Genomic DNA, 72,089 nt, shown 5'->3' with positions numbered 1-72,089 from the left:
CGTCACACCGATAAGATTGTTTATCAGCCTGATGTCGCTACGCTCCGCGGAGCTTTATTAACATCCCCCATCCAACCATTTATGGTCGCTACTCCATCTCCAATTTGAAAATGTTCCGTGGTCCAGATCGAAATTTGACGAGCTGATTACTAAAAGAAGTCAGCACTTTTGCCCAAACTTACTCGCGGGCTATTTTGGAAGGTGATTACGTTTAACATATTCGACTTATTCGTGAACCCCAGAATAAAGGCAAACCACCTCCACGTTTGGAACCACTATCTTTGAATGAAGCATTCAAACGGCCTTAACAATCTCTAGGAATATTGCGCTCGTGGCCCTGGAACTCTCACAATCAGCCTCGAATTTTTCATTGTTATGGAGATTGGCATTGGGACGCAACAATGCTGTCTGGCGAAACCAGAGAGTAGCTCAAGAAAAAAAGAGCCAGACAGCATTGTTGCGTCCAAATGCTAATCTCCATAACAATGAAAAATTCGAGGCTGATTGTGAGAGTTCCAGGGCCACGAGCGGAATAAAATTTATATTTTCGTAATCAGTGCAGAGTCAGCTTTCGATTGATACCCGTTTTACCAAATTTAATGACCGGCAAGCCGGTCAAAAATGACCGTCAAATTGCATGTAGCCAAATGGAAATTGTGACGTAATACAATTTCACTGAGGCGTGAGATTTGCCTGTGTCGACACCTTATAGGACACTATGGTGTGATGCTCCTGATGTAAGCCATGCTCTTGGTCTGCAGTGTTTCTTATTTAATTGGCATACTTAGTAATTGTTTACCTTTCTACAGGCATCATTAGTAATTAGGATCAATGATGTTAGTGTACGATTGTTGCCGGAATAAATTGGTAAGGTTTGCGTTGTTAGGAGGGACACCGTAGGCTAGTATTGATTCCGTTTTTGTGTAACTTTTTAGTTCACCGTAACACTTCCGTATTTCTACCGCTAAGACGATTCATGCGCCTTGGCTTTAATCAACGAATATATTGAAGGATATAGGCTACAAGTGTGGATTCGGTTGTGGTACGCGTTGACTACCGGGAGCCTTGCTACGTAAATCGAGTTTGATCTTGAAGAGCCGTAATACCTTCTGAGTGCGCTCTTTCATCGACTCTTTGTCTGGGCTTTGTTGTTCCTGCGAGAACAGCGACGCGGGGGAAGTGGAGTCCAGAATTTTCTCTAGCGTGGAATCGAACCCTGGCCGCCTAGGCAGCAGACGCTTATCGTCACCACAACACTATCTCACCCGCTACTACATCAGTATACAAAACAGAGATGGTGCGATGGACGAGTTAAGTAGCTAAATTAATAGGCCTATTTACCAATACCGTATCAGCAGCATTTGCTTTGATGATGAGAGATACTGCGGGCCGCAAAAGAAGTGTCTGCGCGCCGGCTGTTGAGAACACACTTTTTATACAACTATGTACTTTTCTCCTATAGATTGCATTATGCTTGTTGCCCAGTGCTCAACTATATACATAGTTTGTTACGGTAAAATTCCTGGTGAACAATTGTTGTAGGCCAGTGGTTCTTAGCCTATAGTGCAGTGGTTCCCAACCTTTTTTGGTGTCGTGCTGGCCCATTTCGAATTTCATAGTACGGTTGGAGCCGCACGAATACACTGATTCGGCATAACAAAAATTATAAAGCACGAAAGCACGTACCAACGAATAGCAACACTATCAAGAATAAAAAATCAATTGGCATTGGCTTTGAGCTGCAAGAAGTGTGTTAAAGCGAGGCGTAATTGCAGAGATTGCAGTACCCAGTGGTTCTCAACCCTTTTGTCTTCGCGGACCCCTTTCGGACCGTCACGGTCGTCCGCGGACCCCCACGAATTTTTAGTTCAAATTTCGCTCAATTATCGTGCAATCGTCATCTGTCTCGTGCAAATGATACCTGTATGCTTAAAGATAGACAGCAACAAAATGACTTTTCTTGGAAATAAGAACATACTATTCATGCAGAACTTGGGTTGACTTCTATTATTTCAAAGCGAATTCTGCAACTACATTTCCTGAAATACGTGGTCATGTCTTGAAAATCCGCTCCTTCGATTTGATATGAACGAGTGCCGAAAATCGATTTCCACAAATATAAGTGGTGGCGAATGTAGTAATACCGCGCAACGCCCAAAATTGGCAAACAATTTTTTTTAATGTACATATAACGTCAAGCCTGATCATTTCTATCTAGCAGCTTATCTTGAGGTTATTATGGATAAAATGGTTATGTATATCACAGGAGAAAATGGATTTTTGTAAACATTTCGAAGTCACCGTGATTGACCTTGCTTATCAATTTTTTCCCACAATCCCTAACAAAACATCTCAACGCAGAAAATTTTTGTATCGACTATTTATCAATTAAAATGATTCTACACGGTAGGATATTTCATCTTGGATGGTCATTTTGTTGATGTGAGCTCTGGAGTTCTACTAGTATTGAAGCGAAACTGCCAAATTACAAAGTATAAATTAGCTAAACAACTATTTTGAGACTTTGCAGACCACCTGAAAATGCTTCGCGGAACCCCGGTTGAGAACCACTTCAGTACGCAGTAGTTGCTGGAGGTGGTCATCGGTCAATCGTTTGCGATATCGACTTTTGATTCTGACTATTTTGCTAAAAAGCGCTTCACATAATGAGTTGTTCACAATAGAAAATCGTTTTTCTGGGCATTGATTATCAAGTTGGGAAACTTTGCCTTTGGAATTAGACTCCAAAATTCAAGGAAAGTCTTTACTTTTTAATGATTGCTTGAACTCGATATCTGACTGCATGTCTAGCAACTCACGTTGAAAATTACTTGGGGCAGTGGCCACAATATACGCAATACGATTTTGAAAACAAATTGATCATGGGCATGAAAGCAATCATTTCGTCAATGAGGCGGTTGAACTCATCAATAAAGTTGCTGATAAGCTCGTCGTATGCATCAAATGATCCATTGCTTTGATGTTCAGATACCGTTGGAAAATGTGTTGTATCACCACCCGCATTTAAGTCTGGTGGTGAGCTGACTTAAATTTGAGTGCCGAACCAAGTGCATTTGAGTGTGAGTATACTTTTTGGCGTGAGTTGAGTAACGAAATCGTTGCTGAGTAGAGAATCGCTACTCGACAGCAGAGGAATTGGTCTCCACCCTATATTATAAACTCCAGACTCCAAGCCAAGCAAGGGTGAATTCTTGAATATGAATGTATTTATTGTTATTGCTATAAATCGATTTTCTAATGTTTTCGTCAATGGGAGCCACAAGAAGGTTATCTGGGAGCCCCCCTCATTGAAATACAAATCGCCGACAGGGGGCGCTGGCGACAAGATTAAGAACCACTGAGACTTACATTGTATCTTATGGATGTGTATAGGATGGTACATTTGTTTCAATTTTCTGCGGTTTCGCATTCTATCCTCTTTTTTGGCTAATATCATTATGGACTTATGTTATGCAGTTACCAACGTAGTTTATCAGTTCTATACGTGAGTGCAAGCGATACAGCGCCGTTTTACTTACTTGCAAAATGCAATACCTTTAATCAGGGGTGGGCAATTATTTTTCCCCGCGGGCCAAATCAGAAGTAGAAAATGCGTTGGCGGGCCAAGTGAAATTTTGAGTTATATTCTCCAGCGCATTTCAATTTTATTTCGAAATTACATTGTTAATATATGATGCTCGGTGAATGTGGGGGTGAAGAGCGTGAAGCGCGAATTTTTTTCGTATTTAACTGCTCTGCGCGCCCACTTCGGATGCTTTCAAGCTCTGCCCAGTTTGAGAACCCCGGCACTAAAATGTATTTGGGATGGTACAAAGCTTATTGTCTATAGTCGATGCCTTCAGCTTTTGGTGAAATAGCCTTGGTGTTTAGCGAAGCTTGCAGTTCTTCTGAAATTCGCCCTCCCTTGACCGAGTGTCTGTCTTCGTGTTTTTGTCATAAGATCGGCTTTAATTTAAATCCTTAATCTCGGCGACCTGCTCAGCACAAACTAAAATAATGGGTTTACCCTTGACTCCAGTATATTCAGTGCTCTAAACCAGTGGTTCCCGACCTTTACTGATGTCGGAGCCGCATTACGAACTTCAGAGTACGTATGTGGAGCCTCATGAAAATGCTCAAGTACTTATAACGACCATTTAACAGCATGTGTACAATATACATATACACTTCTATACTCTTTATCGGTAATTTTAGGATTGATAAACACGGCTTGGGGAGTGCCATTATAATAAAAAAATGCAAATGCGTAAAATAGCCTATCAACAGGGCTAGAAAGAAAACAGTGTATTTCGCCGATTTACACCCTAGCGTAGGGTGTGAATCAGGTAAACAGCGCTTTAAGGTATCGAATTATGTTTTGGCGCCCATGTAACGTATGGAAATGAGTCAGACACACAAAATCTGAGGCAGATACATTATTTCATAGGGGGGTGTTGTGGATTCTGTTTTCGTGTAGCACCCCAACAGATGCAAAAAAACATAATAATAGTCGCCTGCTGTGCAAAGGTGCAGCAGTATTGAATTTACTGCTATTTATGCTTGACTATTAGCCGTAATCTCGATGCTAGTAAAATTGTATGGTCATTAGCTCGTCACATAAAAATATCATTTGAAGGCTATATCACCAATACAGGTAGAAGTAAAGTAGTCAATGAGAGCCTTGCACGGGGCCGCATTCTACCCATACTTTGCTACATTGACTTTAATTTGAATGTGGATTACGCATGTCAGGTACGTAGGCAGCTAAATCGTAGCATATTAATAAACAGGCTTCAAAGTAAGCCAATTTCCTGTTCAGTTATACAGCCTATGGTTTTAGTTCGCACAACAATAAAAATTAGGTTTTATGTTTTGAATTCCAAATAACCTTTCGCGGGCCGCACAAAATAGCTCCGCGGGCTCCTGCCTTTAACCATGCCTCAAAATTCGAATATTTTAGTTGACTTAACTCGAGTCAGCTCCGAAAAGCGAATGACTCGACTTGAGTCGATTCGAAATGTGAAATGACTCTATAGCACTTGTGAGTCGAAGGTAGTCTCGAGCATTGCCCCACCTACACTATAGATCAAATTATTAATTTTAAAGTTGAAGCCATACGCTGCGTTATTCTGCATGAAAACGTCGTTCAGATTACTCGGGATGGTGTGAACGTGAGGTTCACGTTCGCGTTCTGTGTCTGAACCTCAGAAATTTAGAGGTTCACAAACGAACCTTGGTAGGTTTTGCACTGTGAACCTTTTTTTCATATACTACAATTTTTCATGTCATCATAACATCTTTGATTGAAATTCTTTGCATTTCAACTTCGGCCAACTCTATGCATGGCGATGGCAGCACGTGAAAAATCACCACTTAACGACCATGCACATTGCAAAGCTCAAACTTTTTTACCTGATTTGTTACAAAAGTTTGCTTTAAATATTCAGCATTCCGTTTGTGAATATCTAGTGATTCAGCGTTGTGAGCTTGACCCATAATAACACAACATCACGAACGAAATACACTACAGGTAGGTAGTCAGCGAATGATGATCATCCAACCAATCAATAAAATTGATATTAAGAATAGATCGTTGTCTAATGTAAAAAAAATCTAGCAGGCGTACTGGATCAATCTTGATTTGATATTTATATTGTGTCATAAAAATCAAATCTGCGCGATTAGGGTGTTGGCCGCTGTATAACTTGTTTATGGGGTAATATAGGCAGCAAGTATAGAATATAGATACCCGTTTTACCATCTGCTCAATATGAATGTAGCAATAGTCAGACGCCGAATAATTGTCCGGTCTGGCCTAGACCATTAAGGCATAAGCTTATATTCCCTGGCAAGATCTCGCCGAAATTGTTGGCAAGGCGACGGAAGAATGGAAGATAACGATTTTATGGGATTATTCTGGCATTTGATTGCTCCAGTTGATACATTTGGTAACGTTTAAAAAGTAAGCATGTACTTCAGCATTGTGGCATAATGTGCCCTCAGTCGCCGCTCGCTCGGTATCGTGTACATTGTACAGTGTATAATGTACACTGTACTGTACAAGTGTACAGTGTACACTGTATAGCATGGGTTCTCAACTTCCCTTGTATAACGGGCCGCATCTTAACAGCAAAAGACGCTGCGGACTATTTCGTTACCGAGGCCATTATCACATTGAGCTCTCAGTGATATGAGAAGAAGTCCGGCGTTTGGGGTGATTTTTGAGCAAACCAATCAACCCTTTTCCTTTCATTCAATGGCGGGGTCGTGCACCATAGTTACATAAGTTAGCTTTGTCGAGTTGCAATTTTTTGGCTGGTCCCCTCCCCACGTTTGCCCAGCAAGCATTTCCTCTGCAATTATGTCCACTATGATAAGATGCACCCATATAATTAGCTACGCAATGTCTGTGGAGACAGTGAATCCGTCCAATGCTGGGCTTAAGTAGTCTACGGGGCAACGTGTTTCAAAACCTGTGGTAAAAGATCGACTGACATTACTGTTATACTCTTTTGGTCACGGTTGAATCAGACAACTGTAGCTTCGAAAGATGTCAGGTCATGTTGCCATTGCTGCTAAGTTGCGGAAACAGCAAATACTCGCACCGTTTTATCAAAATCACGCCTTCTCCAGCAGATTTCTTGGGTTTAGCGATGTTCCCAGCAATTTTGAACGATGTGTCTGCGACGTCCGAAATATGGATTTCTGGGCTAGCAAGTTTATTTTCGAAGATCAGGAGATACGTATAACTTCAGACAAAACTGTCGTGGTATCATGTTAAGCTTCTACGCTTCGTTACGGCAATTTTTCTTTGACAAGTATGACATACTGTTTTTCTAATTATATGTGAGAAAGCAATATTCATTGTTCCATGCAGAGTTACATACCCAGTTTTAGCAGTTAAATTTCCCGTTCCTTGTTATTGTCTCTGTTCAAACCATTCACGGCGAGTGAAACAATCTTTATGTACTACGTAGCGCAGACCTGGGCAAAGTGGCCCGCGGGCCAAATGCGGCCCGCGAAGCTATTCTGTGCGACCCGCGAAAGGTTGCTTGGAATTCAAAACAGAAAACCTGCTTTTTGAATGACAAAAGCCATAGGCTTTATCAGCTCAACAGGAAATTCATTTACTTTGAAGCCTGTTCATTTATATGCCACGATTACGGTGCCTATACTTACCTCACATGCGTTATCCATGTTCAAAATAAAGGCAATGTGGCAAAGTATGAGTAGCATATAAATTTACAAGAAATCACTTTTTCCCGATAGTTTAGTTCAAACCTTCTTTGTTATCACATTACGCATTATACCAGGCCCGGGCAAAGTGCGGCCCGCATAGCTATTCTGCGCGGCCCGCGAAAGGTTGCTTGGAATTCAAAACATAAAATTAGCTTTTTTAATGACTAAAACCATAAGCTGTATGAAATGAACAGGAAATTCGTTTACTTTGAAGCCTGTTCATTAATATGCCACGATTACGCTGCCTACGTACCTGGCATGCGTAATCCAGATTCAAAATAAAGGCAATATGGAAAGTATGAGTCACAAGAAATGACTCTTGCTATATAGTTTAGTTCAAACCTTCCTAGTTGACATTATTACATTACGCATTATACGGTATGTGTTTCAATTTGTGACGTGATATGTTCCCGAATCCCTAATTCGTAAAACAAGTCAATCATTGCTCGCGATTACTATATGACTCGTCATATCTATCACCTATAAAGGATTAACGGGCATGCAAAAAAAATAAAAGCCGAAAACGGAAATTCAATGAGGGTTTAGGTTTAGAATTTAGAGCACCAAATATTGGCATACTGGAGTCAGAGGTGAACCCATCCTTTTAGTTTGTGCCGATCACGCCGCCGAGATTAAGGATTTTAATAAAAGTCGGTCTTATGACAAAATCACGTAACACTCGATCATGGGAGGGCGAAGTTCAGAAAAATTGCAAGCTTCGCTCAACATAAAGGCTATTTAACCTGCACACTACTTGGAAGGCATCGACCAAGAAAATAAGCTTTGTACTATTGCATATACATTTCAGTGCAGTGGTTCTCGAACTGGGAGACGTGAAAGCATCAGAAGGGTGGCGCGAAGCCGAAGTTTATTGAAAAAAAATTCGCGCTCCGCACGATATACCCCCAGCTTATAGTTGCTGCTCTGTGTATTGTCCAACTTTGATATTTCACAATTCTCTCATCAAAACTCATAATCTTTCATGCCATCAAGCTATTCGTTAGGATTGCTAGCATTCTGGTTGCACCTTTTAATATTTCGTGATATCATGATAAGTGTGGGCGAAATTTTTCACCATCATGAGGGAAGGCGTGCCTAAAAAAGTTTGAGAAACACTGTTTAGAGTCACAATTGATGAACTTGAATAGGGATTTAAAGAGAGTTAAAATGTACCATGTATAACATTGTTTGGAATCAAGACAGTTAATAGATATTTTTTAATTAACCGTCACTTCATGATTACCTAATATCAACATATTCACTGAGCAGCATTTATTGTCAATGTAATTTCGAAATAAAATTAAGATATACGCTTGAAAATATTGTAATCTTTTCCACCCGAAACGTCAACGTATTTGGTTTTCTCATTTGGCCCGCGGAGAAAAATAATTGCCCACCTCTGCTCAAGGGTGTCGCGAGATAATGAGGTGTTCCGAGACTGGCAATCTGTTACGCTGGACAGCTTGCAACCGTTAGGTGTTTTTTTTTTTATTCAAAACTTTTGATGACTTTGGGGTTCGTGATTGAACAGGCACTGATTACCAGACTTGGACAACTAGCAAATTTGCGGCTTTTCCAAATTAGATTAGAACTCGATTACTGGCATTTCGATCTAATTTAGTGAATGAAAAGAACTAGTTGTCCAAGTCTGCTGATTACTGGCGTATCACGTCCCAACGCAAAACTAAAGTGGCATGCGCTCTCACTTTGCTTCCAAATGATGTCACACATCGAAATTTAACATCCTCTAGTGGGCGAGTCAACATTGCTGCAGGCATTCTAACGAGCCCATTTCAGATCTATAAACACAGTGATTTGCTCTTGATAAATGTTGATCCGTCTCAAGTAGTTTGGGAATTTCCTTATTCCTAGAATATATAGGTGACCAACGGGGTCCTTTGGTACAGCATAGTGAAACAGACCAATGTTGCTTTGATTTTAAGCCATCCTATTCAGTTATATCGACTGCCCGTCATTATGTCGGCGACGATAGTTTGCAATACATTCTAAGCTTTGATAAACGTGGACAATTATGTTGCATAGGAACTGAATCAATTCAAGATGTAGCGTGTCATAATTTGTGCCAAGCAGAGTCTTTCGATCTTCCTTATCGATGTCTGGCACGACACGATCACAATCGCATCAATCAATCCACAATCACACAGCAGCGCTTTAATCCTATTAGTATCCCAGGTATTTGCATAAAAAAGACTCTAAAAATTTCAGATTGTTTCGTTAAAAATACAAACAAAAATCCATATTTACTGTTGCTATCGGGTTAGAGCAAACTCGTGAACACGAAAACGATCTTCGTCGTCATCGATGTAATCTGTATACAAACCTATATCACTCACAGACTTTGATGAAGCCTCGAATGGATAACTGACAAAAACTGTTTGTATATGTGTCAACAAGTATGATAAGTAGCCTAAGCCGTACGTGTATCTTTGAAAGCACCGTTATCATTGCCCATGTCCACTAGGGTTGTCCATAATTTGGAAAATCTCAAAACAGATGCGTATTCATGTCTCATTCTGTAGATTATTGATAAAAAACGTCAATGAACTTGCAATAAGCTCATATAAAAGTCGGTAACATTTGTCTAAATGCGTTTGAAAGTAGCTGCCGTAGAGTGGGCGTGTCAGCGACCATAGAACGGCGAGAAGACTAGTAATCACGAAATCACGTCTCTTGATTGGTTAATCAGCTATGCTTGAATGATCACTACCACAGCGGCTTGCTGATTATGTGCTTCTACTAGTTCAAGAAGTTCGCTAAAGGCAATGATTCTGTAAGCGCATTGCTGTACGTTGATGATTTGATAATAAAATGAGACATCTGGTCATTGAATGTTTTAATGTTAAAACCAGGTACCGATAGGTTTAGAGCAACCATAGCCTCTTGCAGGCATGACAGAGGTGAAACAGCGAATGATTGTGAACTTATAGAACTAAGTATTGATCCCAGAAATGCCTATCTGATATGCTTGAGATTACGCCAAGTGTTCCTGCTTTTCTGGGTGCAGGTAAGGCATATTAGACATCGTCAAACTGGTGCAGCATACCATGTGAGATAGACACATTCCTGTATGCTCAGAAGATATGTGGGCCGACCAGGTAGCTTACATTGGATTTATGAAGAAGAGTAACTACCACACCGCTTCAATACATCCTTATTATGTCCATGTCTCGTTTAATTCAAGCATTAGTCGTGATGCAGCCGGTAATGTTCTAAGATTCATTAAGGACACGCTAGGCAATGCCAGGGCCGTAACAGCACTTCGTCAGCCCCCCCCCAAAGTTTGGTCGTGGGCCCCCCATAGGGATATAGACCGAACTTATGGGGGGCTTCGCCCCCCAGACCCCCCTCCGGCGTTACCCTGTTTACCGCTATTTATCATATGCGTTGGTACTTTGTTCAGTGAATCAACTTTTGTCGCCTAAGCACGCGAAGCGCGGGAAATTTCTAGAATTCACGACTGAATCGGTCAGTATGATCGGGAATTGCATATATATTGTTATCAATTTTTATCTTCTCTCCGCTCACGTAATCAGATTTGCCGGTAAAGCTGAGTGAGGTGTGTTTGAAAAGGTAGGACCACTCAATAATAATTAAACATCTTCGGGCGTATACCCGTTGGCAGGAACGAAACAGCACCTCGTCAGGCCCCCAAAAACGTGGGTCTTGGGCTCCCATAGGGTGATGAAACGACCCCTCCATCACGTTGTTCGCGTCACGAAATCATCTGTGCTGTATTGTGAGCCAGCGCGAAGCGCGAAAATTTTCGATAATTTATGATTAAATCGGTCAATCAGATCGGCGATTGCATATATATTATGCTATCAGCTTATTGTCCTCTCTACTCACGTAATTAGATTTACCGGTAGAGCTGAGTGAAGTGTCTTGAAAACGGGAGGGCCCGGAAATAATAATTAAACATCTTCGGGCGGGCGGACCCGTTGATATGACTTCGTTACGTGATGTTATTTCGTGACTTCCTGTCTGCTATATCAAAAAATATAGAATCATCCAAACGTAGGCTTCTAAACTAAGAGACGCACACGATTTCAAATTGGTATTTCTTCACTGGCATAAAATTTTTCCAAGCGTGATGGTATTTGTCTTGGGTTCAGATTGCAAAGACAGGAACATTCGGCGCCAGTCATTTAGGCGCCTATGGACAATTAAACCTACATGTATTTTGTATATATAACGAAGTCTTTGGTCAGCATAAGGGCATAGACCCTTTCGGCCAAGGTTTTCTCGCTGCCGATCGTTCTGGCACACTTCTTGGAGTCGCATGTTATATGGCCTAAAGCTTGATTGTATGTCTTGGTGGGTCGTGGCGCGGTAATGGCCCAATACCCAATAATAAAGAGATATGGCTACTTGAATTCGCGCCCGGCGCGAGAAAATTTTGAAAAAATTGGATAAATTTTCACTCAATGATTTATGCTTATTCACGAAATAATTTTGGGCCCCCTTTGAGCTCGGGCCCCCCCAATTGGGGGGTTTGGGGTGCGGCAGTTACGGTGCTGGGCAATGCAAGCAAACTGTATTTTGCTGGTCCTACCAGCATAGTCTGTGCTCGTCTTTAGACCTCATGCCCGGCATCATTGAGGACTTTGAAAGCACATGCTGGTATGATTCATTATGCTGCAGTAATCTGACAAGTGCCAAGCATAAATGACCGATTCATCCAGCCCTTACAGCATTCAAGACTGCAATTATATACTACGACAAGAGCCTAATAAGATCAGACAAAGTAGTACCAATGTCAAGTTTTATATTTGTATTCAGTGATGGTACATCCCCTCTGAAACTAGAAATTCGTTTGCCACTTGCATAAGCGCCTTTGCAATATTTTTCCGCTTTCCATGAATGACATCAAGGCATACAGGCCACAACGGTTACCTTCACAATAAGCCATCCAGTCATGTATTTAAAGATATTGTGAAGCAGCTGTTCTTTGTTCATCATGTATTTCGTAACTCAACATGCTCTGAATTAATCCTAAATCATTATTTGCGGACCAATCTACAATGCGCTTACAGAATCACCGCCGTTAGTCGACTCCTTGACCAGCAGATCAGCAAGCCGCCAACGTCGTGATCATTGAAGCATAGCAGATTAGCTAATTAAACGCAGTGATTTCGTGATTACTAGTCTGCCTGCCGTTCTATGGTCGCTGACACGCCCACTCTACGGCAGCTACTTTCAAACGCATTTAGACAAATGTCAACGACTTTCCCGTGAGTTTATTGCAGGTCTATTGACGTTTTTCAACTATAATCTATAGAATGAGACATGGATACGCATAAATTTTGAGATTTTCCAAATTATGGACAACCCTAATGTCCATTGTCCACGTAGAAACCCAATGTCAATATAACACGCATCCAACCGCATTTTAGTGTCGCTTCTCTCCCATGGTATAAACTACAATCCACAATGTACAAAAATTGCTGACAACTGTATATTATCTTTTTGTGGTAGCGAAAATCGTGTTATTTCATTGAATACTCTTTGTTAAAATTAGTTCCTGTCTTCGATTTGTACATATCGCTTTTACTGTATTTTCCTAGCAAAGCTGTTTACAAAATATATCTAGACATGACAACCGACGAGTTGCAATTAGACTCCCAACTCCTAACCAGACGGGTTTTAGCAGCTTCATAGTTGACACAGACCGTGCTACGCTGTTATATTCTCAAGTACGAAGTATAACACCGAAAACACTGCTATTGGCACGCGGCTTCTATTTACAATATATCACGCATTATTACGAAGCTGCAGAATACTTTCGTTAATTAGTAATATAACCGATTTTTATTTGCGGTAAGCAAGCTGTTTTTCTCGGTTCCGTCTCTGCATTCCAACCCGATAACGTGCATTTATCATCAATTACTTCCGTCTTAATCAAGGATGAGTAACACCAACAAGTCGAAAATAATGCCTCCCAAGTCGTAATTCTCCATATAAAGGAATATATGAGTCCTGAAAAGCGAATATCATAATGCATTGTCAGGAATACAGCAAGATCATGCTTCGTTCTGATTTCGCCAATTGTAGGCCTATACGTTGTCTCGACAAAAGATACCTCCAGACATTGATGATCGATCATTTAGGAGATAGATATATTTACTGTATTTTACCAATTTGTTAGTTATTTCCTTTTCGTGGTCGCCGATTTCAGTGTGGAAGAGATATAGTTCATTTGTGTATGATATCAATATCGTATTAACTAGGCTATCTTGTGGCTTTCCATCGCTTCAGTTTGGAGTCCGGTCAAGGTCGACGCCAGAAGCAATGCTTAAGTGTTGCAAGTTTATCTATAGGCCGCTCCATGCCGTCTGATCCGCGTAAGCGGTATCTTGTACAATCCTATAACGAGAGTGGGTCTTGCCACAAGTCAGCCGATCATGCATCGAAAAGATCAATATCACCCAGGAGTAAAATGGAAAGATCATACATGCTGAAACACTATGAATACTCAACAAACAACAGTATTAAGACTAACTCAATGAATTTGACAAATTTCCTGCTGATCACAGCCATATTTCTTTTATTAATTAGAAATGCATTTATCCAAACGCTATCACTGGCCTATCTCAAGATGAAAACGCTTGTAAAATACACAGCATCACTTTCTGTTCAGGCATTTCTGGAACGCGATGTTTGGTCATTTTGTAAAGGGAATTGAAAATTCCAATTTGATTTCACACTGCTTCTAGTGGTTGGAGTTGAGTCACATTTGGCCCATTTTTAGTCAACCTAAAAATTAAATCAGTGAAATGTAAAATATGAACAACCCTAAATTGCAGAATTGCGACGAGCGCTATATTGCGACACGATGACGAAGAATACGCTCCTATTTTCTAAATCATTTTGAAACTTGATGTGTTTTTTTCTGATAAATATATCATCGTCCAACATCTTGCATTTTGCAATTGAAATATCAAATAATAGTATATTCGACGTACATGCAGGATATAGATGACGTGGACCAGCGGTGGACAATCACTGACGGAGACTGTTGGCAAGCAAACTGCACCAATGACTAATAAACAACTGCACGGCATTAACGAAGTATTTTCTCGCTTATGTCGAATACGTTCTTTTTCACAGATGAAATCACGATTATACTCATAATATTGCGCATCATGTTACTCATATCCCATGAGGCAAACCCTTGTCAACTGTCGCGTGAGCCGGTCTCATACAAATATAGCTAACCACACGGGTTTAGAACATGTAGCATACATCTCACGCTCTTTCGTTATCGTAAAATATGGTCATGAGAGTCTGTATACTGCTTGGAACATGTGGTGCTATGAGTAAATACTACACCCGAGATAAAATCGCAATCGCAGCAGTTTCGACCGCGTTCGACGCATCAAGATGAAATGTGCGATGTAGACTATTTAAAGTTTAGTATACACATTTGTAAATGAGAAAAGTGGAACGTATACATTCTTTGTATATTTAGATAAGCGTTCGTTGGAATGAATGTCGTGTAAATACACCATAATTTCCTGAATACATTTTGATCTCCTGGCGTTTGATTTCGTATTCAATACTAATGACATGGTTGCAAACGGTCGTTGGTGACTCATTAAATATAATGTGTAACAATGTCAAAGTGTCAAGATCGAGGGAAAAGGGCGAAACTTCTGAGAATTCTCGCTTTATGTCAACGTAGACCGTAATCAACTTCGGAACATGATCAGGATCTACTTTCTGTTTCTGATTGCCATCGGTTACGCTTGCCAACATCAGTGCGATGTCGCATTCAGTCTTGTATATCAATTATATCCCGGTCGTGATTAATGCGATCCGGACAAGTCGCTGGCGCTTGTGCTAGCATGTTTGTTTGTATGCAGGGTTGAATATTGCTGCTTCGACATAAATAGATAGATTCGTTATTTTCCCACCCCAGTAAAAGTTCGGTACGGAGCGGGTAACCACGCAAAGTCACAGGGCCTTAGTCCACTGTCGCCAACTGTAGGGTATATACGCATGTCGCACGGTGTTGACATTTACATGGAAAATAGATGAATAAATAAGTAGAGATTACACTGTATAAAATATATTTGAAGAAACGTTAATTTCGAATAAAAATGAGATACACACTAACCAATACGTCATAGAACATTTACTCAGGTGTTGATCCCGGTCATCGTCATTTTACACCATGCCGATATAATCTCTACCATGATACACCTGAACTAGCAACTTGTAGCACGGCCCACACCGATACTAGGCTATTCAAAATACACCGCGTATGTGAATCGGACACTTATCAAGTTATACTTGAAAAGAATAGTTTATCCAGTTGCAGCGTGATACACGTCGCGCTATTATGGTATAGAATTTCTGTTTATTGTCAAGTTCATTATCTTTTGATCTTACAACCATGTGGTGGAGAGGATGTGTTTTAAAAGCATTCGGGGACCACTGACTTATAAAGTGTACCGCATCCTTAGGTTCTATGGCGGATTTTCAGCTAGAGAAGATGAATAACCTGTCACATCTGATGGTGGCGTGGTAGTCTTCCCGTTATTTTCCTGTTCATTCTTTGTTGATTTCACAGCTATAGTGGTATGTGCCTTACATATCTCGTCGGAGGGTATGTGTTTCAAAAACATTTGAAAACCCTGGCTTATAAAGTGTACCGCGACATCACAGATTCTGTTGCGAATTTTCAGGTGGGAATGATGAATAACCTGCCATATCTGATAGCGGCGTGGTAGTTTAATGAAATCTACTCCCGACCTGATCGAATGATGAGTCGTATCTAGGACTGTCGGAAAATACACGTGTTGTAATGTGATGCCACCCACTCGTATCGTTCATTGTTATTCTCATTTTTACTTTATTACTTTATGATATTGATCAAAAATGATGAATTCCCAGCTTCTGATCAATTTACGTTGTAACGGCATAGTCGACGTAAACACTGATTTCTTTATCAACGTCGTGATGTAATCGAATTTTCTTCAGAAAGCACTAGAAAAGGTCAATAAATTTATTCGGGCGTGGTATCAAACGATGCCGCACAGCCAATTCTCCGGGCTTATCAGATAGACCGTAGGCCTTTACGCACACAGCTATTCGCCATGACGTTTAAATAAACGCTGTTTATGCTGTTTACCGAATTAATTTTTTCTCATACACGCGTACAACTTAATACGTATCAGAAAGATGTTAGTGTTCATAATGACTATATATGAGTTGTGTACGTCAACCCGCATTATTGAAAGACGGAAATGCATACTATTGTGAAATGGCAATAGACGTCTCAGACGTAACCGACTAACGATATCAACAAAATACATCATAAACCAGAATACTCTAATTTGAAGTTGCGTGTATCCCTATCGGGTCGCACATAAACTTTTTCGATATAGTGGAGTGTGGATTGCGCATTGCGTAACTATCATTGTCGGTTTCATTATTATTTTGATGTACAGTGTTGCGGTGTTTGGTGTACGGAAAACTGATATATTTCTTCACCGTCGACAAAAGGAACCTTTATGATCTATAGCATGGAAATTTTATTCTATGACGAGGAACAGTGACTACAATCGTCTAGGTCACGGGGAAACCGTCATCCACAGTTGTTTTTACGCCGTACTATTTGATTTCACGTAAATGCTATATTCTGAAATATGAATATTCGTAAAACAGAAAGTGAAGTACAGTGTATCTAGACCAGGGGTGGCCAACCTTTTTGCCATCCACGGCCGCATTTCGACCACTCATGTAGCCCACGGCCGTCGTAATGAGCGAGATGGACGCCAAATAACCAGGTTAAAGTTTCTATGTTCATTTCCGGTGAACTCTGGACTAATCTATTAAATGATATAGGCTTACTATACGCACTGGAATCGCGAGTGGTCACTGGTAATGTCAAGTAACTGCTCGGTGTCGCACGAAGCGCGAAAATTTTTTCCGATTGACTAATGAATTTCGTCCTTGATATTAGTAGTTTTAAATATTACTATCAAACATCTATCCTTTCTCAGCCCATGTGATGCGATCCAGACCAGGGGCGGCCAACGTGTGGCCCGAAAGGCAATTTTCGAAATTATAGTGACATTATCAAATAATGAATACCCATGTAATTTATAGTGATATTTCCTATATATTCGTCTTTTACCATAAAGTAGAATATTTCTCGGCAGATTTTTTTTAAACTTTGCGTGATGTATTCTCACTCGATTTCTTGCTTATCCCATCCGGTAAATTAAAGTTGAAAAGTGTATACGCCTAATTGACAGAATTGAGTCTAGCTATATATATTCGCAATTATGAATCATCCAACAATTATCATCCAACATGCGACTTCGTATGTACTGTACAAGTACACTCACAGAAAGATCGTCCTTGAAAGACGAGCCAAGTGGTATACAGCGGCGACCCGAAATATATGCAAGTAAGAACATTATTGACCGAATTCATTTATTGATTATGAAAAAATTGGCGTGGCTAATGCATATATATGAGTTTTCGTGACATAAATGCTATGGATTTTGATGCGTAGTAATATAATGCGCAACATTACCTACAATCTCGCTCGCACCTGTCGGATGACTCAAAAAGCTCATCAACGTTCTGTGGCCCGCGCGATGGTTCGTAAATTGCGTGCGTCTCTTTGGCGGAAAGGTTGGCCACCCCTGATCTAGGCTACACGAAATGATTATCACGATTTTCCCCTATTTGAAAATGTGATAAACATTCATATAGCATCTACGGCCGCAACAAATAACGATAGCTTGCTGCGTATGTACGACTGGAGTGTAGTACATTGAGCATCACAGCATACATCTTCGTGAACTGCAATTTTATTAAAGATTAGGATAGTGTTTATAGGAGGCCACTTGAATTTTTGTGCAGTTGGGCAACCGATCCTGCATGGTTATTCGGGACAAAATAGTTACCGATATTGCAGTCCAGTGGAAAATAGGCGTAATATTATTAAAATCATTTCTACGTAGCATTATCAAATATTTCATAGTTTCGAAAATAATATGAACGCAAACCCTTCGCGAATGAAATGGACAAAGAATTATTCCATGCATGTCAATATAGATACGTTGGATGTTGTATCGGTTCCAATAATGTGATAACTTTGCGTCGGAAACGTTGCGAGCTTAGTCATAGAAACCAGACCTGCAAAATTACGGTGGAAAACACGATACTGCGAAATAATTATATACGGGATCTCGATCGATCAGTATACGGTGTGAGAAAACACGATGTGCTGGTCAATACTTGTCACGTGAAACCGCAAAATTGACAATCATTTTTTTCCTTGAACGTGATGAATGGGCGAAGAACGCGCGTTTGACATTTGCTGGTTCACACTAATTTTCGCCGGAATGCCCACGGCCTAATCCGTGCTGCTTTAAATCGCCTGTCGCAAAGCAGACGCCAGTTCATTTCACAATTTACAAACTCGCGAGCTGTAAGAAACCGCAAGATGTCTTCGAGCGTACGAATATTGGTTTTATTGGTAAGGAGCTTTAACGGTAGCGAGAAATGGTAGTGGCGATAGAGCAAGGGTGTAATATACAAATAAGTAATATGCTGAGTTACGGTTAAAACTGTTGCAAGTTGGATCACGTTACGGTACTATTGTTGACTTGAGGGTTGTTTGGATGCATCTGAAGCTCTCATCGTGAGAATATTACATTATAGGCAGATTTACTGAGTTGTCACAATTAACAATCGTGTTATGAGTAGGGCCATTTTTATATGACCTTAAAAAATCAATTATATGACTTTATTTTTGGGAAAATATGACTTTATATGACTTTATGCGAAAATCGTGTATTTTTACATGTAACCAACGTCACTCATGGAACTGACGAGTAAAACATGAACACCATAACAGTAATACGCATCCATTTTTATTTTAAACCACTTTTGTGGTAGTTTCATATAGTGTGGAATGTTGGAGTCTTTAAAGTTACGATTTGGACGTAAAAATGACTTTAGTAAGGAAAATGAGCGCTCCACAGACGCTGATGTTGGTTGACACTTTTGCAGTTTTGCATACAGCGCTGGTGAAATGTCTTGCCTTTGTAGTTCCATAATTTGTTTCACAACGTTTTTGTCCAATCGCTTCTTAATGTAATTTTTGAGCTCAAGCGGATCTTTTCCGAATTAGAGGGCATTTAGATCAGCATGAGCCTCTTTGATAGTGTACGTTACATTTTCAGTATCAAGTTTGAAATATTGTTGTAGTGGAGGCATATTTCTGTTAACTCGTCAACTTTGGATCGTTCACTGAATCTTTGACGCTCTTTACAATAACTCCTTCAGCTTCCCATGCGTTGACTATTTCTTTCACTCGTAGAAGTCTCTGAACTGCAAATGACGTCCCACTTCAGTGCACAGAAGTAAAACAGATTGTGTAGCAACAAAATGCAATGTGTGACCTCATAGTGCAATGTGTGACCTCGTAGGTCTGTAATGTTATGTAGGCTAACCTTACAGTTTGCCTTCGTTCAATCAGAAATTGCCTTACTTTCTTAGTGCGTAATTGCTTCAATTGGCACTTTTTATTTAAAGTATACAACAATATGACTTTATAACTCAAATATGACCTAACCAGGAAAATATGACTTTATATGACTTTATAACTTTCTTAATATACCCCATATGGATGCGGTTTTTGCGTTAAAATTGATTTCACGACTTACTGATGCATAGAAAAAAATATGACTTTAATGACTTTAAATGGCCCTAGTTATGAGTCTAAGTGATATATTGCTCAAAATTGCCTTGCACTATTCTCGCATACATCGCATTCGCAATATTTAATTCTATTCACATTATTGTCTGATCTCCGCGGAATATGGAAATAATAATATGCCGGATTTTATGTGCTCGATAAGTCTTACATTTTAATCGATTGTAATCCATAGTCACAATTGAAATCTTGATTCAGATGTACAATACGGCATCTGGGTGGTCTTGTTAAAAGACACTAAACCAGTGGCTTCAACTATAATACTATCAATAGCTGGCCTACCGAACGATTTATTGATTAGGAAGTTTATTTTTGCTTTTTCACAACGGATATATTGGGTGTTTAGTACACGCCCTATATGTGCAATCAAAAATTTTCTCTCTTTTTGCCGTATTTATTCCACAAACTCCAACGGTTTTCAATTATAATAATGGCTACTTATATCTTGACAAACCCCACGCTTTTAGCTCGGTACAATTGAATTTGAAAACAAATATTGTGACATTTCAGGCAATTCTATACTGTGGATTTACCGGAGCTTCAGCGGCCTCGATACCCGGTAAGAAAGTGTTGAATGATCTAAAATCGATCGGTATCGAAACTCCCAATTTCTGGGGATGCACTGTGTATTACATGCATTTTACTTCAACTCAGAAACACGACAAATTTCGGAATGTCATCCTATCAATTGTACAAATGTTCATTGCGATTTAGTGACCTCAGTCTTACTGTCGTAAAGGACTTGAAATAATATGAACTGAAGTAAATATATATTTCTGCGATTCATATGTCGCCGTGACAAACTTTTGGATTTTCGTAGCATGGGTTTTTTCAGTATCTAGAACAGCTGTGATTTTATGTGCAATTTTTTCTCGTTTAGTGGGGGGAAGCTGTTCCGGGCGGTGTTTTGATGAAGGTAACACTGAGGAAGCGGAATGTTTTTGTGACGAAAAATGTTCGAGATTAGGCAACTGCTGTTTCGACTTTGTTGAGATATGCGTCAACGCAAGTGAGTGAATTGGATGTATGTCAGCTTGCTGCGTATAGTGATTCTAATTGGCATGAGTCTAGGATTGATTAGAAAAGTTCAATAGCTTAACTGTTTAAAAGCTTAATTTGGATTTAAATAATCTAATGCCTGAATTATGGAATTGCAGAATAGGCAACAAGCGATATAATAACAAAAGATTACATACTTAGATACGCGAGGAACATAGTCCGTTGCATGAAAGTAGGATATAGATAATAAGTACAATATATATAATATAATAAGATATATTATGATTTATTAACTGGGAAAATCAACAATGAGCTAGCGACTCTATGATTTCGTAATCCATCTTATGATGAGCGGTCATGGATGAGCCCATAAACCATGAGCATGATTACAAGAGTTTCATGAAGTCTTGTTTGGAATGACCGTGATCATCACGCACCGCATCAGTATCGAAAGTAATCATTAAATCTCTAGTGTGGTATAAATTACACCAGTCCAAAATATATGTTCAGGCTGTCAGCTACTTCCCAGCCAGGTGACATTTGAAGCGTGGCTTTCATTTTCACCTGCGAGAAATTAATCAATCATTATAATTTGTAATCGAAAACAAGAGGCTGATCGTGATTTCGATTCGTGTTGGTCGCGATTAGTGAATTTCACCCTTAGTTGTGGCGTTTTCTTTATAACTGAGAAAATTGCGGGTATCATTCAGGACAATAATAAGTAATGTTAATTTCTTTCGAAACAGGCCTGTGTGACAGTCGCTGTTATGATCGTTATGACAGGACAAAGCCATGCCAATGCAACGAGAAATGTACTGAATTCGGAAACTGTTGTGAAGATTACGAAGAAAGCTGTCAAAAACGTAAGTATATACAAAAAGCCAGCGACTTAGCGTGATGTGATGCAGGTACATGGATGATTCAAGAGCTACTCGACCCGATAACCTTTGTTTAATATCGGCTGAAATCCGCTTATTATATTGGGTCGATTTACGTTACCATGCTACGGAGTGTTTAACTGAGCGCGTGCGATAATCATCATCTGATAATCATCAAACTGGATTTATAAACAGTCAACAAGTACAACATATACAATGAAAGTGGTAAATGAGGATTATTTCCAACTTTCACAATCTAGGTAAATTAGCTTTCCGGTCATAGACTTCGTTATCTTCGAAATCCGTGGTTTACCGCTCGTTTATCGCTCGTCGTTTTGATCTTAGCAACCCCGCAAATTAAGTGACATTTAAGCACAAAACAACAGCTATAAAGAGGAACATTTTATTCCGGAAGAGCGTAGGAATGATAACAATTCAAAGAGTGGCCAGAATTCAGCGTTGCAACGACGTCACGGTCACGATACCAAAAGTGGTCGCCATATTTCGTACTCGAAATTCCATACCGGCCGAGTCTCCGTTCGGTTCCAACAGTTTTACAGTTACATGCGTTTCTGTTGTTGGTGGTGATATTCATGGTGTTTGTCGACTATTGGTCATGGTCATTTACACTAGTCGAAATTTCTTCATTTTTATTACATGCGTCAGGGTCACTTGCTGGTCTGAATTTCACGATCCCTATAATTTAACAGCATACATTTTGCCAAGACACGAGACGGGAATATATGGATTATGCAGTAGATCTATGTTCGTAGAATCGACGGTGACGACTTGCATTATTTCCAGCGTCATGTTCCGGCCAGTGTCTCGCATCCGGGCGAGTTGAGGGATCTGCTGGAACCGGCTGCTACTGCGACGACAAGTGCTCGCAATACGGAAATTGCTGCGAAGATTACATTGACTCCTGCGCGAATGAGAGTACGTCGCGCGAACGCACAGGTCTTCGCGTCGGTGCTAACTGTTGTTCACCCTCGCAGCGCTGTGTTCCGGGAGATGCTATGCGAAATACGACAGAAAACTCCCGTGCCAATGCAACGAGAAATGCGCAGAGTACGGAAACTGCTGCGAAGACTATGAAGAAATCTGCTCAGCGCGTGAGTGACACTGTATGATTATTGATTAGCTTTGGCGTTGATTCGAGTAGAGTTGGAAAACTGCGAAGTTTTCGGCTTTCCGCATTAGCTTAGAGTTTTTTCAATTAGATTAAAATCTGAATTACTGAATTCGTAGAAAACCTAAAAATCTATATAACTTCAAAATTAGAGAGATTTACAACGAAGATCTAGCTCATGTTCATATCAATCAGATTCATTTTCATATAGACTTATGAATGGCAAATGTCTTTACATCAATCTTGGCTACTTTCGCACTACACATTAGGCTAGAATTTAATTGCTGAATTCGCGAAAAAACATGAAAATCGAATTATATTCCGAAAATATAACAAAAAATCAAGTTAAATTCATATAAAATCAGAATTCATTCTCATAGGTACGTGATTTATAAATTATGTACGTCAAGCTTGGCTCGTTTCGCACTATATACATTATACACTTATCTGGTAGCCTTTTCAGAAAAACCCGAAATTATATTAGAATTAATATCAGAGCATTGAAACACTTAACAAATTAGATTTGAATTATATGACCGGTATTTCGCTCTACTTAGTCGAATGGAAAAACTAGAATGCTCCAACTATCCAAGTCTGGATTAGAGTGGATTGTGTTTGAACCGTTTCTCGTTATTAGCCTCTTGCGCGGGAAACTGTTTCGAGGAAAATCCGCTGACTCGCGGCGCAGAAGAATGCTATTGCAATGAGGAATGCTCGCAATTTGGGAACTGCTGTGCGGATTACGTTGCAGAATGCGCCAATATCAGTAAGTACGACGATATGGGAAAGGATCAACCTTTTTCTGTTACTGCACTCGCCCCTGTTTGCCATGCACCATAGACTCACCTGACGGGTTAGCATGTGACTACATGTTCGATCGACGACATGTAGTTGTTGATAACTCGGAGGTAGAGAACGTCGATGTACAATGTACATTGTACAATTGAATGTATATTCATATGTTCGTGTATATTTCAATGAGTATATCATTAAATTATGTAGGGCATGTACTGTGTGAGGCTGGGCTCGTATCCAGAACGAGCATTAATTGTAACTATTAAATAGTATATTCATATTGAAATGAACCCGAACATTTTCGGCTGACACTCGTCAGGGGTAATCGTCAGCAACTAGTAGAGAATTGGAAAGAACATTGTATATCAAAAATGTTCTTTCCAATTCTCTACTAGTTGCTGACGATTACCCCTGACGAGTGTCAGCCGAAAATATTCGGGTTCATTTCAATATGAATATACTATTTAATTGTATATTGAAGTTCTGTACCTCCAAGAAGCTCTTCAAATTGTAACTATTCGATTCAAGAAATAGAGAAGATTTTTCCAGTACTGAACTTATAGGCCCCTTGGTACACGAGTCTTTTTTATCAACGTAAATGATAGTTTCGATATGCTCTTATCGCCGTGGCATCATCCTGAACATGTAGCGTACGACAGTTCTGTGAAACATCGATTGACATTGTCATAAAAGCGCTCTGAAATTGATATGGTCGAAAAGTATCAAATTATCCGTAATGTAGTGTAACTGGCAATCATTTTTGTCGCATCAAAAGTTACATATTTCGAACTTTCCAAGTCACTCATGCTGGTATGATTTCATAATGAATGGTACCAGCGTGTACTCAAAGGCGGCGTGGAGTCTGTGGACACACGGAAAATCACGTGACTGTCACGCCCTGATTACTTTGATACCTTTGTTATTGTCGATCCGTCTGCAGCTGTAATTACCGGCAAAGTAACTGTTGATCTTTCTTGATTTTGACTGTCTTCAATATCGATATGGGTGGGAGGATTCGGTATGGTATATTTCGATGTTGTCATCTAGCGCTGTACCAAGTTTTAAGGCTGTGACTCAATGATTGGCGTAGTAACTTCGCTAGCAAAGTCGAGTATCCGGTAGATCAGCGCGCGCCGATATATTGCCGACTTCGTTAACGAAATTACCAGTCTAATCATTGAGTGACAATTCTGAAACGTACCACGAAGTTGGATAACACAACCAAAATATACTTTACAAAATTTCGTCATCCATCTCGGTATGAAACACTTGCAAAATTCACATATACCAATATCGTCTTTTGCGAAAAATTCTTCATGCGGTAGGCTCAATGCCACAATGCGCACGCAGACCCTGGCACACTCGACTTTGATAACGTACTCACTAGACTTTGATAACGTACTCACTACTGTTACTCGCTGCGGTGGTACTCGAATTCGCTATTCTGCGCCTAATACACAATTCGGATTAGAACCACGCCAGTACTAGATTTTGTCCAGCCCTAGACTACAGTGTGCCCTTCAACGAATTTTTCTGTAGCAACAACAGCTCGGATCAGTACTCTCGCCATATTTTGTCGTATATATGAGTTGCTATGTTGTATTGCGTATCACGTATATCATCTTTCGGATACCACAGCTTTATCTTGCATGATGTATAGCCTATACTGCACACATTATGGAGATAATGGTTGTACATTCGTAGGTATCTGCGCGAATCGTTGCTTTGCCAAGTACGATCGAGGCCTGCCTTGTCAATGCAACGACCGATGCGAAGAATTCGGCAATTGCTGTGAGGATTATTTGGCGGAGTGTGCATCTGGTAATACCGCGCATCCATAAGTGTTAAGATTGAAATACGAGCTATCCCGCGGCCTCTGTCTCCAATCCTTGCGAGAACTAACCTATGTTTAAAACACCGCTTTCGTAAAATATAGCGTTTCAACGTTATATTTTCGATTTTTTTCGCCACTTTACCAGATCTCGACTAGCATTGCTCTATACATGTAACGTGCTCCTAAACACTGCATGTGCCCAAATAGTATCATGGCCATCAACTGAAATGCGCTTCATTAACTTATTTTAAGACTTGCTTACGCCTGATTGTCAAGAATTTGTGATCACAACGTGATGGTGGTGGGATCTAACCAATTCATTATTATTAAATTGTAGCCAAAGGCAGCTGCTTTGGAAAATGCGATATTGTTGGACCGGTGGGGCAGAACGGCTGCTATTGTGACGACAAGTGTGCGATTTTGAATAACTGCTGCGATGACTTCGTACCACACTGCGCTCGAAACGGTATGGAGCTATGCTTCTTGACTGCTTCTTTTGAAAGTGAAAGAATGCAATGATACATGTAATGTAATTGGTATAATCTGATTAAGTGATCGGGACATTCTATGATTTAATTTGTTAACGATAAATTGTATGTATCGTACTGGAATACATAGGCTATATGTATAATTGTATGTGCGTGTCTGTGTGGTTAACGTGGATCGATTAAATTGGTGGACAGAGTGTGGATAGTAATGTTATCCACTTCAATCATCGCTAATTACTAGCATCGTTGAAGTGCCTTGGCAACTTACGGACAATGAGGTATTTTTATCACAAGAAGGCTACCACTGTATGGTACATCCGTTTCGAAGACTGTTTTGCACCTAGACCAATTTGGCATCGAAATCAATCTATTTTCAGTTTGCAATCGTGATTCCTGAGATAGGATCATCCGAATATTTTATTGATTTTAGATACATGCGAAAATCGTTGCTTCGACTTGTACGAAGAATCATACTCGTGCCAATGCAATGAAGCGTGTACGAAGCACGGGGACTGCTGCTTTGATTACGATGCCCAGTGTAAACCGATGAGTAAGTTACGGAATGTTATGTTATATATTAGTGTGTAGTTAACCGGCTACTAATTCGAAATTAGAATTTAGAATTTGTTGTTGCTAAATAAATACATTGCTTGATTCATTGTGTCATCCGATACTTTCCAGACACCGCAATATGAATCGTGATTGGCCGTAGGCAATAGGCATACAGAGATTTTGCTAGCCTCTCTGGATTATATACCTAGTGTATTACCTATTGCATAGGTTGAAGTTACGATCATATGAGTATCAATATTGCATTCTTCAATTACAGCACAGTGTGAAGAGAGATGCTTTGATGATTACGACCCATCGTCCCCTTGTCAATGCAACGAGAGATGCGTAGAATTCGGAAATTGCTGCGAGGATTACCACGATGAGTGCATACCCGGTGAGTATGATACAACCCTCTTGACTCCAAACATAACCTTAACTTTATTGCAATCGCGGTGTTATAGGTACCTGCTCTGGCAGATGTGGGGAGCGGGATTTGGAAGTCGGATGCAATTGCGATTCCAGATGCACTCAAGAAAGGGATTGCTGTAAAGATTTCAAGGAGATGTGTATAGCTGAAGGTAAAACACTTTGCTCTAAAGCAGGGCTGCGTTTACCGAAACAGTAGTCTGTAATTCCACGAATAATAATTACCTAAAGTATACGATTCTCACAGTTTGACGGAATGACACGTTAACACGCGCAATGCGCATACGTTAGGCATATAACGGCGCCTCAAGCTTGGAATGCTCAACTTCGTGCTCACAAAAGCTGATTTGTTGGATGTGAGGCTTGCTTATGATAGGAACTTTCTAATATGTGTTCAATTTCGCAAATGTCATCAATATTCCTGTGAAGAAATAACAAGTTATCTCCATTTTGTAACGGGGTAGATTATCGCGTCGGAGAACCGAGGAATAGTTTAGATTACAAACTAAATTGATTCCGTCTGCTCCGCATAAAACAGATAGTGTGACCAAGCATGAATAATACAACGTACTGTAATGCATATGGCGCTTGCTAACACATTTCTGAAAACCTGTTGTCAGATCGCTGCGAAAACAAATGTGGAGTTGACTTCAACGTGTCGGCATCGTGCCAATGTAACGAACACTGCAAGAAATATGGAGATTGCTGTGACGATTATGACGACAAGTGCTACGAAGGCGAGTGTCAAATATGTTTGATCAATAAAATGCATTTGCATTGGCATTTGCATATACTATGTACGAAGCGGGCAGATATATATTAATCATTGTCTTTGATAATGGTGCTATATCTGGTTTCATAACACAATTGATTTGATAAAAACAATTAGGGTTGCATTCAAAACAAATGGTCATTTAAAACACCTTGTTTAAAACATGTTTTAAACAGTATTTTAAACAAAGGCTTTTGTAAAACAAAACAAAACAAAATTGCATTTTTTCAAGTTGTATAATTATGCCATTATTTTGTAAATGCTTTCCAAAAACATGTTGTAATTACCACTCGATATAACCGACGTATATCGACACAGGATGGTTGGAACCCTCAAAATAGTCGGTTCAACAGTTATATTACATATATTTCGTCAAAGGAGCTATAATTACCCTATATTTCCAATTGTCAATGTCAATCCACTATGCCGTCAAAATTGAATATTCGTGACGTCATGGCTTAAAAAATAAATATAAAAAAAACAATAAAAAACATGTTTTAAACAAGGGCCTTGTTTTAAAGATGTTTGTTTTAAATTAATTTTTGTTTTAAATGCAACCCTATAAAAACAATACTACGACTCGTAATTAATCCACGAAGTCATCCTACTATGTGCACCAATGATTTTAAAAATGAAAATGCACACTCTACAGTACACTTTACATCATTTAGCGAATTATAGCAAGAGTTTCCTCTCATAGTTCGATACAGTCTGAATATTATTATCAATATCAATGAATATATAATTGTGCTTTCTGCTGAACAGTTATTATATAATTCATTACCTGATAACGTGGAAGGTTTTTCATCGTTAGGCTACTTCTAGGTTATTATTCGTATACTATGTCTAGTGAACATCCGCTTACGATTGTATTATTGACATTACCACAGGTAGTTGCAAGGATATTTGCACTCATCTGGGCCCCGTCTACGGCACAATCCCTCACTCGCGCTGCTATTGCGACTCGCAATGTTCCCAGTTTGGTAACTGCTGTTCAGATTTCGAGAACGAATGCACGATAGAAGGTGAATATTTTCTTTCAAAATACGCATCTCTAATGAATGGTTTTACGAGCATTTTTATATTTGTTATTTAGATTCGTGCAGCAATCGATGCCACGGTCGCTATGACGCCAACCTTTCTTGTCAATGCAATGAATTGTGCGAGAAATTTGGAAACTGCTGCAACGATTATACCGAGCAATGCCGCTACGGTGAGATAACTGCAGTTGTAATATTTCACAGACTATGCAGCACTTACGTTCATTTTCCATGTCATAACAGTTTAGGTATCTGATGCTTAACAAACAATCTTTTGATGGTGATAATGACTAGGAGAGGAGTAAGGGACAAGGGAATAAGCTTGGTCCTATTTTATATTTCATCATCGTTAACAACATGACCGATTTACTTCGCACTTGAAATTTTATACCTATACCTTAGTTTCGCAAATAATCTCATGCTAAATCAATGAATACCGAAGACTGAAAACTATTCAAAATCTAGATTCCCAAAAACTTAGAGTTGGCAGTGAAATTAGGAATCCGCACCGCTTGCAATGTGTTTATAAGTTTGAGATATCCAATGAGCTCTTACTAAAAGACTTCCAGGGCTACAAGGTTAATCCTAGGCAGAACGTCTTGAAGCCCTCCATACCCCATCCCTATAGAGTTTAGACGGGCTTGTCAGTCTATTTTTATGGTTATATGATTGCCAGAGTTTTTTTCTTGTAAATCCTTCGAATCTTCTATCATTAGGCCCAGGTACCGGTTTACCTGCTCGAACGACAATAAGCTTTATTTATCAAAAAGAACCTTTACCTTCGGTGAAATACTAATCCTTCTTTTGCTATCGGATTAGTGAGTGTTTGCATTGCACTTCCGTCTCAAATTGGTGATGATCCAAATTTGTCCCTATTAGAGGCGAATCTGGTTATGTTTCTCGGGGACGGTTTTAGTAGCCATATTTGGCGCCATTGTACATCAATATTTCTTTTCTTAGTCCAGATCCGCTGGCATAACAGTTTACAAAAATATAACCTATGATATCTATGTTTATACCAATAAGGATATGCAAAAGAAAGTGAAGCATAAACTGCTTATATTGTCAATGATACATCAAACGTACTAATTATACATACGGTGTGTTGTATACTCTTTATTCATATTTCAATATTATTTAGTTGATATGGAAGAATCCGAAGGAAATCCGAAGTAATGGAAGCGTCTGAGTTGAAACCCAAACTGAAGACCAACGTACTATTTCGTTGAGCGCGTGTCCGAACGAACGAGTGCTTGATGTGTTGTTATCGCATCTCATTGCTATATTACATTGTATATGTTGTTCGGTCCCAATCGCTTCCGCTTGGAATAAATCTTACACTGTCAGCGATGAGGAAGGATGATTTAAGTCCACCGTGATTTCAATTACGTCTAACTAAACATCGTACGACATCGTACGAATGTTATGGGAGAATCACAGTCTTGCAATTTTGTGATCAATTCGCTTGTGTGTGTCATGGTCACGATGACGGCCAGCATCGTGTACCGCACAAAAATTTGACACACCCTTCATATCACTATTTACTTCATACCGCGTTTGAAGACTGCTACTTAAAGTGTGTGATTGGTTTTGTAGACGCCGCAATGTCATCTACTTGAAACGATCAATTATTATGAATGCTGCAAATTTAAGATTCATGTTTTATTAAATCTGCTGTTCATCTCTGCTCTGCTATTTCTGTATATACGATCGCATCCATCTTGGAACGCTGCCTGAAAGAACTCATATATTTTGCTGGCAAACTGCGTCATCGCAATCAAACATGTACTGTAGGATTTACAGTAAACGGAATAACATTCCCAGTAAAAAAGTAATAAGGAAGTAAAGATATGACTACTAGCATGTTTGCTTTTCCGTCTGTATAAAATGCAGCATAAATCATACAATCAAAGGTTGTGACGCCTATTTGTATGTGCGCTCTTCAAATAACCCAAGATTCAGTGTCCTTAGTATGGGCTTGTGGGTCATCGACTTTTGTGGACAACACTAGTCTGGATCACACCTAGGTTAATCCGTAATAGTTATTTGTAACCATAATATACATTACGACGAATAGAGACAACATTTGGAGTAATCGTATCCGATTGTTTGGCATATACAGTCGATTGCTTTGTAAAATAACGGTTTCGCAACTTATTAGTTTTCTATGTCGTATTCAGTTCACTGTTCCTGGAGTATGCTATGAAGGCAGATCCCCGCGACTGGTTCCGAAAGGGCTATTTACAAATCGGCAATACTTCCAAAAATCGTTTAAGTCCACAACTTCTTATATTGTACAGTTGGCAAGCATTTAGGTCTTGATGGGTTCACCAAATATGTAATCATAATTAACGTACACACGTTACCACACCTTCGGTTTGACAAACGTGGTTCTTACTATAGGATGCAAGTTATGCCGATGACGTACGAAAACGGATGGCGCCAAAGTGTCACTTTGGGCAAGTCTCCGCTGTCCTTAATCTTATGCGGCTACCATCGCCATGACGTGACAGGTGTAAAACAGGGGTCGCCAACACAGTGCGGCCCGCTGGCAACTTTTCGAAATTTCGTAGAGGTCAAGGCCGCAAGAATACAATTTCGAAACAAAATAGGCATCACATTTAGCAACCACATTTTCAAAGCTTTACGACAGTACAACGCTGTGCTCTCTAACATAGACGATGTTGATGGTTACCACAAAACAAATAGTATTTTATACAATAACACAGAAAGTATGTCGATTGTCACTTTTGTATTGAACCATGAGCTGCGCACGATTCTTGGCAACCCGTTTCAGTTACTAAGGAATCCATTTTGGGGAGAGAGTGAGACATGGATCTGGCTGAATGACTATCACCTCACAATATTAGTGTTTTAGGGAAGCCCCGACTTGCTTTCTAATCGTCAGGGTCTTGACATTGTCTGGTAGGATTACCAAATGTCCTCCTTCAGGAGGATTTGTCCACCCCTTTTCAGGAAATCGAAGATGTCCTCCGATGACGTCTAAATGTCCTCTTTATTTTGAAATTTGGGGCAATATATAAATGATGATGCATCTTCGGCTCGGCCAATTGTTATTAGTCACTCTGTTGCATGCTAGTATTTCGTGACCTCCCATCAGGATTGTCGGTATAGAGAGGAGTTGGTATATTTGTATATGAGACGCATCATTTTCCTGTGATGTTCGCGTCTGTACTGTGGGGATCTGATTGCAAAGGGCGCTACTATATTAAGATCGAAAAATGCTGTCACATCGCGCGCAGCGCGAAGAAAATTTTCAGATTAGGTAAAATCTCTCAAGGAACCTGGAGTCAATTCGTAAAATTCAAATTGCATGTCGACGGCCGCCAACAAATACTAATTGAATTGTGTGTCCACGGCCGCACAAATTTCCTTCTACGGCCGCCGGTTGGCCACCCCTGCTGTAGATCATATCACCATACATTATCTCACCACACATCCTTGGACAATGGACATAGGTGGTAGCTTTAGCTCAAAAGCATGACGGAGTAATCATGATACTCGAACTCAATGTTACGTGCCGTGCGCGCGCACAATCAAACATGCATTGGTACAAAATGAGGCAATGGACTGTATAAAAGAGAATGTAAGCATTTGTTTGCATATTCACGTAGCAGACGCGATGACGTTAAATATTGTGTACTGGTTGAAATTCTTGAAGCGCCTCGCCTTCTATTTGTCGTTTTATATGTATAAAAGGCTGCTAATTTTGTTTGTTCTATGATCTGGTCATATATCGTTACTCGTATGCGAGTGCTTAAAACAGCCCATGTCTGATTTCTGTCTTTTCGATTCTCCATTAACGCAATCTACTGAACGAACGGCTAGAATTAACTGTATTATCATTAAATATTCAGCGGATAATAAGCTTATTCTCTGCATATTTAACATCTGCAAACAACACGCGAAAAGACGATAACCACAGCAAGGTCGCTGACTGTTCGCATGTCTGCTGTGTAAGAGCGCCAGTTCGTCTCAGATGAGTAATCTCAATTCAATCAAGTGGGTCATTAGGCATAATGGGCTCCAGGACGAACTCGCCGAAGTAATAACACGACAGTCCACAACACACATCGATCGTTGGTTAGGGCCACTATTTAGAGACGTCTATAACTGTATTCAATCGGCCAATTATCGTACTTGTGCCAATTCCGTTATTTTTTGCGAATAACAGTGTAGTTGGGATAAAGCCCCCTGTTCCGGTATGCAATGTATTAAGTCTATATGCTAGCTAACGAAACGTTCCAGGGGAAACAAAGGTATATGGATTTTAAGGACAAATTGTTTGAATACAGCCAGCGGCTCAAATTGAGTTTGAAGCCCCTGATATACAAATCGTTCCTGGCCCATAATTATCAACTTCAAGTTGCAAAAATTTGTAGACTGTGTGAGTAAAGCAACTATATTAATCTACAAGGTTCTATGTAATCTAGCAACTGCGGTCACATAGGATTCAATATGAGCAATATTTAAATCAGTTTACGCTGGATTCATTTTCTGTTTAAGAATGTGAGCCGCTTACGGTAATTTGAAAAATAGGATTTTTATGACACTATTATTCATACGCATCACTTGAAAATAGTCCTGTTGGTATATGCCAGTGGTCGGGAAACTATGGCTCGCGAGTCATGTATGGCTCTTTCGGGCATAAGATATCGCTCTTTTCGAAATTTTTATTTTTGTGCTTAATTTATCAATATTGCAGCAACTTGTTATTAAATCTTCAGCACGGCCAGTATAATGATTTTTGTCGTAGTATGAACATGTCTTCGAGAGGATAATAGTTGCGTTTTCAGTGTTTGGGGCTCTGACCTCCATTTCAAAATCCTCAAATTTAAGTTGGTGGTGGTTGGTATATTCGTTTAATAGCATTTATTATATATTCTATGATATTTACGATGAATTGCGCTATCACAGGTAAGGCATGGCCCGGTCGTGCCTCACACATGCCTTATCCGTCCTTTCACGCTATATTTTCGAACAACAAATAGACCAGTTGCGAGATTTTTGGTAGTACAAATGTTCAAAGTCTAGTAGACAGGTGAGGCACTGCCTCGCTTGCCTCCCCTGACCCCACGTCACTGAAACATCACACATTAAAGTGGGTATGTATACAGCGGCATAATGACCATGTTTGGCTCCACCTACGTATGTCATCATGGGTCCTCGCATTTAAGAATAGCATCAAGACGAACCTACGATCTTGTATAACTGAAGAAAGTATGAAATTTATATGAACAACAATTATCAACCAGACTACAATGCCATCAGGAATACCATACTACACCAAACGATGCATTAACTGTAAAAAGCGTGTAGAAAGTAGATTCATACTTTTACTGTTGTCTACGTTTGTTGGAAATGTAAATGTTAATTCTCTTAAGCTTCGAAAAATATCATATGCCTCTCAGTGCAATACAATTAAAAATATAAAACATACGAAAGATCTATCGAACTCAAATTTTCCATACTTATTTCTCAAATAAGGCAACCAAGCATGATCAGTACGAGTTTTCACAGATAAAATACGGCGCAAACGACGAATCCCATGTAGTGATTTCGAATTTGCTCTGCCTTGATGTCACGATTCTTCAATTGTGACGTAGTAGTTGATTGACATGTAGGGCTCTTTGGGAGTTAAAATGGAAAATATATTATATAGGAACACTATGTTATATATTACACTAGGAACACTATGTTATATAGGAACACTTCAATGTCCTAAAATGGAATCCTCACAATTTGGAAAAGTTATCAGGCCCGTGCCAATAGTAAGCATTGAAAGAAACGCGACCCTGCTAACACGACATCAACTAAATTTCAGAGATAAAGCAGTGCTGATCAAGTTAAATTCACGTGTCCCACATACGATCTGCGCTTCCCATTGTGCCCTCAGCAAATTTTCAAAGTATGCGTATGCAAAGAAATCAGCTGGATGGATGTCAATAAAATCCATGTATACTTGTATATAGTGTTAATTATTATCATCGCCCACAATTGGCACGCTATATCTGCAAACATTTTTTTCAAAGAACTTGTGAGAGTAGTATATAATGTAAATATTGAGGATGGTATATAAAATGCAACTCCTGTACACATTAGCAGAGTGATGCTTGTTTATCGGCAAAGTCTATAGTTACGAATACTGCATTGATCGACGTTTGAAAGATGCGGGGAATAGCTACAGTGAGTTTTTATAGCTACCAAATACTCATTTCATGTGATTTACCTAACTGCGAAATGCATTCAGGTTTTGCTACTCATGATCGCGCTCCTCCAGCTATCTTATGCTCAAGGTATGATATTTACTTCGAGTATAGCTGGGCTGGAAAATCAAACCGCAGCATTCGATATGCATTTTGATATGTTTATAAATTCAAAATGCATATATTTCTATTTGAAATCAGAGGATATGAAGCAATACATTTTTAATGCCACTTCAAAATGTTCGGCGACAATAAATATGTTCTAATTTTCTATGTTCTAATATTTTGAAATCACTATACATGACAATGGGGACTTACGAATTCCGTGCCTATTCGTTACATAAGCGTTCGATATATTAATTACGGTGGTAAATCCGCAATACACATGCAATTGTGTATCATTCGCATGCAGGAAATGTATATAGGGCACGTAAAATATCTGTACGTGTCAGTATGATTTTGGTGACTGTAGGATATTGCGCCGTTACCATAATACAAAGAAAAAAACATTCACATTGGCAACATACTCGAACCTTGATCAACCTGATTCCCGATATTACGATTAATCGATGATTTTCCCAGAATCGAAATGCAATGTTCATGTTCAAACACGCTATAGACGATACTTGTTTAGATTCGTGTGTGGGCGCCTGTTTCCAGGTAGGATCCGTAGGGAGCTGTTACTGTGATAGTCTATGTTCGCAATTTGGAAACTGCTGTTTCGACTTCGTTGATGAATGTGCGAACGCAAGTAAGTTTTATGACCACCAGCATGCTAATTTGATACAGTGATGAGCATCGGAGCGGAGTCGGAGTGGATTCGGAGCGGAGTTTTGTTGATTTTGTGACAGTCGGAGCGGAGTCGGAGTTTACTACAGATATTTTTTCGGAGAATTTCGGAGTATTGTAACTTTTGTCTCCGATATCTTTGGATAGGTCCAACCAGAATACACTCTTGATTGTGATTACAAACCAAAACACAGACAGTTGACACCTTGTAAAGTTGTAATATGACGGGTAACCATATTATCACATTAATTTAGTAAAACACATTACTAAGTGTACCATGCTTGGGACTGTTTCGGATACTTGACGAGATTCATCGGAGTATCTCGGAGTCTGGGCTTGAGCTCTTCGGAGTCGGAGGGAGTTTTCCTCAGACACTAAAGTTGTCGGAGGGATTCGGAGTCTCGAAAAGCACTATCCGCTCATCACTGATTTGATATCACTACAAATTTTGAGCAATTATGACAGCTCAGTGGTCACAGCAGGTATGGTTTCGACGGATTTGACTGAAAAGAAACCAGTCGCTGGTATATGTAGGGTTGCATTTAAAACCAAGATCAATTTAAAACAAACATGTTTAAAACGAGGCCCTTGTTCAAAACATTTTTTATTGATCTTTTTGTTGTTGTTGTTGTTGCTGTTGTTTTTTAAGCCACGACGTTAGGAATATACAATTGTGACGCCATAATGGATTTACATTGACAATTGAAAATATAGTGTAAATATAGCTCCATTGATGAAATATCTACGTATACTATCTGTTGAACCAACTACTTTGAGGTTTCCAAGTCTCCGATATCGTATACGTCGGCTACATCGGGTGGTAATGATCCGTAGGCTCATACAACATGCTTTTGGAAAGTATTTACACAATTATGGCATAATGATGCAACTTTTTAAAAGGTCTTTGTTTAAAACATTGTTTAAAACATGTTTTAAGCAAAGTGTTTTAAACAACCATTTGTTTTAAATGCAACCCTACTGGTTTGCAATGGCATTACCGGTCCAAACCAGCTTAAATGGATTGTAGTAGGAAGGAGTCCGGCGTAAGTCTTCATCCAAATCTTTGTGTGGACAACTAGGAAATCGATTCACTGCGGTCACCCCACGATCGGGAGAAGAAAAATTGTCTCCCTCATAGTAAAACTGTAATTTGGGGGGTGGCTACGGCGACAGCATCCTCCATTTTAAGTGCTATAAACGAAGTTATGTTGGTGATTGCAGCTTTGTGCGAAAATCGGTGTTGGGCAAGTTATCAGTCGGATTTGGAATGTCAATGCAACGACAGGTGTGCGTCTTACGGTAACTGCTGCGAGGACTTTTATGACGAATGCTTGCCAGGTAGGGTCTATCAGTGGGGTTCGTAAAGTATTGGTCGCGAAGGTTATAATTTTGGGTCGCGACGGCTCGCTATATTCCGCTGAAATATTCAATGGTGCAATTGGGGATGACACATTGTTCTTCCTGGGTTTTCATAATCCGAATTTTTGTGAACAACTGTTAATCGAATGCAATGCTCGGACTGGTTCCGAAAATCTAAATATTAACAACGACAATACTCCATGATGCTGTCGAATTGATATGTGTGGAAGAAGTGCACGTCTTGGTATGTAGCCCCAGGAACCTAGATCTCTGCAGCGTTCGCAGGGATCAGATTTCAGCTGTTCACAGCCCATGAGAGGGAGACTACTTATCTCAACTATTTAATTACTTACTTGAGTATAATTCACTACTTCTGCTTCTACTTCTACTTGATTAAGTTTTAGGATGCTTTTAAAAGGACTACTTCTACTCGTACCTGAGTAGATTTTTGCTTCAATGCTTCTACTTCTACTTGAGTGCTTTCTTGACTACTTCGAGTATAAGTTAATAAAATATATCTCACTAACGCTCGATCGCTCCCGTCGTAGGTTTTCGCTCCCCAATTGCCCCCATTTGATATTTCGTCCCTTGTTTCTCAAAATCGCCCACCGGGTGCCGACATCGCCCAAGTTGGGAGCCGCTGTTCTAATCTATAATTTCCGGTAGCCGCCCCTGCAAACCCGTTAATTCTGAAATCGGAAAAGGTGAATTTTGTGGTAACAATCAGCCTGCAAATTATAGGGTCGTGCGCCGATAGCTGCGGGGTACGCAGTACCAATTTTACGTGTCAGTGCGACGGCACCTGTACAGCAGAGAGTGATTGCTGCGAAGATTTTTTCGACACTTGCACGACAGAAGGTAACAATTGAACTTCAATCTTTGAAGAGATGTTGGCGTTCTACACTCTCAGCGAATAGAGCGTATATCTACAGCCAAAGGGTGGTACACTCAATCAGATCCTGTCGCGGTTATCAATCCTACGTCTCAATGTGTAAACTGTAGACCTTTCTACGTCAGTTGGATTAGAATGTTATGTTTGATTTATACCGTTGTGTAAGTCCGAGGTAAATTCTGGATTGTGTGACACGGGTGTATTGTATATGCATATCCGTTTATCACGAGTGGTTCTTGGATATGAATACACATATTTTCCTCAGAGAGTGTACCATCGTATCACAGGCGATGTTTTGGTGTACGCCCTGCCAAAATACTACATATTCAATATGAAGTTAGACCATATGTAGGCCTCCTTATCCGCGTTGCAATCGATAAATATATTATCAGAATATATCCAGCAGTGATTACAATTCACCGGTAACGCCAACACAAAAGTGAGCAAACTTCATTTTCCGAACTCGACTCCTGAAATACCCGACTCTCGTAAACTAGGTCCCACATTTTGCGTTATTCGCGGTCTTATTGGGTATTTCAAGCTGAAAGAGGAGGACAAATTGACGGAAAGGAAGACATCCGGGCGAAGGGGGTCACACAATAGTGGGCCAACTTCATTTTCTCGAATTAAGGTAGAATCCGGTAGTAAACCGATCACGCCACTTTCGGTAGGAAACCGAAAGACAAAAATCGACTCCTGCTACCCCGTCAGATTCATTGTCCTATGTCTGCAACAAAATCCACTAGCAGCACATTGGAGCGTTTGTTTAAATTAGGGCAGGTATTTCGACGATTGTTGTAGACGTCGTAACAAAAGTGCAATTGGTATAGCGAGGAGGCTGAAGAGTACTTCGCATTCGTCAGGCAGTTTCGATGACCATTCCCCATTCTTTCAGACTCGTGCGAAAATCTGTGTGGTGCCAGCTATGACGGATCCAGATCGTGTCAATGCACAAGCGACTGCGAAGACTACGGGAATTGCTGCGATGATTTCAAGGAATTTTGTCCAGGAAGTATACGCACTCTTCCACAAATTGCCAACAGTTTTGAAACGAGCCGACCATTACGTTTGCAGTCGAATCCGAGTATTCGTGTTTCAATCAATGCGGGGTGACGCGCAGCAAATGTAACTGTCATGATGAATGTATCGACGAAGGCACCTGCTGCACGGACTACGTGCAATCTTGCAAAAGTAGGTTGGAACATATTTAGCTCTTCGGTAAGCTTAATCCGACGTTTTACAGGCGTATTGAACTGAAGGTCACTATAATATTCCTATACCTTGCAACTTGCAATGCACCAGATGCATTTGATTGATACTCCAACCACTCACAGACCCACCATAGAGGATGTCATGAAAACGGCTTTGAAAAAGCTTGTTATGATGGAATAAGTACTTTATACATGACCTACTGATTATTGATAATCCGTATAACTGCACACTGTAAATCTACATTTACAACACTGATTAACACAAATACATTATGAAAATTACGCTAACGTCCGGCTGATTGGTCCATATACTTGAAGTATTCCGCCGCATTCGTAGTATATAAGACTATACGCTATCGAGACCATAATTTGATGAGTTGCGTAATGGTTCCACGAACGGTCAAAGGTTCAAAATCGGTGCTCAAATAATAATATATCGTATGCAATGCTTGCAATGAGTTATGAATGCTGATATCATCACCCATCAGTTCTATAAACCGTCATAATATAATACCGAATGGGGTCTTGGCTGATATTCTGATTTATGATTCGTCGCATGGGGCATTGGGATCGAAGAGCCTATTTCCAGTGACGGGTCGACATAGCATTTATAGTTGTAGTCGAATAACCGCATATCCTTTGTCCTGGAATAAACAGAACAAAAACATTCAGATAATTACTGTGAGTTTAAGGCGGACGATAGTGCGTGGATATAAAGGCACATGCTTAGGTTGGATGTACCCATGTCTTCAGACGGAACATCGTGGCTAGAAGATGAATGCACGCCCGAAGATGAAATGGTGTGTCCGGAAGGGTAAGTATTATGCAATCCTTCAAGTCCAGTGCAATCATTGGGAACATATACTCTATTCAGATTTGACATCCCGCCAATTATATTGTTTTCAATGGACGGATTCCGAAATTCCTATCTGTATCGCGATATCACTCCAAACCTCTGGAAATTAGGTAACAAAATTTTTGTGATATATTGCATTTGATTAACTGCAAGCAAGTGAATCGATTAGCGCCACAACACGAATGTGATGGCATATATGCATGTATATTGTATATGTTTGACACAAGCAAGAGGTGATCAAAGTGTTCGACGATGATTAATGTAGGCGCTGAAGTAATCCTTGTATTACACTCTTTCACAAGTAAAAGTAACAATATAAAAGACATGGTGATACTTAGTAGACGTCGCAAACGAGACATCTCAGAAGTACTGAACCAGGTAGTTCCTAATCAGGGACAGGCAACATACGGCTCGCGGGTGATTTTGAGCGGTCCACAGATAGTTTCCGGTCGTACATGATAATGTGGCGCCCGGCCACAGTCCGCCGCAGTCCCCCACTACCTGCTTATTACGTCAAATGATATTGAATATAGGTTATTCTTTAGCGTGTGTGTGTGTGAGTAGAGTGTGAGAGTGGAGCTTACGCGTGAGTTCGTCAACACGAGAAGTCTTGCATTGCCGTCATTTACGCATGTCCTCAACGGTAATGAATTGATGTCTTGGTAAATTTGGAAAAAATACCAACCCTCGTTTGTATACAATACATCATACCAGGGATGCATAACATAAGGCCTGTGGTCACAGACTGCGGCAATTCTCCATTACTTCCTCAATACGTCAAATTATACCGACTGTAGGTTATTCGTTCTTTTTTTTCGGCATAAATAATAATTATTTTTAGTTCTTCCTTAGTTATTTGTTTTCTTAGTGTGCGACATGCTGCCAGAGTTCAAAGAACATGTTCACAACTTTAGTCGACCACAGATGTTTAATGGACTTCAACAGCTATTGAAATACATTACATTAATAAATTCATTGAATACTGTTTTGGTTTCTATGCTTCAAACTTAAAATTTACGCTACATTCGAATAATCCTTGTATAGGTGGATGAATACGCGTTTAATGTATTGATTCAGGAATTTGGCCCACTAAGTGCTTCATTTCCCCATATCCGGCCCGCCGACTGGAGGTGCCCGCCCCTGTTCTGAGGTAGATATTACCGAGTCTTCGTATCCTTTTGCAATATGCCTCTTCGCGACCTGACTCGTACGTGTGATGAAAACTTAGATAGAATCTACTTTCTAATCGACAAAATTCCGAGTATGAAAAGTATGTAGGCCTAGATATGCTTCAAAATGTGTTGTAGAAGTGGAAGGTGATCTACAGACATAGCGGCGTTGACAAAAGCTATTTACTGCTAGAAAAGTAAACTGAACTGATGGTCAGTGGTCAACCTTGTATAACGTTCTTATACAATTTCATATAACACTACACCCGCATCTTATTCTTATACAACTAGCAGATTAAACTAAAAATTTTTGTAGGCACACTCATACTTAACCGATGACTGTATGACCTATTGAGTTATTGGAAGCAGGACAATGACGATTTAACAAATTTATTCATTTCCGTCAATATCATATGTTAACTTTCCAGCTTCCTGTGGAGTCCACGCACCGTTCGTGCGATCTGTCTACCCGACTAAGACCTTTCCTAACCATTACAGCATTGCAACGGTAAGCCCCTGCTATGCCGATATATACGACAGATGAAATTGATAATGGTGCGAAATTGATAGCCGAAGACGTATAGCTGGGATATGCATTACATATAGTTTGGGTAAAGTTGAATTAATTCAACAACTACCTATAACAAGGCTCTTCGTTATGACTACGTAATCACGCCGAAGCCTCAAAGCTGATTTTCTTGCGGAACAGTGCGATAGCCCATCCGCAAAAATAAATAATTATATCAGTATTACATCGTCACCATAGCACCAATGATAGGAAAAGCGGACGTCAAATTGGCCACCCTCAAAACTTACAAGCCAGTGGAGCGAAGGAAAATTTTGAATTATCAACCGATGATATCAGCGACTTATCAATAACGGAATGAAGGCGCACAGCAGACACAAGGGCGCCGCGAGATTTATTCATCACCTTTCAAAAATTAACCCCGCTTCCAAGTATTGAGGTGTTGGCATATTGTGTAACACCAGCTGTATTGCAATAGTGCAGTATATCAAATCGCACATGAATCGATGTTCTAAAAGAGAGGTCGCCGAACCCTGCATCAATCAGTAATCAAAACGCAAAACGCGAAACTCGAGACTCATTACAAGTAGGGCATGTGTCAATATTATGTTGGAAAACGCATCAAACAATGCGATACGAAGAAATTAACGTCAACCGTATAGAGCGCTTGAATTACGAATAGCACAACGCTCAATGCGCTGAGTCTTACTCTTGGATTGGTTGGTGCTCCTACAATCAATATATTTATGCGCACAAAAATGGTAAGATATCTTTCCATAGGCAGAGGTAGTCAACTAGTCAGCGTTTGTACTCCGGTAGAAGTAGAAGTAGCGTCGTAAATTCCTACTCAATTACGAATACAAGTAGTCATTTCTCAGACATATCAAAAGATTGCGCGTAACATAAATCGGTCAAATGCAAAGCTCCCATTACATTCGTCACTTTACGAACGAAATCAAAAGTGGCAATTCATTAACTTGCCGATCAAATTCCAATTATACAAATCAGTGTCCATATTTTTGATACAAATGGGTTGGGTATCATCGGGTCGAATAGTGTCCCAGCTGTACCGTAACATGATGGTTTCGATTACGTCGTGATTTATTTTGTTTAGCCTTCACGTTTTAAGTGTTTATTCTAAGATTCTAAATGGCTACGTCAGATCTCTGAGAACACGTTGTTGGCAGTTGTAGTCGAAGTCCGTAATTTCATTACATTTTTATGTTGAAATTTTATGCGGGCCGAAGTCTGTCTGCATAGCCTGCTTTCCTTGCCCTTATTACATGGTTTCAATAGTGTTAGGGGGTAGTAAGACAAAATTCTATTGCCTCAATGCAATCACGGACTGGAGGGAGCCATAGCAATATGATATAAATTTATAGAATATCCGTGACGGCCAACTAATTTATTTATCTTTCACTTTTCCTCTGTCTCTGTTAACCTTGTAACATTTACTATATCATGGAAAACTACCGGGTGTAGGTTATCTGACACCTTTTGAACAATGTCGCGGGTATTTAACCAGGGACTACACCCCGAAAGTCACGGTATCGTTGCCAATACCTTTTACGATTACGAAATCGACGACGAGTTTGGAATCGGCAAGCCGGCTGCTTACGATTCGAGATGGTGGGGCGGAGAACCGGTGAGAGATATATGTGGAGATTTGTGTATCATTACAATCTTGCTTCAATACGAACTTTTTATCCCTCAGATCTGGATAACCTCGAGCAAGCAAGGCGTGAAAAGCGCCAGCTACTTTTGGGTAGGCTCAGACGTGAATATTACCGGGTACCCGGACTACTATTACCCTTTCGACTCGTCCGTTCCGGAGCAAGACCGGATACAGCAAGTGTTGCACTGGCTGGATCTCCCGAAAGAAGACAGGTGCTGGTTATGATCAATTTCGCGTAATCTTGTGGCCTATATACATGCCACATGTACCTACAAAATATACCCAATGCACTGGCAGGGTTGACATATAGCAGGCCTGGGCAAAGTGCGGCCCGCGAAGCTATTCTGTGCGGCCCGCCAAATGTTCCTTGGAAATCAAAACATAAAACTTGCTTTTGGAATGACTAAAACTGGCTGTATCAAATGAACAGGAAATTCGTTTACTTTGAAGCATGTTCATTAATATGCCACGATAACGCTGCCTATACGTACCTACGTACCTACGTACGCATGCGTAGTCCAGATTCAAAATAAAGGCAACGTGGCAAAGTATGAGTAGCAATTGAAGACAAAAGAAATCGCTCTTTCCATATAGTTTAGTTCAAACCTTCCTTGTTGCCATTGTCAAATTACGCATTATACGGTATGAGTTTCAATTTGTTACGTGATATGTTTCCAAATCCCATACTCATCATATCTATCATCACACATAAAGGATTAACGGTCATGCACAAAAAAGAAAGTCGAAAACTGAAATTCAAAGAAGATTTAGGTTTAGAATTTAGAACACTATATAAATACACTATACTGGAGTCAGGGGTAAACCGGTCCTTTCAGTTTTTGCCGAGCATGTCGCCGAGATTAAGAATTTTAACAAAAGTCGGTCTTATGATAAAAATACGAAAAAACACTCGGTCAAGGGAGGGCGAAGTTCAGAAAAACTGCAAGCTTCGCTCAACATTAAGGTTATTTAAGCTGCACACTGCTCGGAAAGTAGCGACCAAGAAAATAAGCTTTGTACTACTGTATATACATTTCAGTGCAGTGGTTCCCAAACTGGGAGACGTGAAAGCATCAGATAGGTGGCCGGAAGCCGAAATTTATTGAAAAAAAATTTCGCTCTCGGCGCGATATACCCCAGCTTATAGTTGTTACTTTCTGTATTGTCCGACTTTATATATGTGACAATTCTCTCATTAACAGCAATAATCTTCCATGCTATCAAACTATATATTGGGATTACTAGCATTCCGGTTGCACTTTGTGATATCATAAGGGGGTCGAAATTGTTTACTATCATAAAAAGAGGAGTGCCTGGAAAAGTTTGAGAACCACTGTTTTAAATTTATAACAGAAGAACGTGAATAGGGGTTTTAAGAAAGCAAAATGTATCATGTTTAACAATGTTACGAATCATGACAGCAAATATATATTTTTAATTAACCGTCACTTTCTCATTACCTAATATCAACACATTCACTGAGCAGCATCTATTAGGAATGTAATTTACAAAGAAAATTAAAATACGCTGGAGAATATAGCTAAAATTTTTCACTCGGCCCGCCAACGTATTTATGTTTCTCATTTGGCCCGCGGAGAATAATAATTGCCCACTCCTGACATATAGGGAATTCAGGACTTCACTTTACCACCGAATACGACTTTATACATTTTCAATATACCGACTCTGACTCCGATTCCGGAAAATTTCAATACACCGACTCCGATATTCCTGTAAATATATATGGAAAATCATACCTTTATTATATTCTTTGTTATCAATATTACGGAGTGAATCAACCTATTTTGCAAAATTTAAAAAAAAATGCGCTCTCGAAAAAAAATTAAGTTTGTGACAAACTTAGCGTCACGTTCAAGTAATATTTGAGAACATTCGGTTCGATTTCATAGCATAGCCCTAATAGGGATAGACCTACATCGTTCAGGTATCTCATATAACAGGGTTTCTTAATGTATGGGTCGCGAAGGGTATAATTTTGGTTCGCGACGACACCTGAGCGATCGTGAAGTCCTTGCAACGAAGAAAATTCTTCGCGCATCGCGGCATTTCCTTGAAACACCGTTACTACAGTGTGGCCTGATCAAGAAAATGTGTGACCTTTGAATGAGACTAAGCACAATTTAGTTTGAATTCATGGTAAGATTTGTCCGACATTGGTTTCTCTGCAAAAACGCCGTCGAAGACCTTCTGGATACCTTAGTGTAGGGGTGTGCAACGAATGGGTGCGGGAATATGATGTACATTGTACTGGTATTTCGAGGCCAACCCCTTTGGCACCGGAACTCGTGAAGACATGGAGTTTTTGTCAACATACTGGCTGGGCAAAGGGCGGTGCCAAAAAAAGATCGACGGCGATAGAACCTTGGCCAAAATTGATCGTTGCTGGCTGGCCAAAACCTTCGATATTGATATGTCCGATCGTCGAAATGGTCGGTACCGAATAGTCCCGTTCTCCTCAATCGGAGTGTCCGGTCCTAGTTTTTCATATTATTTTTAGCACAGCCTTTATAAAATGGCGGCACCAGAGACCATGGTAATCAATGAAAAGATGCGCTAGATAAAATGGGTTACCAACCAGTAATGGATAAATAGCCCATATTCCCACATGTTGACAATAATCCAATGGCAAGATATAACACTGGGCAACAATTTTGAACGAAGAATATGTTGACTTCGATTTTGCACTAAATTTAGACTAATTTGGCGTGCTCTAAGCCATATGCCCAAAATATGCAAATTTTCGTGAATTTAGCCATATAACTTTTCGATACCATATAAAAATCCACACTTTTACAACATAATAAGTTATATAACCAAGGGCTCAATTGAATTATTAAAAAAAGGTACTGATTCTAGGCCGATGCTTTCAACCATTTTTGGTTAGAGGATGCAATCATCCGAGGATATTTCACACACATATTTGATGCAAGCTGCAGGATATGGCAAGAAAAATAAATATTACATTTACTATCAGCTATAGGTCCAATGTCCCATTCAGCTTATCCAGTGTAACTTGAAACTCCTATACGCTCGATAATTTGTATTAAGATGAAGACCATAGGGATAACAGGCTAATGATGAAGATTTTGAAATCGAAGATGATTCTGAACGTAGAGTAGTTTATCAGCAGAAGTTATTGATCTGACATAAGCTTTGAGACTTGGAATAGGAATCTTTGGAACTTTTAACATTCTCACGAAGTGAGAAAAGATCACTTGGCAAGGTAGAGAAAGTATCTCACTTTCGATCAGGAGAAACACAGTCTTTACTTCGTAGGCCTACTTTCGGTAGCTTTGTGTATTGCCGTGATGCTGTTACCATGGATTACGGTATAGGAGTTAGGAATCCCGATTTACAACTCAAGTAAATGGCAGATGCCTATAGGTATCTCAAAAATAATCCTAAAGTGTGGAATTCTCCAAAATGCCAACGTCTTGGGAGCAGTGACAATTGCACACTCCGTTAGTCTTCGTGAATTATACAAAACATTGAGAATAATACAGATCCATTGAATTGATGCAATATCAAGAGCACGATTGTTTCATATGTGTCAGCTTTGAAATATTGTGTTCTCTTAGTGGTCAAACACCAAGGATGCACATGCAACCCGCACCCACACGCGCAACGCGCACATGCAACAATGATACACATGTGCCACGGCCATATGTTTTTGTCGGACAGCAGACATCATAAAAAGCTAAAATATCTAGATAGTTTCCATGAAAACCTTGCCATAGTTAGAGATGGGCAAGGAGGAAATGTCCCCCAACATCTGATTAGATGGAGCTTACATATGTTAGCTGACTTTCGCTCGCGTATCAAACTAGACAACCTATACAATTATTGGTTATTAGCGTAAGTTTGGACCCTGAAACTCGCGCTTTATTTGTCTTGTAGACAGCACCGTAACTGCCGCACCCCAAACCCCCCAATTGGGGGGGGCCCGAGCTCGAAGGGGGCCCAAAATTATTTCGGGAATTAGCATAAATCATTGAGTATTTTTTGAAAATTTATGCAATTTTTCCAATTTTTTTTCGCGCTGCGCGCGAATTCAAGTAGCCATTTATCTTTATTATTGGGTATTGGGCCATTACCGCGCCACGACCCACCAAGACAAACAATCAAGTTTTAGGCCATATAACATGCGACTCCAAGAAGTGTGCCAGAACGATCGGCAGCGAGAAAACCTTGGCCGAAAAGGTCTATGCCCTTATGCTGACCGAAGAATTCGTTATATATACAAAATACACATAGGTTTAATTGTCCATAGGCGCCTAAATGACTGGCGCCGAATGTTCCTGTCTTTGCAATCTGAACCTCACAAGACAAATACCATCCCGCTGGGAAAAAATTTATGTCAGTGAAGAAATACCAATTTGAAATCGTGTGCGTCTCTTAGTTTAGAAGCCTACGTTTGGGCGATTCTATATTTGTTGATATAGCAGACTGGAAGTCACGAAATAACATCATGTAACGAAGTCATATCAACGGGTCCGCCCGCCCGAAGATGTTTAATTATTATTTACGGGCCATCCCGTTTTCAAGACACTTCACTCAGCTCTACCGGTAAATCTAATTACGTGAGTAGAGAGGACAATAAATTGATAGCATTATATATATGCAATTGCCGATCTGATTGATCGATTTTATCATAAATTATCGAAAATTTTCGCGCCTCGCGCTGGCTCACGATACAATACGGATGATTTCGTGACAAACGCGAACAACGTGATGGGGGGTTCGTTTTATCACCCTATGGGAGCCCAAGACCCACGTTTGTGGGGGACTGACGAGGTGCTGTTTCGTCCCTACCAACGGGTATACGCCTGAAAATGTTTAAATATTATTGAGTGGTCCTACCTTTTCAAACACACCTCACTCAGCTCTACCGGCAAATCTGATTACGTGAGCAGAGAGAAGATAAAAACTGATAACAATATATGCAATTCATGATCATACTGACCGATTCAATCATGAATTCTAAAAATTTTCCGCGCTTCGCGCGCTTAGGCGACAAATGCTGAATAACTAAACAAACTCCCAATGAATATGATAAACAGCGGTAAAGAGTGTATCGGCCGAGGGGGGTCTGGGGGGCGAAGCCCCCCAGAAGTTCGGTCTATAACCCTATGGGGGCCCAAGACCAAAGTTTTGGGGGGGGCCTGACGAAGTGCTGTTACGGCCCTGCTTGTAGAAGCAATATCAGTTTAAATCAACCAAATAAAGCAGCCCTAATGTTTATTTGAAGTCTATTGATTTACTCTCGACTACTGGTGGTTTTTGAAACGTTTTATACAATAAACACAAAATATTAAAAGCAGTGCTAATATGTGGGTGAGACAATGTGGTGGGTGCCTAACCCAAACATTTGATGTGATGGAGAAAAAGGAAGTCATTTTTGAATTCAGCGCACAAAAGTTAGTCAAAATCAATTGCCTGATCAAAGTCAACAAAAATTGTGTTGACCCGTGTAATGAAACTATTCGCAGGCCCAGCATGATTACGGCATACATCGAGGAGGTGGACGGCGCTGGACATAGCGTAGGTCCGGACGGAGATACAGTGAATAACGAAATTGAAAAGGCGGACTTCTACATCGGAATGTTAATGGACGGCTTGAAGCAACGTAATCTCGACAAATGCGTCAACCTGATTATTTTGGCCGATCATGGTAAGATTATAGAAAAGGCGAATAAGGGCGCATGGATGACCAGTGACCACTGACCAGTTTCGTTGTAGGCCCTACTTATAGTTTATTGTGCATTCCTTCCTTTCAGGTTCCTATGTTTCCAAGGTTTTCCGTTATACTTCACAATCCCACTCGCATTTACTGGGCAAAAATGCTGACATTTCAAAATTTGTCAAGCTTCGGATTAATTTATAGATGGACTAATATATTCATTTCTAATTGGCATTTATGTCTTAGAAATCGCTACTTATGCAGCAATTGAGTAAAGATTTACGGCATTACTATTAGGCCTACTTAGCAATGCTGACTATACTCTGAACGCCTCTGTACAGTACATATATACTTGTCGATGTGTCTTTCAGCTTTACGCCATTCACCGGTTATTTTCAGGCATGGCAGACCGCTCATGTGATCGGGTTTCGTACATCGATAAGTATGGTGTCGATTTGGACAGCGTGTACTTCCACGGTGGCCCTGTTGGTACCATCGGAAAGAGCGAAGATCCAGCGGACTGGGACAAATTTGACCCGGAAGATTTGAAGAAAAAACTACAGTGCAAGCGTCTCGACGCTCACTTTGAAGTGAGATCGAATTTTGCTTTAGAATGTAGGGATCACTAACCTTTTTGAAAACAAGAGCTACTTGGGCATTTATTGATGCGACAGGCTACCAGTCATTTATGCTGTTCATTCAGTTGTTTTTCTTCACTTATACCAGTGGTTCTGACCCATTTTGTCATCGCGGACCCCCTTTGGACCGTCACGGAGCCCGCGGACCTCCAAGTTCTAGTTAGAATTTAGCTTTATTATCAAGCAACCGCCATTAGTCTTGTGCAACTATTAATTGTAGACAACGAAATGAACTCTCTTGACAATTACATCATATACTATTTATGTAGAAATTAGGAAGACTTCTATTGTTTCAAAGCGAATTCTGAAGCTGCATTTCTTGAAAAACACGGCCATGACTTGAAAATCAGCACCGTCGATTTGACACGAACGAGTGCCTAAAATATGGTAATTTACACAAATATAGGTGGCACCGAATGTAATGACAACGATTAACGCTTCAGACGACACCTTTGGATATTATCGCAATATATATGGCATCAGTTTAACGTCCAGTCTGGTCATTTCTATCCAGTAGCTCAACTTGAAGTTATTCTGGAATATAGCGGTTATGTATATGACAGAAGAAAATGAATTTTTGCGAACAAATTTATTCAAAAACCCTAACAAAATATCTCGATAACAATATGTTTGAATCCGTAGACTATTGGCAATTTTTCGATTGAAATGAGTTTTCACAGTGGAATATTTCACCTCATACGACCATATCTGTTTATATGAGTCCTGAAGTTTTAGCAGTTATGAACGAAATTGCTTCATGATTTCTCTAATTAAAAAAATACGAATTAGGTTATCAACCATTTTTCAAATTTAGAAGTTTTTGCACTCTACCTGAAAATGCTTCGTGGACCCCCGGTTGATAACCGATGACTCAGACATTCAGAGAACCGGGCAGGGTTTCCAACCTTACCTGGAACAGAAAACTCTCGCTCCCGGGGACTCACTCCAGCGTCTCCGGGATCAGTTGCCTTGCCGCACTGCGCCAATCTCCGCGTCGAGACTAGTGAATATTACCTAGATTCGAGTTAAGCCTCCGATTGGGCGAATACGAGCAATGCCCCGATCGAAAACTGCGTTCATATCTTCCTTATAGGGTCGACTAGTCCATGTTCAACAGCCGCTTATATGAAACCCTTATCCGACGTGACTTTCAGATCTCTCATTTTAATATGTGCTATTGCGACCGCGGGTGACTCATTTGGTTCTCCCGGGCTCTACCGGTATCCCGCGGGCACTGCGTTGGTGACTACTGTACTAGAGCATCTTATGCGAGCTCCATTATAATCCGTTCGTGATAGACTTTAACAGTCAACTAAGGTCGAAACTGCACGACCTCGTATCAATAGCAAGATGATGACATACTCTAAACCAGAGCCGGCCAACCCGTGGCCCGCGGGCCAAATGTGGCCCGCAAGAAGGTTTCGAGTGGCCCGCGAGGCAATTCTCGAAATTAGTTATAATATCTACAACAAAAAATATTATCCAGGTAATTTATTGTGAACTTGCAAGACCAACCGAAAATTTGATTACACAGTCCGCGGACTTTGTGATGTTGATGACTAAAATATCGGGTCCCAAGTGTTGGCATAGCTCGGGCCATCCACATTTTCGTAGACTTTGGAAATACCATAAAGTAAAACATTTCGTTGCAGATTTATTTGACTTGATATTTTTTTAGCACTGCGCGCGATTTATTGCCAACCGATTTCTTGCTTTTAGTATTGGTGCCTCCTTCTGAAAATTAAAAATACGCCTAATTTACGGAATTTGCTCTAACTATATTGACAATTATGCGAGAACATGTCGTCCGACATGCGACTTCGCATCTGCACTCGCGGAAAGATCGTCGGCTATGAAACCTTTGCACAAAGTGATGGACGCACGTTCACTGACATATTCGATATTGATATGTCCAAGCGCCAATTAATCATGTCCTGGCCAAATGAGCCCAGCGGTATATAGGGACGACCCACGACATATGCAACTAACATTATTTTATTGACCTATTTCGTTCATTAACTTGGAAAATATTTCGCACTTCGCTCGGCTAGGTCATGTACACGGAGTTTATGCCATACTTGTTATCGATTTTGATGTTTTGTAATATAAGTCCATTTTTACCGTTACCTAATCCGGTTCGCTCCTATCGAACGACTAAAGAAGGACATCAACATTCAAGAGGCCCGCGCAATGGTTCGTAAATCTCATGTGGCCCTTTGGCCGAAAAGGTTGGCCAGCCCTGCTCTAAACATTATATATACCGTCAAAGTTGCCGAAAATATAACTATGAGTAGGTATAGCGCAATTAGGCAAAGGTGGCAATGATTCTGCTCGACTCTCGCAATTATTTGTTTACTTTTTATACCTTGTCAAAACATATGGACTGTAAAATTCCAATTACCACTCGAACTCCTTTCCAGACGTATCTCAAAGAAGAGTATCTCCCAAAGCGGTTTCATCACGCATTCAACCAACGCATCGAAGACGTGCAGTTGGTTATGGACGAGGAATGGATAGTGGGCGGGTGCGAGAACGCAACGCAGCATCAGATGAAGTAATCTCCTAACATTCACCTTCTGCTTATTCCAGGATAACTGGCACGCAAACGAGTTGCAGCGGTGGGACCCACGGATGGGATAACGAGTTCAAAACAATGCGGGTGAGATCAGAATAAAATGGGAGTTAACGAAACGCCATCACCCCCACCGCATGGTTCATAGAGACTTGCTGATCTCATTTTAAATAAACTCGCGAGGATCTCGCCTATAGACTGTCACGAAATTCCCTATCCCAAGACATCTTATCCCAAGTCCTAGGAATGCGTCTTATCATCACAGTGATGTTACAGAGTGCATATGAGTAAATGCCGGTGTTGGTTCATATTGTTACAACAATATCCACAATGTGCGCTTAACTTGGCGGCTTAAGTCAAATTATTGTTTTTGTCCGCTGCTGCACACATCACGCTGTCATCAATGGAGGGTGTTTCCTCCATTTTAATGCTACTGATTTCTATTCAATTGTTATTTTTTTTTACTTCAGTAGGATATCGGGTATGACCGTCAATAGCAACTAATATTAGTTTGGAAATTACACGTTATCTCATTCAAATTCTTGTATGATTAATAATATCGCCTTCTATTTTTTATAGTTGCCGAAATAAATTCTCTTTCTCTCTCCATCTCTCTGAGTGTCTGATTGTTTTAACTTAAGTTCAAGTTGACATTCGTTGCTGCATTTACGTCTGTTATGAGTAGCCCACATCATATGTACCTACTTTTAATTTGCACTGAACCAATGAAATACTATTTACGAAGGAAACACATTACTTCAGAAAATTCGTGTAGTCCACGTAACAATTTGTAATTACGTTTATAAAGGCGGTCTTCGTTTCCCACGGATCATCGTTCAAAAGAGGATATAATACTTCCGACGGTTTCGACAATTTCGAAATCTATAATATGATGTGCGGTGAGTTTCTTATGTAACTTTTCATCGGTTTGGCTACCACAGTATGCTGTCATAGATTGGACACAACAAAGAATATTTAAGAGCAACATGCCCAGAACCAGAAAAATATAACTTCAATATACTTTGTGCAACGTCGTAAATAGCGGACTACAAGGTCCTGTAGAAAGTCCTATTAATATGACATATGTTACTTACAGACATTCTTGTCATCAATCCTGCGCCTAACAACGGCACGAGAGGAAGCTTGAACCATATGGTCAGGAGCCCAAAGCCAATCAGCTACAAATTAGACGCAGTCAATCCTAAATCCTGCCCGTATCCTTCTGATCGCGACTTGCCGTCATATCGAAAAGGATGTCCGTATTGCGCGGTATGGTGCTTTGCTTTCATCAATCGTATGTAGAGTATAGGCTAACATGTAATCTGTTATCTTCTACAGCTCTCTCTGACATTGATATCGATTTCAATTGTCACCGACACTTAATCAAATATCATGTATTGACACGCACATATTACATGAAGATTACAGCCCAAAGGATATTGCCCCCATGCATTGAAAACCAAACTCATTAAAATGTTTTATCATGGCATTAGTAAATAGGATGTGGAAACTACTAAGGTCTTACGTTAGTAAATCATGTAATGCGGGAATGCCCTTTCATCTCGTACGCTTTTGAGAGCTTCTTTAATACTTTTCTTCTACACCACTATACAATACTTATTTATTGTATTCATAGGATGAGAATGAAAATAACAAGCGATTTGCAATTTCCACTGAACAAGGTATGTAAACATTGTACAATTGTACACTCTAATTACATCAATACTGGATTTTAGATAGCTCTATAAGTTTACAAATTACATTTCAGCTCAGAAATACAGCGCACAGCACATTCTCACTGGTACGCCAGAAATCTCTGCTGCCAACCAAGACGAGGTTCAATTCTGCTTACTGACACAGGAGGAGTATATCACCGCTTACGACTGGAACAATAAAATGCCGTACTACGTTTCATTCGTCCTCGATAGTAAAGTGAGTTCTTAGCAGAGTGGGTCTGTGACATAGTTTTTCTATTTTGTCTGATTATTCAGGTAGGTTTTACCTACCTGTAAGGGTTACTCAGGCAGTTATGTTTGTAGATTAAGTCCACTTCTGCGTAATGATTTTAGGTGAAACTACTTACTTTTTGGATTTTGTAAAGTACCTAGTAATTATAATATATGCCTGAAGCACTGTTATGGGTGATATATATTTATTGTTTTATCCAAAATAACACTGACGGATGAAATGTTAACAATGAAACTGAACGGAGTCGGAGAGGGTTTGATATGACTCTGGTTAGGGTCAACTGGTCTGATCACGCCCTGCATTCAACAATTACAGATATTATTTAAAAATTGCTTGCAATTGTTGGGATTAATAATTTGACAACTGGGTGAAAGAGCTCCTGTGCCACTGTAACTGAATTTATTTTGGAATAGATTGTTTTAGATTCATTGGTCGTCTCGCGGTAATCACGAGGATGCACGCTGCATTTCCGAAAATAACCACCTTCGATTTACTGTGCGAAAAGCAGTGCGCGCCATCGACCAAATCTTCATTTTCCACTTCTGTATTGCAGTAGTTTTAACATGTATTTAAATTTGTTACTTCTACTTGTAGCCTAATTAAGTGGAAATTTATGGCGTTACTTCTACGTATACTTGAGTAGCGACGCTGTCCAACTTCAGTGGCTCTCGGTAATTAATTTATTGAAAGTGTATCTTGGTCTGGTCACAACAGTCGATCAACTGCATAGATTCGTGATTTCCCTAACTGTTTGAATTAACTCGACAGTATCGTTACTTGACGGGTTGGTCCTTCTGCGTGAGGCCGGATTTGAGGATTTCCGACGAAACGTACTCATCCTCGTGCAAGGAGTTTGATGGTACATACACGGACGACGTCACTGGTGCCTTTCTGTATCCTCCGAGTAAGATAATATGTTTATTGAATTACAGAGTTTCAGGTCTATTTGTGGATTGAAATGACTTGAATGTTTATTGGACCGTAAGCGACGCTTACCTTCGTCTATCCGAAACATAGGTTATTGAATAAGCTTGACCTTAAATACTTTCTTAAGTTGTTTTGTTTTTAAAGACTTCCAAATGAACTGCACAGCTTATTACGCCAGACAACAGTAAATTTCGATACCTTTGACCTGCACAGGTGGCCACACAATATAAGAATTACGTTTATATTAGGGATGGTGTGAACGTGAGGTTCACGTTCGCGTTCTGTGTGTGAACCTCGGAAATTTAGAGGTTCGCGTTCACAACAGAACCTTGGTAGGTTCTGCACTGTGAACCTTTTTTATATACTACAATTTTCACTTCATTACAACATCGTTGGTTCAAATTTATTGCATTTCAACTGCAGGCCACTCTATATGCATGGCGCTATAGGCATAAAAAATCATCACTAAACGAGCATGTACCTTGACAATCTCAAAAGTTTTACTTGCTTTGTTGCAAAAGTTTGCTCGAAATATCCAACTTTCCGTTTGTAAATATTTATTGACTCTCTGCTGCGAGCTTGACCCACAATCACAAAACATCACGATCGAAATAAGCTACGTAGGCCTAGTCAGCGAATGATGCTTTTTCCACTAATCAATCTAGCAGGCGTATGGGGTCAATCTTTATTTCATATGTTTACTGGATCATTAAAACCAAATCGGTGCGATTGAAGCGTTGGCTACTGCTGTATAACTTGTTAACGGGGTAATATCGAGAGCAAGTATAGAAACCCGTTTCACACTCTGCTCAATATCAATGTAGCAATACTCAGACGCCGAATACATTTTCCGATCTGTCATACGAAAAAGGTGACTCGAGTCTGACTTGAGTTAAGTCATGACTCGAGTCATCCCAACCCTGCTACAAGGCTATAATCTGCATCTTCCTTGCCCGACGGCATATGCACATCATGTAGCCTCATGGTATGCATATACGCAGATCGTGTGTATGTATATCATGAGTCGGTGTATATGCCGCAAGAGCATCAAAGACAAAAATAAACTACGTCCCTTCCTTCCCTTATATTCCCTGGTAAGTCCTCGTCAAAATTGTTGGCAAAGCGACGGAAGATATTGATTTTATGAGATTATTATATCATTTGATTGCCCCAGTAGATACATTTGGCGACGTTTAAAACGTCAATATGTATTTCAGCATTGAGACGTAATGCTGCCCGAATCGTCGCTAGGTATCGTGTACATTATAGGCTATCATTTCATTGTAGGATAGGTTGGAATTAGCAATATGACGTCCCGTGACGTCATGCGGTTCACGTTCGTGTTCACACAGAACCTTTCAAAAAGGTTCGCGTTCACACGAACCAGAACCTTTTAGAGGTTCACACCATCCCTAGTTTATATGTATTAGCAGCGTATATTCCCGGAGTAATTCGAGAACGATTAAATTTCAGTTCTCTCAAACGACTACAAATCAGACGCGCTCGTCCTGAGTAACGTTATGCCGGTTTACAAACCATTCTTACCAGGTAACAGTACCGTAAATTGGCGTCTATTCGTCGATAAAACTTTGCCATGTCTTTCTAGTATGGCGTCATTTTGCGGAGATTTTGCATACCTGGTCGATCATGTACAATGGGACTGCAGTCATAGTTGGTCCTGCGTTCGATTACAACTTCGACGGACTTGCTGATTCAAAACTTGACTTACAGGGGTAAAGTAATAATTATGAAATCTGGTATTTGCCATTAATTGAACTGTGGACACTTGTAATAGGTTGGATCAAATCACGAACCCAAATGATAACACAGCAAGCCCTATCCCTACTCATGTCTTCGCTATTATTACCCGATGTAAAGACTACTCAAACGGGCAAACCATTCGATCATGTTCTACGTCGCCTGAAAACGTTGAAGTTCTAAGCTTCATTATTCCGAATTTCAAGGAGCTTCCATGTCAGGTAAATGCTGTCACACTTTCGACCTACAGTATGCATATTAAGCCTACATATAGCGCATGCTTATTGCGTATATGCATACCTTATTTAGTACAGCATACAGAGGCTATATATGAGCGATTCAAACGTAGTGATCTAATTGGAATGATAGGGATATTTGCAAATGTAATGGTATCTTGTCTGGTATATTGTCCGCATGTCCGATATGTTCTATGTTATGATTCAACATTCGTTTAATGGGGGAGGGTACACATATGTTACTGAAAATTTAAAATTGCTATATTTTCCAAACAATACGGCCTAGCCTCTTGAAATTTGGTGTGCGAGTTCGTTGTACCATAATCCATATTCTGTGTAAATTTTGGTTTTTCAAAATAATTCCTTGGGCCCAATTTGGGGGGGGGGGGAGATTTTCAAATCGAGCTCTTGTCATGTTGGAAAGTCTGTCTCTTCAAGGAATGCTTATCAACTCTACACAATGATTTATTTAGTGTCTATGGACCCCTAAGCACCTGGTAGAATACTTGAAATTTTCAATTATGCAGAAAAAATTACCCGAAAGTGGATTTGACACAAATATACGGTACCGAGTTTTTGAATTTTTTTCAGAAAACAAATCATAAGTAGATAACTAAGACTCTGACTCAAAATTCTATCATTTTACCAGGTAGAACACGCATGCTTCTGGTATTGAGGCAAGTTTGATCAAGATTTGAGATCATTTGATACCGAAATTTCCTTCTGCAGATAAACCATACCAGTAAAAACTAAAAAGCCGAGAAAATCAACTTTAAAAATTTAAAATTGTATTCATGAAAAACTAGAACAGGTATTCGAAATGCGATGCTTTTCCAGTCATCAGGCATGCTTGAATTAGGATATAGCCAAATTTGACAGAGATTGAACGTCCTTAAGCAGGTTGTTGTTGTTGTTGTTTGTGGTATTCATGGTGTTTGTCGACTACAATGGTCATTTACACCAGGCCAATATGCATTCGTTTTTTGATTCCGTACATGCCGTCTCATAGCACGACCTACTCCTAGGCTTTTGTAAGACATCGCTCAAGCGTATTAGATGGCGAGGAGTAGGCTAGATAAACCTCCCACACTTGGTTGGAATTCTGAAGTCGGCCTCGTTCGGACTTGAACCCACAACCCATTGGTGTTGTAGATGTGGTTGTCTTTTAGTTTTAAGCGTTCTCAAATATTGTTTTATACGGTGGAGATTCCTGGATACGTTGAGATCAGGTAGCGCTCAGTGTTGAATGACTAAAAGCCTTACCGTTCTTATTTGAAAGCAATCGACATCTCACCTATCCATATAGACGTTAATGTTTACATGGTTTTAAATCTGCACCGCGCCATCTTTTCAGTACAACGAGCCTATGGATAAATCGGTGCCTCGTACGCTGATGGAGCACGTGGCGAGAGTTCGCGACGTGGAACTGCTGACCGGGGTTACGTTCTTCCCCGACTGGACTACCAAAGACGGCCTGTCGCAGAGCACTCTTGAGCAAGGCTTGAAGCTGAAAACGTATCTGCCTGACTTTAGCTCCTCTTGGCTTCAAGACTTTGTGAACACTGCCACGGCAAACCCGGACAACACCCCTACTCCTATTATCTCTACCACTAGTTCAGCGAATACCATTTCGATTGTGTCTCTTTTGACTTTCTTTATCGCTACCCTCATATCATTCCTTTACTCCGAGAATTAATGTTGCTTAATCTATGTTTCAATTTACGCCACTTGAACTTATCATACTTTGTCCGGCAAATCCGAAGGATATGACGACATGTGCTGACGTCAAACATTATGTGACTCCATAAAGTCCTGAATCTTAGGAGGAGCGTATAGCTCTCAATTGACAACGCCCATGACTGACCCAATGGTATATCGATACTAATCTGTAAATATGTGTGAAATATATAGAGATTTAGAGAGTGATAGGGTATAGGTTATGTGCCCATTGAATGTCTGAACTCTATGCAAGTGCATTAGTATTATGCCGTGGATTCATATTTTTGTTTACATCGTATACTATGCACGAAAGCGATTCCTCCTGTGCGGTATTGAATTTTACTCGTTATGCAGGTAACGATTGCGAAGAGTACAACGAAGTATAAGCATGGAAGTGTTTACTTAAAATAACCATAATCGGTGTCGGTTATTATCAGGTCTTTTGTTTTTGACATGTCGAATAACTGTTGTGTCGATGAGGTATTTGTTTTCGCGGTTTTGCATATTAGAATTCCTTAATTGCGTTGGGATTTTCCAGGTCTTTATAACGAGAGATGATATTATATCACTTGGATATAGTGATGAATCAAATTGCCTATACCTTGGACCACAAGTATAGCTCTTGATCATGGTGAAGTACAAGTAGATGCAGTGATTCAATATCTTCTTGAACCACTTACCATTAGGGTTGCATTTAAAACAAAAATCAATTTAAAACAAACATGCTTGAAACAAAGCGGGCCGCTGTAATAAAAGTGTTAGGAACCACATATCAAAATTGATCAGCCGGATCATAAACTCCCAGATTAAGTATTCGCCGAATTCGTGAATTCGTAAAGAAAATACGTTGTCGAAAAACAGCGAGATTGAAGACATCGATATCCACTTTTATATCTGTGTTGTGTCTGGAATGACAATGTCGATTATACTATAGATCAGGGGTCGCCAACTCAAAACGGGTCACGGGCCACTTTTCAAATTTCGTAGAGGCCGCGGGCCGCATGAATTTGATATCGATGAAAAATAGGCAACAACGTTCTAAAACTCTACGTCAGTACAATGGTGAGCTACCTAACATATAGGCGATAGGCATAATTATTGACCACAAAAGAAAAAATATACAACAAAAAATCATTATTATCATCAACATTATTTTATTTTGAACTGTGAGCTGTGCACGATACCTGGAAACGATTTTCAGCGACCAAGGAATCGGTATTGGGACTAGCGAGATACGTGACTAGCTGAAAGACAATTTCCACGAAAGCTTGATCTTGTGGGGAAGCCCTAAGCCAGTGGTTCTCAAACTTTTTTTGACACGGCCCCCTTTATGATACTGAAAAATCGTCTTATCATGAAATGCAACCAGAATGCTAGCAATCCAAACGACTAGTTTGATGGCATGAAAGGTTATGACTGTAATTGATAAGAGAATTCTATAAGATGAATTCCGGACTAAACACAGAGCAACAACTATGAATTAAAGGTAAATCGCGCGGAGCGTGAAAAACTTTTCAGTTGAGCGCATCCCCGCCTCCCCATCAGATGCTTTCGCGCACCCACAAGGGACGCGCGCTCCCCAGTTTGGGAACCACTGCCATAAGCCGTTTTCTAAGCGTCTCGGTCTTGGCAGTGTTTGGGCCATTGCAAGACAATATGCCCATTCATATCAGCTGATTCTCCCTCGATGGAATGTTGTTGCCATCACCACAGCCGCTTTAGCTAGTGACGAATAATGATATTGGGCACATGAGAATAGCTTATTTTGAAACAACAACAACGGCATGTTGAAACTGTAGTCAATTTGAGCATTTCAAATTGTATTTCTTAGCTTTCCTCGGAAATCTCAAATCAGGTCGCGGGCCGCAGAATAAGACTTGGCGGGCCGCGTGTTGGTGACCCCTGCTATAGATGTTGGATTCGCAATCTATGTATATACCTCAGTGTCAAGTGACTTTAATCACGGTCATTTCCGTAGCGCATCAACGTACCACGTTATCATCACGATCCAACGACATGGTATTTTCCACCAAACTAGATAGACGAAGAATGCTCCAAAGACGGTACATGTTGTGAAGACTTCGTGCCAGAGTGTGCTGCTATCGGTGAGAATTGGACGTAGACTTCGCCGTTTCTCATAATTGAGGCAATTTTGTTGCACTAAGATCGTGAGATAATTCCACTTAATTTTAACAAAAGTTGCAGTTACCAGTTTCATTAATGCACGCACATGCACATTGCACAATCAAGACGGCAGTATAAAATCAAGTGCCGTAACTGACACTTAGCACTTTCCTCATTCAATCAGATTTGGAAGCATGATTGCGCAACAATCTCTCTTCAGTCTTCACTCACGCACGAGAAATAAAAAGGAGAACGTATATATGGCAGAATTTCTTAAAGTATGGGCCACAAAGGTTATAATTTTGAGTCGCGACTCCATCAGAGCGACGTTTTAATATCTGTGTAATATTTGTTGAATTTCTTACAACAAAAATTTCTTCGGGCCCCTGCGTGATTTACTATTGTTAATTTGTAGCTATCCGAGATCAGTGTGTTAGGTTCTATAGCCAATAAGAGAAACTGGTTTGAATTCATGATAAGATTTATATATCATTGGTTGCTCTGAAAAATACCGGCACCGCTGGGATGATTTGGTGTAGGGTTGTGCAACGATCGGGTGCGCACTGCGCAACTATGAGACTTGGGTATTTCAAAGTCAGCACTGCCTTCACTGGGAGACACCATCGGAGTCCGTTAGGATGCTTTTGTGTACGGGTGCAACGTGCGAGTACGGGAATATGATACATAGGTTCTTCGAGGTCCACGCCTGTGGATCCTTTGTACAGATCTGATGTCACTATGTTGGGTACCATAGCCACATGCGAGAGACTAAGAATAGTCCTGGCGGTCGCTGGTTAGCCAAATCTTCGATACTAATATGTCCAGTCGTCGAATATTGCAGCAGTCCTTACAATCTGAGTATAGACCGTGTTACAAACGCGGTACAAATGCGTATCCCAGAGAAAAAAAATACCGCACCCTCATGTGGAATCGCTAGCGTCACGTGTTGCATAGAGCCTATTAAGCGATATTTATGCCCATTTTCACTCGAATCTCTCCAATATTTTTGCTTTAAAACCTGTATATGACGACGAATTGTCAAAAACGAGGACATTTAGATGTCATCGGAGGACAAATTCGAAAACCCGAAAAAGGAGAAAAAATCCTCCTAAAGGAGGACGTACGGTAACCCTATAAAATATAGACCTGATATAAAAGACTATTGTAGTCGAAAACACCATAAAGGCCACAAACAACGACGACGCAGGCTATGTAAGTAGCTTTATACACCACAATTCAACTACGAATGGAAAATACATCAGCTACATGAGTAAGGGAATGTATTTTCTCATCATTACGTATTAGCCATCGCTACTATACAATTTTAAGAGCAGTGTCGGTTTGCGAAATTGATCGCGCATTTCACTGTGCTTCGATTGTCCGATTGTTAGCGAATTGTGTGTGAGTCAGATTCGACTCTGTTGCGAGATGCCACTAAAACTCAGATTTTGAGCTATCTAAAAAGTTCAAGAACCACTAGGTATAGGGCAGAGATGAGCATGGATTAGGATTAGGATTTGAAAAAACAGGATTTGTGAAATTTTGTCGGATTTGGATTGGATTAGGATTGGAGATTTTTTTCTGAACGGATTAGGATTTGGATTGGATTTACCTATTTTCTGGGAGATCGATATGTCGTGTGGCGAATGGCGACAAACTTTATTCAGATCAGTTATTAATGTACTTATGGTTACTAAGTTATCTTGAATCAAGGGAATCGTTGGTTGTGAAAGAAAATTTTCCAATTTCTCCCTTGCATGAATTAGCATTTTTTCTGAATTTCCAGTTAGAATCGGATTAGGATTGGACATGGACTTGAATATGAAAAAGTTATGAATTAGGATTTGGATTTGGATTTGAAGGTTTGGATTTGGATTGGATTAGGACATAGAAATTCCAAATCCGCTCATCTCTGGTATAGGGCAGGGGCGGACAACTTCTCCGGTAAGCGGGCCGCATGTGGGAAAATTAAGTACTTGGCCAGGTAGCTGAATCGATACATTTTTCGCCCATTTATCCACATATACAAGGAATAAATCGCCTGTAATGAATATATTGTAACTACAGCACTGTCATTTCAAAGCCATTTCTCGCCGATAATGACGAAGACAATGTGGATTCGAGACACCATTGTCATAAAGGCGCCGCCATGTCTGCTTCTCTCTGATCAATCAACACATGGTGCAATCCTTAAGATTTCAAGGCGTTCGATAAGCCCGGCACCCCAAATTTACCAAGATATCAATTCATTGGTTCTATACCAATACCGAGAATGGACATTACCGAGAACGGCCAATGCCAAGAATGTAACTTACTGAGATGGCGCTGTCGAGAAACTTATATCTGAGAATCGACACCGAATGTGGCAAAGCCGCCATGCGCATGCACACGACCTGTATCTATGCATAACATGCCTGCATTGCATACATTGCATTCTCGGTGATGTCCATTCTCGCTGGTGTCCATTCTTGGTAATGGTTTTCTCGGTATTGACCGGACACCGGCTGGCGGGCCACATTATCAACTAAGACGTGAAACTGTCCGCGGGCCGTATGTTGACCGCCCCTGGTATAGGGTAACAGCTTCCACACTATACTATTACAGCGTCCTTAAAGGCTGACTCTTACGCTAAGACTCAAAGTTCGAAATACTACTTGGAGTGAAACTGACTAGCGGGCCGCACAAAAATGTCAGGCGGTCGCAGGTTTGACTTCCCTGCCTTAGACCAGTGGTTCTCAACCACCAGTCTGCGGACCGGTGCCGGTCCGCGACGTTTTTTCCGCCGGCCGCAGAGTATATTCAAATGTTATGCCTTAATTTCAAGATGCAAGATGTTGAAGGATTGCCATTGATAAAATTAATAAAACATCATTCAGAACTTCATGAGGTAGCATTAGGCCTGGAAACACGTTCCATTTGACTTTAAGTTCAAGCCGTCTCCGGTGACGACATGTGAGCGACAAGTACGAGGGGCAACTCTAAACGGCGGAAGGAGCGGACTGCTGAACTAGCGGAACTTGCTATACTAAACGGCGGATCAATCGGAACTGCGGACCGAGCGGACCGTAACAAAATAGCTCAAAACTAAACGGGGGACCGTGAAACAGCGGAACATGTAATACTAAACAGCGGACCGAACGGAGCTGCGGACCGAACGGACCATAACAGAATAGCTCAATACTAAACGGCGGACCGGCGAACTAACACAACATATGCAATGTAAACGGCGGACCGCGGATCAGGCGCATCTCGTAATTTTCTCAAGTGATCTTTACCTCGACTTTGTTGAAGCTTATATTTTGTTGAAAATTTTGTCAAGTAATTTAATTTTGTCAAGTAACGAAATTCTTCAACGTCTAGTTATGAGTTACGACACAATTTTGCTTCATTCCATGTCGTTATGTACTTTATATGTTTTGAACAGCTTCTTGGAGGCACAGAACTTCAATATACAATTGAATAGTATATTTATATTGAAATGAACTCGAATATTTTCGGCTGACACTCGTCAGGGGTAATCGTCAGCAACTAGTTGAGAATTCAAACGAACATCGAATACGATTGTTGATATACGATGTTCTTTCGAATTCTTTTCTAGTTGTTGACGATTACAACTGACGGGTGCAAGCCGAAGATATTCGGGTTCATTTCAATATGAATATACTATTCAATTTTATATGTTTTGTATTTCTAAAATGTAGTAAACTTTTGTTGGTCATGACATTGTAATCTGTTGACACTGGACCAGAGTGTCAGTTCTATAATAGAACTTCTATTACTAATTTCATCATTTCAAAAGACTACAACGCTGCGATACAATGAAAAGATAGGAAGTTGTCAAATGGACTGGGAGCAGTTGTAATCAGTTCACACCAGAATACACAGATGAAAGGTACTTCATCTGATGTGCCCGTGAGAAAATTAAGTCATTTTCAACTAAGACTGTGAGAACCATAGTAGAAGTTAACCAGCGTAGTAGCCAGGTGACATCCATAATAAGACATTAATACCTTCAAGCACTGATTTAATGAGCCGTTCGCAGTTTCACTTTACGTTCAGGTTCGCATGGCTTAATCTTTGAGACAAGCATATTCATCTTATAGTCTGCTATTACATTTGTTCAGTCAGTCCACGATTTGCGTTTGTTTAATCTGTCGTCTGACCCGTCGTATTCATTGAGAAATCCTTCTGGGATTTGTATACGAAGTTGTTATAAGTTTTCCCTTGCCAAATTATCGTGTTCGAGCAAAAAAACTACTTTTTACATGTCAGAAAGTAAACAGCTCGTATTTCAACTTTAAAGTAATCGGTTAATTTGGATATAGTCCAAAAACGTAACCACTAGAAGAGTGAGCAGATGAAAACCTACTGGCGTGTCCCAAAATAAAAAGTACTTTCCTTATTTAGCTAGATAGACTAAGAGCACCATCACCGACGTGATGGAAACATCCATCGAAAAGAGAGCATCAGAGTTAGCTATAGTTACATTTAATTATAATTACTACTCAAGTGGAAACATAGATAGAAATTTCCCCTCGATCAGACATAGTCGATATATACCATGTTTGGGGTGAGTTAGTAGAGTACTGCATTGCAACCAGCATATCATGTCTGGGGTATGTTTGAGGTGTGTTCGTACTGCATTGCAACCGGGACATCAAGTCTGTGGTATGTTTGGGGTGCGTGGGTAATACGTTGCCACACTTGAAGACACCCCCAGGTTACCCTAGACAAGATGTCCTTATGTTCGGTATGCTCCTTATTGCCAAAATGAAAATAACCCTTTCATAAATTAGGAGTATTGCGACATTGGCGAGTTGCGTCTGATCTGCGGTCCGCTGTTTACACTGTGTTCTTTGTAGTAGTCCTCTCGGTCCGCAGTTCCGCTCGGTCCGCCGTTTAGTATTGCAAGTTCCGCCAGTTCCGCGGTCCGCTCGTTCCGCCGTTTAGTATTGAGCTATTTTGTTATGGTCCGCTCGGTCTGCAGATTCGCTCGGTCCGTCGTTTAGTATTACATGTTCCGCTGTTCCGCTGTCCGCCGTTTAGAGCTGCCCAAGTACGAGCTGACTTGCTAAACCACGCAGTTTGTACAGTCACTCGTTTTCGATTCATTCATTTTGGGGATGACCCAGTGTCGCTATTGGCAGGTGTTTTCGTGAGGCACATTTTATTCGTAGTTCGTAGTGGTAGTGGTAGTGGTGTGGTAGTGGTTGTGGTAGCGGTAGCGGTAGTGGCAGTGGTTGTGGGAAATGATCAAGGTAGCACGACAAGGTGCTTGATCCGACTCCGAAACGCCTCTTCTCTCGAAATTGTCGAAGAGATGAATATTATTCGAATTGGTGTGGTGTGTTCATCTACGGCTTTCGGCACGAGACGCTGTTATCGAATCTCGGCAGCAGCACGGTTTTCTGGGCAAGGCAATTTTATCAAGTCTAGCAGACTCGATAGCGTAAAATTACATGAAACACATAATGAACATATTTGATTACGAACAAAACCCTCAAACTGTCATTCTCTAGGACAGTGGTTCCCAACGTGGGCGATATCGCCCCCCAGGGGGCGATTTGGCGGTCTAAGGGGCGAAAATAACGAAGGGGCGATAGGGGGCGAAAACGGACGAAGGGGGCGATAGGGGGCGAAAACAACTAAGGGGGCGATGGCCCGTTAATACGGCTATATTGGAGTCGGGACCGTAACTACCGCACCCCAAACCCCCGAATTGGGGGTGGGGGCCCGAAATCGAAGGAAGTCCAAAATTATTTCGTGAATTGACATGAATGATAGAGTATTTTTTTAGAAATTCGTGCGACTTTTTCAAAAATTTTTCGCTCTGCGCGCGATTTAATATTTTCGTGTATCTTGATGTTGGGGTCCCCGTCACCCAACAAAAATACGCATGATTAATGCAAATGGTAGACTTTGGCGTCGGCCATTACTGCGCCACGACGCACCAAGACAGGAAGCTAGATGCCATGTAACATGCGACTCCGAGAAGTGTGCCAGAACGATCAGCAGCGAGAAGACCGAAAACTTCGATATATGTATACATATGTTTAATTGTCCATAGGCGCCTCAATGGCTGGCGTCGAATGTTTCTTTCCTGGCGACCTTAACCCTACAGGACAAATGCCATCCCGCAAGAAAAAATTATTTGCCAGTAAAGAAATACCAATATGAAATTCTGCACGTCTTTTAGAGCTGACGAATTGCTGTTTTTCGGTTCCCAATATTTGGGGGGGGGGCGATGATCGGTGTGGAGCTTCAAAAGGGGGCGATGAGTCGAAAAAGGTTGGGAACCACTGCTCTAGGACATGAGTGATCAATTGTATTTTTAGCCGCGGGCCAAATGAGAAGCAAACAATGCGTTGGCGGGCCGAGTCCAAATTTTAGTTGTATTCTCAAGCGCATGACTTTTATTTCTAAATTGTAAGCAGTGAATTCCGCTGAATAAATGCTGCTTCGTGGATGTGTCGATATTAGGAAATGAGAAAGTGACGGGTAATTACAAGAAGTGACGGGTAATTACAAAAAATAATATTTATTTGCCGTCATATTTCGAAACAATCTTAAACATGATATATTTTGAACTATATTTAAACCCTTATCCGCGTTTTTCTATAAGACATAAAATGTATTTGGAATACTACAAAGGTTGTTAACTGCGTGGCTATAACCTGATCGTCACTAACTACTAAATAGACTGGTTTACCCGTGAATCCAGTAAACAAATATTTAGTTCTTCAAACCTTCTTTGAGTTTCAACTTTCGGCTTTTTTTTGACATGCTCGTTTATGCTTTATGGATCATGATGACACATAGTAGTCACGCCACTGATTGACTTGTTTTACGGCTTATGGATTTGGAAACATATCACGTAACAATTTGAAGCTCAGACTGCGTAATGCGCGATGTGAATATGGCAACAACGAAGGTTTTGTGACTTCTTGTGACATAAATTGTTACGACATAATTTGCTACATTGACATTATTTTGAATCTGTATTACGCAATCGAGGTACGAAGACTACGTATAGCGGCATATTAATGAACAGGAATGATAGTAAACGAATTCCCGATTCAGTGTATACAGCCTATATATTGTTAGTCCACGCATCAACATTAAAAAGTAGGTTGAATGTTTTGAATTCGAAGCAACTTTTCGCGGGCCGCTCATAATAGCTCCGAGGGCCGCACTTTGCCCAGGTCTCTCTAGATCAGTTCCCAACCTTTTTGCCTTCATTCCCCACTTCAAATTTATTCCGAGCCTTCATTCCCCACCAGGACCGTAACAGCACTTCGTCATCCCCCCTTCCCCCCAAAAAAAAACGTTGGTCTTGGGCCCCCCACAGGGTGATAAACCCAACTTCTGGAGGGCTTCCCCCATAACCCCCCTGAGCCTGTACGCTTTTCACCGCTACTTATCGGCTATATTGGGTCTAGTGTTTAGTGCGTCGCCTTATTTCGACTAAACGCGCGAAGCGCGAAAAATGTTCTATTTATTTTTTATATTAATTCATGTTTGAATCGGTTAATATGATCGGGAATTACGTATATTTTGCTATCAATATCTTACACCCTCTCTGCTCACGTAATCAGATTTACCGGTAGAGCTGAGTGAGGTGTGTTGGAAAAGGTAGGACCCCTAATTAAGAATAAACATCTTCGGGCGGACCCGTTGGTATATTGACTTCGTTACATTATGCTATAACGTGACTTCCTATATCTGTGATGTCAAAAGATATGGAAATCGCCAAAGCTAAAAGATACACACACGATTTCAAATTGGTATTGCTTTACTGGCAGTAATTATTCCCTGTGTGATGGCATTTGTCCTGTGGGTTTCAGATCGCCAGGACAGGAACATTCGGCGCCAGCCATTTAGCCGCCTATGAAAAATTAAACATATCTGTATATTGTATATATATCGAAGTTTTTGGTCACCACAAGGGCATTCCTTCTCGGCCAATGTCTTCTCGCTGCTGATCGTTCTGGCACACTTCTCGGAGTGGCATGTTACATGGCCTGTCACTTTATATGCCTTGGTGCGTCGTGGCGCAGTAATGGCCGACGCCGAAGTCTCCATTTCTATAAGTTCTGCGTATTTTCGTGTGGGAAGGGTCAGGGTGCCCAATAATCAAGATATTCGGTAATATTAAATCGCGCCAGCGCGAAAAAAATTTGAAGAAGTGGCATAAATTTACAAAAAAAACTCTATAATTTATGTTAATGCACGAAATAATTTTCAGCCCCTTCGAGCTCGTCCTGCCCCCAATTGGGGGGTTTGGGGTGCGGCAGTTACGGTCCTGTTCCCCACTACCCAACACTTTTGTCATCACAGAGCAGCTACTTGCTGGCTTGACTACACAAGACACACAACCACATCCAGCATGCAAGACAATCGCCTACAACTGGAACATAAAACGTATTGTGAACTGATACCAGTAACGGTGAAAATTTCGCGAAAGCGTTATTTCACGTCGAACTAGTCGTGCCGGATGCGTATGTAACGCCATCATTGGCCACCAAGAGTTAAAAATGAGGTTTTGTAAACCACACGAAATATAATTATCGATACGTACATTCTAGAGCAGTTAACTGGTAACGGTAATTGCGCATGTGTCTCCGTGAATATGTAGAATGTCCTGTATATAATTTCGAACAAATGTGTCTATTCCCCACCTGAAACCATTGAATTCCCCACCGTTTGGAAACCACTGCTCTACACCCATTCTTGCGCATAAACGACTTTATACTTCATAATCTGGGTTGATTTCGATTTTTGAAGATCGACCGGCCCGCCAAATAATTTTTAAAATTATACCGGTCCGCGAGGTCACAAAGGTTGAGAACCGCTGCCTTAGACTGTCTTCTTAACATAAATCAAGGTTAAATTTTACACAGTTCAAGTAACTAAACAATTTATACAAAATTTTAACTCTAAATACCAGACAAGACCTGTTTCCGTTGGTGCGGGTTTGGTCAAAAGCCAAGTCCTATTTCCACATCTAATTTATACTTCGGGCACCGTCGTGCCTATCACTGGGGTAGTTTAACTTCTAGCTTGCAAGCCAAATGGCGCGTCATAGATAACATGGAGATGCAGCTAATCCATCACGTAGATCATTGTTATGCAAATCCCAGAGAATATAGTACCTTACTAGAAATAGTTTTATATAGGGTGAACACTGAACATATTTTGAGATCTAGAAAGGAAGACAGTTTTTACAAGTTACAAATGTTATGTTAGCGGACCGAGAAAACGGGTAATTTGAATTTTTTACTAGGCATTATATTGTGTCCACAAAAAAGCTCCCGAAAGACCCGCTCTACCGTGAAGTCGTTTACTGTTTACCTTTTTTAGTCAACCTTACCGTCACTGCCATCGAAATCCAGATTTAAGGTCATGTATGAAGGAGGACGAATTGCCAGAAAGGAGGACATTTCGGCGTCCTGGGAGGACAGCTCCGATTTCTTGGAAAAGAAGGGCAAATCCTCCTAAAGGAGGACGTATGGTAGCTCTAAATAATATTCTACCTTCGCATGCTAACTGAATGATATCGTGGGGAGAATAAGTGTGAAAGGAAAAGTCCATCGGTACATGCATTCGTCCTATACTGACGGCGCATCTATCTCGACAAATGAATGCGATGAGGGTAATTCGTATTCCTAGTATTGGAAGTATATGCTGCATCTATTCAATCCATGAAGAAATCAATGTGAGAGCTTGTGGAAGTTTCTTTGTATTGTATTGTATTGATAGGCACAACACAGTGGAGCTTATCGCCTTTCTGGGCCTTGTGCCCAACGACATGAATTTCATAAGTTCATTGGTCTTTTTTGCTTTTTGTCCGTTGGGAACGTTTTTTTTTCATTCTCTCTCGCAGTCATCTTCATTGTCTCTCACTCCCATGCGTCCCCATCGTGGTCTCTGCTGCCGACTTATAGCACGGCTCAGTTTCAGTCTCGGCTTTTCAATGCACTGCCGTAGTAGTGAGGTCGGCGATGAGGAGCCCAGAGAAACCTCCGACACGTAGACGTTGGTCAGAACCGGGATTCGAACCAGCGACCATTGGTGTCCCAATATTGAAGATTACAGACATTTTAAGCCTCCAATAGCGCTAACACGTTCACGAAAAGTCGCGCTAGATTGATTTTCTGCACCCAATTTTGGTATATCAAAGCTATTCGGTATCACGCAGCGAAATAGATGAGGTATACATAATTAAAACGTGACAAGGTGTTCAAGAGCTGAAACAAGCTACGAAAATGCGCTCCTTCAGAAAGTGCCTTTGCCAATCCTGAGTTTGCATCTCCGTTCTGTATAGAAGAAATTCAAATCTCAAAAATATCCGACCAATTACTACAATAATTCCTTCATAAATTTCTGGTGTAAATAGTAATTTATTAACAAACGACACGACCGATAAATTGCAATAAAACAAGTTGATGCAATCCTATAAGATGATAAGAACTATTAGAAATTGAAAGAAAACGCCGCCGTAATCATGCACACCGTCGCATTAAACCAAATCTCTAAGGTACCAAAATATGGAGTTTAGCACTAAATACCATGCTGCCAAATGAGACGTTCGGCACGTACTACAATACCACTATCGTACAAATAAATCAAACGGATTACAAGTAGCAACCTCGGACATTGTGGAAAAGCGTGATTCCAACCATCGATCATCGTTATTATAATAATAATCCATCTCGTCATACAACCCATACCATAGGGAAACCTTCCGTCCATTCGTTCGCATATTCCGTACATACTGCTTCACGGCAATCGCAACAGTACGGTACGCGTGTGTACATGGCATGCCGATCG

General features: G+C 40.4%; 1 protein-coding gene across 1 annotated transcript; it reads left to right on the top strand.

Annotated features, from left to right (window-relative positions):
- The first annotated feature begins 18,598 nt into the window (after positions 1 to 18,598).
- On the top strand, positions 18,599 to 59,546 carry LOC145457336 (venom phosphodiesterase 2-like). The gene is made up of 31 exons (XM_080335527.1): positions 18,599 to 18,757; positions 20,510 to 20,558; positions 20,880 to 21,008; positions 21,745 to 21,861; positions 22,681 to 22,812; positions 22,872 to 22,988; positions 23,643 to 23,771; positions 25,505 to 25,621; positions 25,972 to 26,100; positions 37,150 to 37,266; positions 38,029 to 38,145; positions 39,075 to 39,191; positions 39,254 to 39,370; positions 40,144 to 40,204; positions 40,265 to 40,356; positions 41,844 to 41,923; positions 43,467 to 43,586; positions 43,656 to 43,828; positions 49,127 to 49,308; positions 49,717 to 49,907; positions 52,376 to 52,479; positions 52,545 to 52,614; positions 53,336 to 53,426; positions 53,624 to 53,796; positions 54,164 to 54,209; positions 54,296 to 54,459; positions 55,264 to 55,399; positions 56,896 to 56,970; positions 57,029 to 57,155; positions 57,218 to 57,401; positions 58,771 to 59,546. The coding sequence occupies exons 1-31, from the start codon at positions 18,725 to 18,727 to the stop codon at positions 59,110 to 59,112; spliced, it is 3,831 nt and encodes a 1,276-aa protein (XP_080191653.1). The 5' UTR covers positions 18,599 to 18,724; the 3' UTR covers positions 59,113 to 59,546.
- Positions 59,547 to 72,089: the final 12,543 nt, after the last annotated feature.

This window comes from Botryllus schlosseri, chromosome 15 (genome assembly GCF_051294905.1).
Source record: "Botryllus schlosseri isolate E-star chromosome 15, Bs_hap1, whole genome shotgun sequence".
In the NCBI taxonomy this organism is placed as follows: Eukaryota; Metazoa; Chordata; class Ascidiacea; order Stolidobranchia; family Styelidae; genus Botryllus; species Botryllus schlosseri.
The sequence above is the reverse complement of the archived record's forward strand: the minus strand, read 5'-3'. Positions and strand labels throughout refer to the sequence as shown.

Excerpts from the sequence above, each read along its gene's own strand:
- LOC145457336 (XM_080335527.1), top strand. The coding sequence starts at position 18,725 with ATGTCTTCGAGCGTACGAATATTGGTTTTATTG. Across the intron at positions 49,908-52,375 it reads GTCTCGACGCTCACTTTGAA|ACGTATCTCAAAGAAGAGTA; the intron begins GTGAGATCGAAT and ends ACTCCTTTCCAG. Across the intron at positions 52,480-52,544 it reads GAGGAATGGATAGTGGGCGG|GATAACTGGCACGCAAACGA; the intron begins GTGCGAGAACGC and ends TGCTTATTCCAG.